The 72,089-nt window shown below is 43.7% G+C and overlaps 1 non-coding gene across 1 annotated transcript; it reads right to left on the bottom strand.

Annotated features, from left to right (window-relative positions):
* Positions 1-43,480: 43,480 nt before the first annotated feature.
* Positions 43,481-43,589, bottom strand: LOC111591029 (small nucleolar RNA Z279/snoR105/snoR108). Its single transcript, XR_004856793.1, has one exon. It is a non-coding gene; the product is annotated as a small nucleolar RNA Z279/snoR105/snoR108 (small nucleolar RNA).
* Between the last annotated feature and the right edge of the window lie 28,500 nt (positions 43,590-72,089).

The raw sequence follows: 72,089 nt of genomic DNA, 5'->3' as shown, positions 1-72,089 counted from the left end.
GAAAATAAGGCCAAAGCAATAAATGGATCAGCTACCACTTGAGAATTTTGAAAATAGTAGAATAGAGATTTTGGGTTGCCAAAAATCTCTTATTGTCTCTTTTGTCAAAAGTTGGCCTCTTGTGGGGAGAATGGTTGATTATGGGAAAAAGGGGGAGTTTTTGAAATCTTTGATCAATTTCTCTTGGAACAACTCTCTTTATGTCTCAACAAGTGTGTTTATCTTAGAGATAGGAAATTGAGGTTAATTTGCAAAAACAAACCAAGTGGTGGCAAAGAATGATCCAAATATGTCAAATTTAAATCAAAACAAATTTGAGTTTTCATTTGCATTGATGTTACACTTCTTTTAGTTGCTTTTTATTGTGTTGGCATAAATCACCAAAAAGGGGGAGATTGAAAGGGAAATGTGCCCTTGGGCCATTTCTAAGTATTTTGGTGATCTAGTGTCCAACACAAGTGCTTAAGTGTTAAACTATACCAAATGGTGGGCAAAGTGCAAATCAAGTGTAAAGGTATGTTTCTAAGACTTAGTACATTGTTTTGGGACTAATGTATCGTGTCTAAGTGCTAGAAACAGGAAAAGACCAATTTGGAAAAGACTTGGCTAGGCAGCCAAGACTCTGCGCAGTCTGGGTGCACCGGACAGTGTCCGGTGCGCCAGGCTGGCGTCTGTCAACTGGCTGCTCTCGGGAAGCGATTAACGGCGTACGGCTATAAATCACCGGACTGTCCGGTGGTGCACCGGACTGTCCGGTGAGCCAACAGTCGGCGAGGCCAACGGTCGGCCGCGTAATCCGCGCGCGACGTGTGGCAGAGCCAATGGTCAGAAGGGGGCACCAGACTATCCGGTGTGCACCGGACAGTGTCCGGTGCACCAACGGCTCTGAAACTCCAACGGTCGGCTTCGCCAAAGAAGGAAAGTAATCCGCACCGGACAGTGTCCGGTGGTGCACCGGACTGTCCGGTGCGCCAGGCGACAGAAGGCAAGAATTGCTTTCCAGGAATGCTCTCAACGGCTCCTAGCTGCCTTGGGGCTATAAAAGGGACCCCTAGGCGCATGGAGGAAAACACCAAGCATTCTCTAAGCATTCCTAAGCACCAAGACTTCAATTCCGCGCATTCGATTCTTTGTGATAGCAACTAGAGCTCCATTTGAGTAGAGAACTCTTTGAGTTGTGTTGAGAGCTCGTGTTGTGACTTGTGTGCGTGTTGTCGCTCTGATTTTGTGTCTTGTGTGCGTTGCTCATCCCTCCCTTACTCCGTGCTTCTTTGTGAACATCAAAGTGTAAGGGCGAGAGACTCCAAGTTGTGGAGATTCCTCGCGAGCGGGATAAAGTATACAAAGCAAAACACCGTGGTATTCAAGTGGGTCTTTGGACCGCTTGAGAGGGGTTGATTGCAACCCTCGTCCGTTGGGACGCCACAACGTGGAGTAGGCAAGTGTTGAACTTGGCCGAACCACGGGATAAACCACTGTGTCTATCTGTGATTGATCTTCTTGTGGTTATCGTGTCTTGCAAGAACTCCTCTCTAGCCACTTGACTTTATTGTGCTAACTTCTAATCAAGTTTTGTGGCATTAAGTTTCAAGTTTTACAGGAGCACCTATTCACCCCCCCCTCTAGGTGCTCTCACAAGGGCGTCCCATTCCACCCTTGTGGTAGCACGTGTTTCTCAAGTTAAGCTCCATGTTCTAATTAACACAAAGATCTTATCATGAACAATAATTAAAACAATAGTATAATTGGAACATGATCATAATGTAATACCAATCCCAAAACCAGATAGAGCAATAGCATAAGTACCCAAAAGTTCAGTGGTAAACAAGGTGTGAGATAAACAAGTCTAGGGAAACCTATTAGGTACCATCAGATTAATATGAGCATGTCACAGTTATTAACAGGAACATTATTGGGTAAAGAAAAGTGATCAAGGGCACAACTTGCCTGAGACTCGAGATTCCAGGAACCAAGTTGGTCTTCAGATTCTCGTGACCTCACTGCTATTCGTAGCAATACAACAAACATGGTATAGGCAAAATTAACATCACACCAAACATAAGAACAAATTGCATAATAATAATCTACGCGTCGCTACGAGATCCTAAGTTCGAGAATCACTAAATTCAGAGTTACATTTAAAGAGATACGATTTTCGGAAGCTCTTTATGGTTAATTAATAGCAACTATATTCTATGTTGATTAGCGTAAATCATATGAGAAAAGATATTAATTCAACTTTAATCTAGGTTATAATCTTGATTAGAGATCTTGTTTTAGCCAAACTGTATTTATAGATAAGTTGGCTTGACTAGATTGATTAATCAACTAACACAAGCTAAATAAATATCCAATTATAAAAGTATGCAGACTGAGAAAATAATGTTTTAAGGCATAAACAATTTAATTACGAAGCTAATGCCTTTTGAATGGAGCAAAACGGAGTTAAGACGTGAGAGATATGCAAGAAGATTTCGGGTTAGTTTTTATATTTATTTTTATGCCAAAAGAGTTGTCAAGGGCATGAACGTAAATACCAGGGACCAGTTTGCAAATTCCGAGGACTTATTTGTTATTCCATCAGCTTTAACATGGATGGCGGGTTTAATGCATATAACCCTGAGGGCTCATATGCGAAACTCACAGGCCGAAGGGGTATCGTTGCGTCTCAGCCATCAGATCTAAACCTGACGACATAGATTAAAAGGGATGAAGGGTTACTCTAGGTTCTAATTCGTACCACACATAAGCGATCTAACGGTCACGATCTACATTGCCCCACCCTCAATCTTGGCTGCACAACCGAGATCCCACGGTTTGGCTACACATAAGCGACCGCTGACCACTGACCATTGGATTGTCATCCAATAGCCCAAGTTCGACCCCGAAGCGGTATCATCAACACCCAATCACAGTCGTACGATGGCTATCCAATGGCCCCGATCTATCCTTGGTAAAAGGGTACGCATGATAAGATCCTGGCCACCCACATATGTTCCAACGGCCCAAACACCCTCTTCTTCCACCCCACGAACCCGGGTAGCAGCGCTGGCGCATGCAATACTGCAGTGCCATGGTCGTCAATGGCATTCCAGGCTTTCCAGTGAACTAACCTCTTATGTGAATAGGGCTATGCAATGTGGGGATCATGGATAGAATGGTAGGGGGTGTCTCACCATAGTTGCAGAGGTGAGAGCGAGGCTGGTCGAAGACGTCGTGTGGCTCCGCCCCGAGGCTCATGCTCCGGCAGGTTTTGCGCCAAACGTCGGTCATCTATGAAGTTAAGACCTTGTGCGGCATTCTCTGTTGATCGCCCTTGCACCAATATCGAGGTCTAGGCCACGGGCTTGCTCGACTTTGATAGCAACGGCGACGAGCACTACTCTCTCTCATATCTCACATCGCCGGCGCTCGGTGTAGCCCTTGCCCTTTTTTCTCTCGGGAGCTCGAAGACCGCAACACATAAATAGGCAAGCTATAGGGCTAAGATAGCTATGGTCGGATCAACCATGGCAACAAACTTCCTTAGATCCGGACCATAACAACCTCCATCAAAATCGTCGCTTAGTTTTGTCACGGACTCAATATTGAATATACGTCTGGTACGGTGGTCTAGGCGCGCGGCGAGGGAAAAAACCCGAGCTATGGGTCCGACCCCCACATGGCGGTGCCCATGCATCAGCAGCTCATGCAAGGGAGCGCTACTGAGGCGTCGTCCAGCGAGGCCCATGCAAAAGTGAAAGGGAAATTGGGTTAACCATTTCCTATAATTAATTTTGGTGGTTGATGATCAACACAAACACATGCACTAACTAGTTTGTCTAGAATTCATGTATTACAGGTGCATAAGGTTCAACACAAACCAATAAAAGAATCAAGTTAGGGACACAATTTAAAGGAGCAAAAGGACTTGAGTGTGCTGAAAAAATGGCGCACCGGACAGTGTCCGGTGCACCAGGACCGTACAAGTGTCAACCAGCCATTCTTGGGAAAACGAAGGCGCACTTCGCTAAAATTCATCGGACTGTCTGGTGAGCCAGCGGGCAACAACTATCCAGCACCAACGGTGGACTACGAAAGTACATGTCATGGTGAACAGTGCACGATAGAGTCAGAGTAGCGAAGTCAGAGGGGCACCGGACTGTCCGGTGCCGCAAGAGGACAAAGCCTCCAACAGTCGATCAGCTCCGAACCCTAACGGTTGGGTGACAAGGCGGCGCACCGGACAAGGAACAATGCATGTCTAGTGGCACACCGGACTGTCCGGTGCTCCCATCGCCAGCAGCCTCCCCAACGGCTACCAAGGTGGTTGAGGGCTATAAATACCCCCCAACCACCACAACATTGTGCATCCAAGTTTTTCAGAGATCACATTCAATACAAGAGCTAGTGCATTCACTCCAAGACACATTTCCAAAGATCAAACCCTCTCCAAGCCTAGAATTCAACTCAAACATTTAGTGACTTGTGAGAGAATGTGTTCGTGTTCTTTTGTGCTCTTGTTTCTTGGATAGCCTTTCTTCTTTCTCATTCTTGTTCTCAACTGACTTGTAATCAAAGCAAGAAACACTTAAGTGTGTGGTGGTCCTTGCGTGGTCTTAGTGACCTGATTGATTAAGGAGAAGGATCACTCGGTCTAAGTGACCGTTTAAGAGAGGGAAAGGGTTGAAATAGACCTGGTCTTTGTGACCTCCTCAACGGGGACTAGGTTCTTTGGAACAGAACCTCGACAAACAAATCACCGTGTTCACTCGCCTTGATTCTTGTTGATTTGTTTTCGCCTCTCTTTGCGCTTGAATTTAGTTCTAACGCTAACCCCGGCTGGTAGTGTGTGTTTAAAGTTATAAATTTTAGGTTTTGCCTATTCACCCCCCTCTAGGTGACTTTCCATTGGTATCAGAGCTAGTGCTTAAATAAGAGTCTAACCAACTCGAAGTGATGTCTGGAGATCACGCCAAGAGGGAAATCATGACCGGCGACAAGTCCGCAAGCTCGGGGAGGACTCCTTCAATGGAGTCCGACAACAAATACAAGGAGGAATCCTCTTCCTCCATCAAGTCGCATCGGAGAGATGACAAGAAGAAAAAGATGAAGAAGGTGGTCTACTACGAGACCGACTCTTCGTCACCCTCCACATCGAGCTCCGAGTCATCCGTCGCTTCTAAGCGCCATGAGCGCAAGAAGTATAGTAATATGCCCCTACGCTATCCTCGTATTTCAAAGCGCACTCCATTACTTTTCGTTCCCTTAGGTAAACCACCATATTTTGATGGTGATGATTATTGTATGTGGAGTGATAAAATGAGGCACCATCTAACCTCACTCCACGAAAGTATTTGAGATATTGTTGAGTTTGGAGTGCAGGTACCTAAGGTGGGGACAAGGACTACGACTCGAACGAGGCCGCCCAAATTAGGCACTTTAACTCCCAAGCCACGTCTATACTCCTCGCCTCCTTGTGTCGAGAGGAGTACAACAAGGTGCAAGGATTAAAGAGCACCAAAGAAATTTGGGACGTCCTCAAAACCACGCATGAAGGGGACGAGGTGACCAAGATCACCAAGCGGGAAACGATCTAGGGCGAGCTCGCTCGATTCGTCCTCAACAAAGGAGAAGAGCCGCAAGCAATGTACAACCGGCTAAACACAATGGTGAATCAAGTGCACAACCTCGGGAGCACCAAATGGGATGACCATGAAATGGTCAAGGTTATTCTAAGATCCCTTGTTTTTCGTAATCCTACTCAAGTTCAATTATTACGTGGGGATCCTAGATATAAAATAATGTCTCCCGATGAAGTAATTGGCAAGTTTGTGAGCTTTAAACTTATGATCAAAGACTCCAAACACATTGTCAACTTGGAGCAAGGCGCCACCTCCACACCCGAGGTGCAACTCGTCGCATTAAAAGTGACGGAAGAAGAGAAGGAGTATACATCAAGTAGGCTTCCAATCGACGCCTCCAAGCTTGACAACGAGGAAATGGCGCTCATCATCAAGAGCTTCCGCCAAATCCTCAAACAAAGGAGAGGGAAGGACTACAAGTCCCGCTCCAAGAAGGTGTGCTACCGGTGTGGTAAGTCTGGTCACTTTATTGCTAAATGTCCAATTTCTAGCGAAAGTGACTGGGACGAGGACAAGAAGGGGAAAAAGAAGGAGAAGAAGAGATACTACAAGAAGAAGGGCGGCGATGCCCACATATGTCTGGAATGGGACTCCGACGAGAGCTCCACCGACTACTCCGACGACGAGGACGCCACCAATGTCGCCGTCAACAAGGACCTCCTCTTCCCCAACGTCGGCCACAAGTGTCTCATGGCTAAGGACAGCAAGAAAAAGAAGGTACACTCTAGAGCCACCCCCAGATATACAACATCTAGTGATGATGAAGATAATTTAATGTCTCTCTTTGCCAACCTTAGCATGGACCAAAAGAAAAAATTAAATGAATTAATTGAAGCCATTAATGAGAAGGACGAACTCTTGGATAGCCAAGAGGACTTCCTCATTAAAGAAAACAAAAAATTTGTTAAACTGAAAAATTCTTATGCTCAGGAAGTAGAAAAATGTGAAAACTTAACTAAGCAGCTTAGCATTTGTCATGATTCAATTTCTAGTCTTAGAAATGAAAATTCTAGTTTAGTTTCTAGGTTAAAGAATTGAATGTTTGCAATGATTCTATTTCCTGTCTTAGAGATGAGAATATTAAATTAAATGCTAAGATTGAGGAATTAAATGCATGCAAACCATCTACATCTATTGTTGATCATGCGACTATTTGCACTAGATGTAGAGATATTAATGTTGAAGCTATAAATGATCACCTTGCCATGATTAAGAAACAAAATGATCACATAGCTCAATTAAGTGCTAAAATTGTTGAGCATGAACTAGAGATTGAAAATTTTAAATTTGCTAGAAGCATGCTTTATAATGGGAGACCCCCTGGCATTAAGGATGGCATTGGTTTCCAACAGGGGAGCAATGTCAAGCTAATACCCCTAAAAGATTGTCTAATTTTGTTAAGGGCAAGGCTCCCATGGTTCAGGATAGTGAAGGCTACATTTTATATCCTGCTAACTATCCTGAGCACAAAATTAGGAAGATTCATGCTAGGAAGCCTCATAATGTTTCTCACCATGCATTTATGTACAAAAATGAAGCTTCTAGCTCTAGGCATACCACACATGTTAGAATGTCTAGGAAGAAAATTCCTGCTGCATCAAATGATCATAATGTGTCATTTAAGACTTTTGATGCATCATATGTTTTAACTAACAAATCAGGCAAAATAGTTGCCAAATATGTTGGGGGCAATCACAAGAGCCCAAAGACTTGTGTTTGGGTACCCAAGGTGCTTGTTTCTAACGTCAAAGGACCCAAGACTGTTTGGGTACCTAAGAACAAGGCCTAAAATTATTTTGTAGGTTTATGCATCTGGTGGTTCAAGTTGGATAATCGATAGTGGGTACACAAACCACATGACAGGGGAGAAGAGAATGTTCTCCTCCTATGAGAAAAATGATGATCCCCAACGAGCAATCACATTCGAGGATGGAAATCAAGGTTTGGTCAAAGGTTTGGGTAAAATTGCTATATCACCTGACCATTCTATTTCCAATGTTTTTCTTGTAGATTCTTTAGACTACAATTTGCTTCCCATTTCTCAATTATGCAAAATGGGCTACAACTGTCTATTTATAGATGTAAGTGTTACTATCTTTAGAAGAAGTGATGATTCAATAGCATTTAAAGGAGTGTTAGAGGGTCAGCTATATTTAGTTGATTTTAATGATAACCAAGCTGAACTTAACACTTGCTTAATTGCTAAGACTAACATGGGTTGGCTCTGGCATCGCCGACTAGCCCATGTTGGGATGAAGAATATTCACAAACTTCTAAAGGGAGAACACATTTTAGGACTAACAAATGTTCATTTTGAGAAAGACAAGGTTTGTAGCGCATGTCAAGCAGGGAAGCAAGTTGAGCCCACCATCCACACAAGAACATCATGACTACTGACAGGCCGCTCGAGCTACTCCACATGGATCTATTTAGCCTGATAGCTTACATAAGCATCGGCGGGAGTAAGTACTATCTTGTTATTGTGGATGATTATTCTCGCTTCACTTGGGTGTTCTTTTTGCAGGAAAAATCACAAACCCAAGAGACCTTAAAAGGATTCTTGAGACTGTCTCAAAATGAGTTCGGATTAAGGATCAAAAAGATAAGAAGCGATAATGGGACGGAGTTCAAGAACTCTCAAATTGAAGGATTTCTTGAGGAGGAGGGCATCAAGCATGAGTTCTCTTATCCCTACACACCTCAACAAAATGGTGTAGTGGAGAGGAAGAATAGAAATCTACTGGATATGGCAAGAACCATGCTTGATGAGTACAAGACACCGGATCGGTTTTCGGCCGAGGCGATTAACACCGCCTGCTACTCCATCAACCGATTATATCTTCACCGAATCCTCAAGAAGACATCATATGAACTCCTCACTGATAAAAAGTCCAATGTTTCATATTTTAGAGTCTTTGGGAGTAAATGCTTTATTATTATTAAAAGAGGTAGAAAATCTAAATTTGCTCCTAAGGCTGTAGAAGGCTTTTTACTTGGTTATGACTCAAACACAAGGGCATATAGAGTCTTCAACAAATCCACTGGATTGGTTGAGGTTTCTTGTGACATTGTGTTTGATGAGACTAATGGCTCCCAAGTGGAGCAAGTTGATCTTGATGAGCTAGATAAAGAGGCTCCATGCGTCGCGCTAAGGAACATGTCCATTGGAGATGTGTGTCCTAAGGAATCCGAAGAGCCCACACAAGCACAAGATCAACCATCATCTTCCATGCAAGCATCTCCACCAACTCAAGACGTGGATCAAGCCCAAGATGATGAAAATGAAGATCAAGAGGATGAGCCACCTCAAGAGGAGGACAATGATCAAGGGGGAGATGAAGATAATGAAGACAAGGAACATGATCAAGAAATTCAGGGTCAAAGACCGCAACACCCAAGAGTCCACCAAGCAATTCAACGAGATCACCCCGTCAACTCCATCCTTGGTGACATCCATAAGGGGGTAACCACTAGATCTCGAGTTGCTCATTTCTGTGAACATTACTCTTTTGTTTCCTCTATTGAGCCATACAGGGTAGACGATGCACTAAGAGATCTCGACCTCGACACGAGAGGTAAATCCGTAGATCAAAAGGTATACTGGTCGATGATAGGATCTTTACTCTACTTATGTGCATCTCGACCGGATATTATGCTTTTCGTATGCATGTGTGCAAGGTTCCAGGCAAATCCTAAGGAAGTTCACCTTAGGGCCGTGAAAAGAATCATGAGGTATTTAGTTTACACTCCTATGTTTGGCTTTGGTACCCCAAGGGATCCACTTTTGATTTAATAGGATATTTCGATGTCGATTGGGCAGGGTGTAAAATTGATAGGAAGAGCACATCAGGGACTTGTCAGTTTCTGTGGAGATCACTGGTGTCATGGGCTTCAAAGAAACAAAACTATGTAGCTCTTTCCACTACCGAAGCCGAGTATATTGCCGCAGGACACTGTTGTGTGCAATTACTTTGGATGAGGCAAACCCTTAGGGACTATGGCTACAAATTGAGCAAAGTCTCTCTCCTATGTGATAATGAGAGTGCAATCCGCATGGCGAATAATCCCGTTGAACACAGCCGCACATAGACATCCGGTATCACTTTCTGAGGGATCACCAACAAAAGGGGGATATCGAAATAGCTTATGTAAACACCAAAAATCAATTAGCCGATATTTTTACCAAGCCACTAGATGAGAAAACCTTTAGCAAACTTAGGGATGAGCTAAATATACTTGATTTTCGGAACTTTGATTGAAACATTGCACACATAGCTCATTTATATACCTTTGATCATGTCTCTTTCATTTGGTACAAATGCATATTTCTTATTATTCTTGTGCCAAGACTAAGACTAATGAGTTATAAAGTATGTTTCTATACTTAGTCTTAGATTGAAAGGAAATTGGAGGATACGGCAAAGACAAGGCTTCCACTCAACACTCTGATGGTATCACTTAACCTTTGTTGTTACTCCACAAACTCTCAATTGGTATAATATTTCACTCATATTTCTTTTACCAATGGGGGAGAAAGTTTTCAAGGGCTCTCAAAGTCTCCGTTTTTGGCGATTAATGCCAAAGGGGGAGAGAGTATTAAGCCCAAAGCAAAAGGACCGCACCACCACCATTTCAAAAAAATTCGAAATGAAACTTTAATTGTTATTCTTCAACTGATATTTATTTCAATTGATGTTCTCTCAAATTAGTATTGGATATCAATTGGTATCCATGTTTCACTTGATTTATGAAAGTAAAATTCAAATTGATATCTATCTCAAAACCCTCTTGAAAGCTAAGAGGAGAATTTCATTCAGGGGGGAGTTTATATTTAGTCAAAGGAAAAGCATTTGAAACAGGGGGAAAATTTTCAAATCTTAAAAATGCTTCTTGCAATCTTATTCATATACCTTTAACTATTTGGAAAAAGACCTTCAAAAGATTTTCCAAAAGGATTTGCAAAAACAAAACAAGTGGTGCAAGTGAGGTCCAATATGTTAAATAAAAGAAAAGCAATCCATTCATATTTAGTGAGATATTCAATTGGTTTAACTCCAAGTAACCTATGCACATTCTAAATGCAAACTAGTTACATTTCTGCACTTTATATTTTCTTTGGTTTGTGTTGGCATCAATCACCAAAAAGGGGGAGATTGAAAGGGAAATTGGGTTAACCATTTCCTATAATTAATTTTGGTGGTTGATGATCAACACAAACACATGCACTGACTAGTTTGTCTAGAATTCATGTATTACAGGTGCATAAGGTTCAACACAAAACAATAAAAGAATCAAGTTAGGGACACAATTTAAAGGAGCAAAATGACTTGAGTGTGCTGAAAAAATGGCGCACCGGACTGTCCGGTGTGCCACCCGACAGTGTCCGGTGCACCAGGACCGTACAAGTGTCAACCAGCCACTCTCGGGAAAACGAAGGCGCACTTCGCTAAAATTCACCGGACTGTCCGGTGTGCCACTGGACTGTCCGGTGAGCCAGCGGACAACGGCTATCCAGCACCAACGATCGACTGCAAAAGTACGTGCCACAGTGAACAGTGCACGGCAGATTCAGAGCAGCGAAGTCAGAGTGGCACCGGACTGTCCGGTGCCGCAAGAGGACAAAGCCTCCAACGGTCGACCAGCTATGAACCCTAATGGTTGGGTGACGTGGCGGCGCACCGGACAAGGAACAGTGCCTGTCCGGTGGTGCACCGGACTGTCCGGTGCGCCCATCGCCATCAGCCTCCCCCACGGCTACCAAGGTGGTTGAGGGCTATAAATACTCCCCAACCACCACAACATTGTGCATCCAAGTTTTTTAGAGATCACATTCAATACAAGAGCTAGTGCATTCACTTCAAGACACATTTCCAAAGATCAAACCCTCTCCAAGCCTAGAATTCAACTCAAACATTTAGTGACTTGTGAGAGAGTGTGTTCGTGTTCTTTTGCGCTCTTATTCCTTGGATTGCCTTTCTTCTTTCTCATTCTTGTTCTCAAGTGACTTGTAATCAAAGCAAGAGACACCTAAGTGTGTGGTGGTCCTTGTGGGGTCTTAGTGACTCGATTGATTAAGGAGAAGGCTCGCTCGGTCTAAGTGACTATTTGAGAGAGGGAAAGGGTTGAAATAGACTCGGTCTTTGTGACCTCCTCAACGGGGACTAAGTTCTTTGGAACCGAACCTCAGTAAAACAAATCACTGTGTTCACTTGCCTTGATTCTTGATTTGTTTTCCCCTCTCTTTGCGACTTGAATTTAATTCTAACGCTAACCCCGGCTTGTAGTGTGTATTTAAAGTTATAAATTTCAGGTTTTGCCTATTTACCCCCCCCCCTCTAGGCGACTTTCAAAAAGTGAACCGAAAGAAGAAGAAATAAAAATTAAAAGGAAGAAACGGAGTGGGCGGGCGTTGTGCTGGTTTTGTTGGGAGGCCAATGGGCCAGGGTTAGGATTTAGCCCAGTCACTAATTCCCTCTTTTCCATTTCTTATTTCCTACTGCCATTCTCTTCTATTTTAGTTTATTCAAATTCGAATTTGGGTTTTGGATTCCACACACACAAGTTCAAATGCACAAACAATAACCTTCCAGCATGAAATGGAGGTTTCATTTTATGTATATTTATATTAACTAATCTATTTCTTTTAATTAGGCAAATGCTTTAAAATGTGCCCTTCTCATATTATTTACTTTTGGAAAAGGTTATTTTGAAGGTGTGACCAACTTAAAAGTTAAAAATAAATAAAAAAATACTCATTACATATTTACTTGGATTAATAAATTATATCCTTTGTATAGATATGCTCTAAATTAATCTCGATCGGAAGCATAGATATAAAAAACAACCAAGGGATAACTTAATTCATTTAGGGATATTTTTTAAAGATTATATTTATTTTAGGAGAAGTGATTTCGATGTTATAGAAAATCTTTCAAAAGACATTCTATCCTAATCTTTTTGGAAAATTTTACCCAAAAAGCGCATCATAAGATTTTCAGGCGTTACAACAGTTCGTCGTGGCAACACTATTCTTCGTTTCTTGGACTTCGCTTGATACTTGTTGATCTTCACTTGTGATCTTCATAATGTCTTTTTTGAGGTGTTGCTTTCCTCAATGCCTTAGTACAAGTAACTTTAGCATCATATGACCTACAAGCATAAACACTAGCAAACACATTAGTCCACAGGTGAGAGCACCTAGAGGGGGTGAATAGGTGATCCTGCAAAATTCAATACTAATAGCACAAACTTGGTTTATAAAATGTTAGTTAGATTAAACCAAGTTGCTATAGAGCGAGCTCTTGAGAAGAAATCAATCACAAAGAAAAGCAACACAAGAGACACGATGTTTTATCCCGTGGTTCGGCCAAGTAACACTTGCCTACTTCCACGTTGTGGCATCCCAATGGACGAGGGTTGCACTCAACCCCTTTCAAGTGATCCAATGATCAACTTGAATACCACGGTCCTTTTCTTTAGAGTTTTTTTCCCGTTTGCGACGAATCTCCACAAGTTGGAGCCTCTCGCCCTTACAATGTTGATCACAAGAGAAGCACAAGAGTAAGGGAGGGAAAGCAACACACGCAAGACCCAATTCATAGCAAACACACGCACACAAGCCAAGACGTGAGCACAAAACACGGCGCAGGGAGTTTACAACTCAAACGGTGCTCAAATCTCTAACACGATGAACCGATTGCGTGATTGCCGAGTCTATGCGTCTTAGGATGTTTAGTGAATGCTTGGTGTCATGCTCCATGTGACTAGTGGTCCCTTTTATAGCCCCAAGGCAGCTAGGAGTCGTTGAAGTTCCAATTGGAAGGCAATTCTTGCCTTCTGTTGGGTGGCGCACTAGACAGTCCGGTGCACCACCGGACATGAACAGTAACAGTCCGGTGCCTGATCTCCTACCTTATCAAGCGCAACCGACTGTTGGACCTCCGGTCCCGTTGGCGCACCGAACACTATCCGGTGCACACCAGACAGTCCAATGTGACCAACTGACCGTGGGCGCGGGCCACGCGTCGCCCGCTGATTGCGCTGCCGACCGTTGGCGCAGGCGGCTTTGGCTCACTGGACAGTCTGGTGCTCACCGGACAGTCCGGTGCACACCGGACAGTCCAGTGAATTTTAGCCGCGACGCCATTGCTTTTTCCCGAGAGCGACGAGTTCGTCGCCGGGCTAGCCTGGGCACCGGACACTGTTCGGTGCACCACCAGACAGTCCGGTGCACCACAGGCTGGTGCTGGTTTGGCTGAACTCAGCCTTCTCCAATTCAATTTCTTTTGACTTGGCAATATTCCTGGCACTTAGATAAATATATTAGTACCCAAAAACAATTTACTAAGTCCGGATACATACCTTGTTCTTTGATTTGCATCTTAGCACTTATGAACCAACGTATTTTGTGTTAGGCATCTAATCACCAAAACATTTAGAAATGGCCCAAGGTCACATTTCCCTTTCAATCTCCCCCTTTTTGGTGATTTATGCCAACACATTAAAAAGCAACTAAAGAGTGCAAATTGAAGACCAAATTTTCTTCACTTAGGATTTGGCATATTTGGATCACTTTTGCCACCACTTGGTTTGTTTTCGCAAATCAAATTCTTTTTCTTATCTCTAAGTCAAACACACTTGTTCGGGCAAATAGAGAGATGTTTCAAGAGTAATTTTGTAAAAAAACTCCCTCTTTTTTCATAATCAAAATTTTCCCCCATAAGTGACCAAATTTTGCAATAAGAGTATTTTGTACAAAATACAAATTCTAACTCTACTATTTTCAAAGTTCACAAGTGGTTGTCTGATCCATTTGCTTTGGCCTTAATTTTCTCCCCCTTTGGCATTAAGCACCAAAACGGGATAACTTTTGGCCCTTTAACCCTATTGCCTCACCAAAATGTCAAATTGAAGCGAAAAGGCAATGAGAACACAAAAGGAACTTAGGACAAGATACATTTTACCGGAATGCAGTGGAAGGTCTTTCCTTGTCCAAGTTCACTTTCCCTTTCAATGTTCCTTCGAGACTACTTCAAGTGCACTCAAACAAACAGGTTAGTCTCAAAGGAGTCAAGTTGTAGCACATCTCCCCCTAAGCATGTGCATTATTTGCATAGGGACTTGTGAGGTCTGGGGATGACTTGTACAACTTGAGCACCAAATATAAGCAAATGAGACAGTAAAGCTTAAAGTAACATGATCAAAGGCATAAAACACATGTATGTTGTAGATCAATCCAAGTTATGCGAATCTAAGACATTTAGCTCACTACGCAACCTGCAAAACCTTTTCTCATCTAAAGGCTTGGTGAAGATATCGGCTAGCTGGTTCTCGGTGCTAATATGGTAAATGTCGATATCTCCCCTTTGCTAGTGGTCTCTCAGGAAGTGATGTCGGATGTATATTTGCTTAGTGTGACTGTGTTCAACAAGATTATCCGCCAAGCGGATTTCACTCTCATTATCACATAGGAGTGGGACTTTGCTCAGATTGTAGCCAAAGTCCTGAAGGGTTTGCCTCATCCAAAGCAGTTGCGCGCAAACGTTGTCCTGCGGCAACGTTCTCGGCCTCAGCGGTGAATAGGGCAACGGATGTTTGTTTCTTGGAGCTCTAGGACACCAGGGACCTTCCTAGAAACTGGCACGTCCCTGATGTGCTCTTCCTATCAACCTTGCACCCGGCATAGTTAGAATCTGAGTATCCGATTAAGTCAAAGGTAGACCCCTTTGGATACCAGATCCCGAAGCAAGGTGTAGAAACTAAATATCTAAGAATTCGCTTAACGGCCACAAGGTGACACTCCTTGGAGTCGGATTGAAATCTAGCACACATGCATACACTAAGCATAATGTCCGGTCTACTAGCACAAAGATAAAGTAATGAACATATCATTGACCGGTATGCCTTTTGATCAACGGACTTACCTCCTTTGTTGAGGTCTAGATGTCTGTCAGTTCCCATCGATGTCTTCGCGGGCTTAGCCTCCTTCATCCCAAATCTCTTGAGAAGATCTTGAGTGTACTTCATTTGGGAGATGAAGGTGCCTTCTTGAGTTGCTTCACTTGAAATCCTAGGAAGTAGTTCAACTCGCCCATCATCGACATCTCGAACTTTTGCATCATTACCCTGCTAAACTCCTCACAAGACTTTTGATTAGTAGAACCAAATATTATGTCATTGACATATATTTGGCAAACAAAAAGATCACCATCACAAGTCTTTGTGAATAGAGTGGGATCAGCTTTCCCAACCTTGAAAGCATTAGCAATTAGAAAATCTCTAAGGCATTCATACCATGCTCTTGGGGCTTGCTTAAGTCCATAGAGCGCCTTAGAGAGCTTATACACGTGGTCGGGATACCTGTCATCCTCAAAGCTAGGTGGTTGTTCCACGTATACCTCCTCCTTGATTGGTCCATTTAGGAAAGCGCTCTTCACGTCCATTTGGAACAACTTAAAGGAATGGTGAGCAGCATAGGCTAATAAAATCCGAATTGATTCTAACCTAGCCATAGGAGCCAAAGTCTCCTCAAAGTCCAAACCTGTGACTTGGGCATAACCTTTTGCCACAAGTCGAGCCTTGTTTCTTGTCACCACTCCGTGTTCGTCTTGCTTGTTGCAGAACACCCACTTGGTTCCCACAACATTTTGCTTTGGACATGGCACCAGGATCCATACTTCATTTCTTTTGAAGTTGTTGAGCTCTTCCTGCATGGCCAACACCCAGTCCGGATCCTGCAAGGCTTCTTCTACCCTAAAAGGCTCAATAGAAGAAACAAACGAGTAATGCTCACAAAAATTAGCTAATCGTGAGCGAGTTGTTACTCCCTTGCTGATGTCTCCTAGAATCTGATCCACTGGGTGATTTCTTTGGATCATTGTCGGGACTTGAGGTGGAGGGGCCTGTGGTGCTTCTTCCTCCATAACATGTTCTTCCTATGCTCCCCTTTGATCCTGCCCCTCATCTTGAGGTACCTGTTCATCGTCTTGAGTTGAAGGATGCACCATCGTAGAGGAAGAGGGTTGATCTTGTTCCTGTAGTTCATGTGGTCATGCATCACCTATCACCATAGTTCACATCGCGGCCGTCGGAACCTCATCTTCATCAACATCATCAAGATCAACTTGCTCTCTTGGAGAGCCATTAGTCTCATCAAATACAACGTCGCTAGAGACTTCAACTAATCCTGATGATTTGTTGAAGACCCTATATGCCTTTGTATTTGAGTCATATCCTAGTAAAAACCCTTCTACTGCTTTGGGAGCAAATTTTGAATGTCTACCTTTCTTCACCAGAATGTAGCATTTGCTCCCAAATACACGAAAATAAGAAACATTGGGTTTGTTACCAGTTAGGAGTTTGTAGGTGGTCTTCTTGAGGAGACGGTGCAGATAGAGCCGGTTTATGGCATGGCAAGCTGTGTTCACAGCTTCCGACCAAAACCGCTCAGGCGTCTTGTACTCTCCAAGCAATTTTGTTCGCCATGTCGATTAGTGTCCTATTCTTCCTCTCTACCACACCATTTTTTTGTGGTGTGTAGGGAGCGGAGAACTCGTGCTTGATGCCTTCCTCCTCAAGATATTCTTCAACTTGTAGATTCTTGAATTAGGACCCGTTGTTACTTCTTATCTTCTTCACCTTTAGTTCAAACTCATTTTGAGCTCTCCTTAAGAAGTGCTTTAGGGTTCCTTGGGTTTTAGATTTGTCCTGCAAAAACAATACCCAAGTGAAGCGGGAAAAATCAACAACTATAACAAGACCATACTTACTTCCCCCGATGCTGAGATAGGCAACGGGGCCGAAGAGATCCATGTGTAGGAGCTCCATTGGTCTTGATGTCGTCATCACATTCTTGCTGTGATGAGTGCTTCCTACCTGCTTTCCTGCCTGGCATGCTGCACAAGGTCTGTCTTTCTCAAAACAGACATTGGATAGTTCTAACACATGATCTCCCTTTAGAACTTTATGAAGGTTCTTCATCCCAACATGTGCTAGACGGTGATGCCAAAGCCAGCTCATATTAGTCTTAGCGATTAAGAATGCATCTAGATCGACATTCTGCTTTGAAAAATCAACTAAATAGAGCTTGTCGTCTAATACACCATTAAAAGCTAATGAACCATCACGCCTTCTAAAGACAGATACATCAATATTTGTAAATAAACAATTGTAGCCCATATGACACAATTGACTTACAGACAATAAATTATACCCAAGCGACTACTAAAAACACATTTGATATTGAGTGCTCGGTCGTGATGGCTATCTTGCCCAATCCTTTAACCTTGCCTTGATTCCCATCTCCAAAAATGATGGTGTCTTGGGAATCACTGTTCTTGACGTAGGAGGTGAACATTTTCTTCTCCCCCATCATGTGGTTTGTGCATCCGCTGTTGATAATCCAGCTTGAGCCCCTAGATGCATAAACCTGCATGGCAATTAAGCTTGGGTTTTAGGTACCCAACTCTTGATGGGTCCTACAAGGTTAGTTACAACAACTTTTGGAACCCAAATGCAAGTTTTGTCTCCCTTGCATTTAGATCCCAATTTTCTAGCAACTACTTTGGCATTTTTGCATAACAATACAAAAGAAGAATTACATGTTTGATACATAGTAGTTGGACCAGTGTAAAACTTTCCTAGGCGCACGAGAAATAGTATGATTGCGCCTAGGCCTACTCTTATCATGAACATATGTGGAACTAGAAGTAAACATAGCATGTGAATCATGATAAGTAGGTAAAGCAGCATGATTATAACATTTATCATGATGAGAAACTTGTTTGACATGAGCATAAAGATAAGCATGGTTCTTTTGATCATGTGAAGAACTACTGGACATAGGAGCCTTCCCTTTCTCCTTGTTAAGACCGGAAGTCCTTTAGCTTGTTAAGTTCTTGGTTTCCTTTCGAAAACCAAGTCCATCCTTAATTGAGGGGTGTCTACCAACAGTGTAGGCATCCCTAGGAAATTTAAGTTTCTCATAATTATCCATGCAAGTCTTAAGTTGAGCATTAAGACTTGCAACATCATTGTTTAACTTAGCAATAGTAGAGGCATGTTCATTACAAGCATCAACATCAAGGTCTTTACATCTATTGCAAATAACAACATGCTCTACACATGAACTAGTTTCATTTACTTTCTCTAGCTTAGCATTCAGATCATCATTTAAATTCTTTAAGCTAGAAATAGATTCATGATAGGTAGACAATTCGGAAGACAGCAGTTCATTCTTCTTAATTGCTATAGCAAGAGATTTTTGAACACTAACAAACTTATCATGTTCTTCATAGAGTATATCTTCTTGCTTTTCTAAAAGTCTATCTTTTTCATTAAGAGCATCAATTAGTTCATTTATCTTATCTACCTTAGATCTAGCTAGTCCTTTAAGTAAATCACTATAATCTATCTCATCATCGGAAGATTCCTCATCGCTAGAAGAAGAATATTTAGGAGTATCTCGAATATGTACCTTGTTATACTTCGCCATAAGGCACGTGTGTCATTCGTTGGGGAAGAGTGAAGACTTGTTGAAGGCCGAGGCAGCTAGTCCTTCATCTTCGGAGTCGGATGAGGAACAGTCGGAGTCCCATTCCTTCCTAATGTGCGCCTCGCCCTTGGCCTTCCTGTAGTTCTTTTTCTTTTCCCTCTTCCCATGCTTTTATTGTGCCTGGTCACTATCATTATCGGGGCATTGAGCTATAAAATGACTAGTCTTACCACATTTGAAGCAGGAGCGTTTTCCCCTTGACTTGTTCTTGTTGGGGTACTCCTTGCGTCCTTTCAGTGCGGTCTTGAAGCTCTTGATGATGAGCGCCATCTCATCCTCATTGAGCCCGGCAGCCTCCACTTGTGTTACTTTGCTAGGTAGCGCCTCCCTACTGCTGGTTGCTTTGAGAGCAACGGGCTGCGGCTCGTAGACAGAAAGTGGATCGTTCAAGGCGTCATCCACATATCTTGCCTCCTTTACCATCATGCGTCCACTTACGAATTTTCTGAGGATTTCCTCGGGCGTCATCTTGGTGTACCTGGGGTTTTCACGAATAAGATTTATAAGATGGGGGTCAATAACCGTAAATGACCTGAGCATGAGTCGGATGACGTCATGATCCGTCCGTCTTGTACTCCTGTAGCTTCGGATTTTGTTGACAAGGGTCTTTAGCCTGTTGTATGTCTATGTTGGCTCTTCTCCCCTTGTCATCGCGAATCTCCCCAGCTTGCCTTCCACCAGTTCCATTTTGGTGATCATGGTGCCATCATTCCCCTCGTGAGAAATATTGAGGGTGTCCTAGATTTGTTTAGCATTGTCCAAGCCGTTGACCTTGTTATATTCATCCCTGCATAGAGATGCTAGCAAAACAGTAGTGGCTTGGGCATTCTTATGAATTTGTTCATTGATAAACACAGGGTTATCAGTACTATCAAAATGCATTCCACTTTCTACAATTTCCCAAATGCTAGGATGGAGGGAAAATAGGTGACTACGCATTTTATGGCTCCAAAATGAGTAATCCTCTCCATCGAAGTGCGGGGGTTTTCCAAGTGGAATTGAAAGTAAATGAGCATTTGAATTGTATGGAATGCAGGAATAATCAAAGGAGTAGTTTTGATTAACCGTTTTCTTTTTGGACGAGGCGTCGTCGTCGTCGTCATCCCTTGGTGAAGAAGAGGAGGCGTCACTGTCGTAGTAGATAATCTTCTTGATGCGCCTCTTCTTCTTCATGTCCCTCTTCTTGTGACTCGAGCCTGAGTCAGTGGGCTTGTCCTCTCTAGGCTCGTTGAGGAGGGACTCCTTCTCCTTGTCTGTTGGGGGCCTTCGTCTTCCGAAGGTCCTCAAAAACATGATTTAACAATGTTTCCGGAGTGTAATACATGAACAGGTACCTTCGGACTCGAATCAGAACCACAGTGTGAGAAGCACGAACAATATGAAGGATGATGCAGCGCCGAAGCTACGCGCAAGGGAGCTTCGGCATGACAGCAGGAAAGGGAACCGACTTAAAGGGGGAAAGGCTATTTAGACCTCGATGAATTACCTTATAGTCATTAGCAAATGTAAAGGGCATGAATGTAATTTCACATGGGTTGCGTCCTGTGCCTATAAATAGATGAACAGTACCCCCCGTACTGTTCACGCTGACTTGGCATTTGCTTTTGCGTCACGCTCGTACCTTTGCTTTCTATCAAGTCGAAGGTACCAAATGTAATTCAATATTGCTCTTATATTGATTTGCGATTATATATTAAGAAATATATGTGATAATGTTATTGTTCACACTGTTTCTTATGCTTTACATGTTCCATTCATTGTTAATATTTATACATATATGTCTGTTGAGATGATGAAGGTATGTCCTTCATGACCTTCGTCCGAAGATCATTATATCCTTGGGGAAATAATACTTCGAAGGACGAAGGGCATTTACAAGTAACCTTTCTTGGTGTTGCCTTGTTCTCAATTTATAGCATCTGAGAGCAAGTCCCCAACATTGGCGCCCACCTCCGGTGAATCCTTTTCGACCACCTTCGGCAAGCACTGACCTTCGTCATGCCACCGAAGAAAGCTTCAGTGACAGCGGTTGCCGCTCTGCAGCCACTGTACCCAAATCAGAATACCCTTTCTCTTCGAGAGGCCCAAAGCCAGAAGAGGAAGGCCACTAGTGAGAGCACCTAGAGGGGGGTGAATAGGTGATCCTGTGAAACTTAAACTTATAGCCACAAAAACTTGTTAAGTGTTAGCACAATAGTTGCCAAGTGGCTAGAGATGAGTCCAAACACGATAACCACAAGAAATCAAACACAGAGATGGCACGGTGTTTATCCCATGGTTCGGCCAAGTACAAAACTTGCCTACTCCACGTTGTGGCGTCCCAACGGACGAGAGTTGCACTCAACTCCTCTCAAGTGATCCAATGATCAACTTGAATACCACGGTGTTCTTCTTTACTTTGATCTTTTCCCGTTTGCGAGGAATCTCCACAACTTGGAGTCTCTCGCCCTTACAATTGAATTTCACAAAGAAGTACAGAGTAAGGAAGGGAAGCAACACACACAAATCCACAGCAAAATGCGCACACACACGGCCAAGAATCGAGCTCAAAAGACTATCTCAAAGTTCTCACTAGAACGGAGCTCGAATCACTGAGAATGACAAACGAATGCGCAAAGACTGAGTGTGGATGATCAAGAATGCTCTAAGGTTGCTTGGTATACTTCTCCATGCGCCTAGGGGTCCCTTTTATAGCCCCAAGGCAGCTAGGAGCCGTTGAGAACAAATCTGGAAGGCCAATCTTGCCTTCTGTCGTCGGGTGCACCGGACAGTCCGGTGCACACCGGACACTGTCCGGTGCCCGATTTCCTTCCTTAAACGGCGCAGCCGACCGTTGCAGAACTGGGAGCCGTTGGCGCACCGGACATGTCCGGTGCACACCGGACAGTCCGGTGCCCCCTTCCGACCGTTGGCTTGGCCACGTGTCTCGCGCAGATCGCGCGGCCGACCGTTGGCCCGGCCGACCGTTGGCTCACCGGACAGTCCGGTGAATTTTAGCCGTACGCCGTCGGCGAATTCCCGAGAGCGGCTTCTTCACGCCGAGTCAGCCTGGCGCACCGGACACTGTCCGGTGCACCACCGGACAGTCCGGTGTGCCAGACCGAGCTGAGTCTTGGCTGTACACAGCCAAGCCTTTTTCACCTCTTTTCTTCTTCTTTCTGTTTCTAACACTTAGACAAGTATATTAGTACACAAAACCAATGTACTAAGGCTTAGAAACATACCTTTACTCTTGATTTGCACTTTGTTCATCCATGAGCATAAATTCACACTTAAGCACTTGTGTTGGGCACTAAATCACCAAAATACTTAGAAATAGCCCAAGGGCACATTTCCCTTTCAATCTCCCCCTTTTTGGTGATTTATGCCAACACAACATAAAGCAACTAGAACAAGTGCAATAAAACTCAAATTTATTTTGAGTCAATTTTGGCATATATGGATCATCCTTTGCCACCACTTGGTTTGTTTTTGCAAATCAAACTGAAATCTCTATCTCTAATTCAAACACACATGTTGAAGCATAAAGAGAGTCATTCCAAAAGATATTGATCAAAGATTTCAAAAACTCCCCCTTTTTCCCATAATCAAAACTTCTCCCCACAAGAAGCCAACTTTTGACAAGAGAGACAATAAAAGAGTTTTGACAAAACAAAAGCTCTACTCTACTATTTTCAAATCTCTCAAGTGGTAGCTGATCCATTTTTCACTTTGGCCTTTATTTTCTCCCCCTTTGGCATCAAGCACCAAAACGGGATCAATCTTGGCCCGGTAACCCCATTGACTCACCAAAATCTTCAATTAAGAGCAAATGGCAATAAGAGTTCATGAGATGAACTTGGAATAAGTTACCCTCTCATCGGAGTGCAGTGGAAGTCTTTCATGGTCCAAGTCCACCTTTTCCCTTTCAATTCTCCTTCGAGACTAAATCACGCAAACTTAAGCATATGGTTAGTCTCAAAGGGTCAAGTTGTAACACAACTCCCCCTAAAAATGTGCATCACTTGCACAAGGACTTGTGAGGTCCAGGGAATGTTTGTACAACTTGAGCACCACAATAAGCAACAAAATGCAGAATGAACATGATCAAAGGCATAAACACATGTATGCTACAATTCAATCCAAGTTCCGCGAATCTAAGACATTTAGCTCACTACGCAGCCTGCAAAAGGTCTTCTCATCTAGAGGCTTGGTAAGGATATCGGCTAGCTGGTTCTCGGTGCTAACATGAAACACTTCGATATCTCCCTTTTGCTGGTGGTCTCTCAAAAAGTGATGCCGGATGTCAATGTGCTTTGTGCGGCTGTGTTCAACAGGATTTTCCGCCATGCGGATAGCACTCTCATTATCACATAGGAGTGGGACTTTGCTCAGATTGTAGCCAAAGTCCCGGAGGGTTTGCCTCATCCAAAGTAGTTGCGCGCAACACTGTCCTGCGGCAACGTACTCGGCCTCAGCGGTGGATAGGGCAACGGAAGTTTGTTTCTTAGAGTTCCACGACACCAGGGACCTTCCTAAGAATTGGCACGTCCCCGATGTACTCTTCCTATCGACCTTACATCCAGCATAGTCGGAATCTGAATATCCAACTAAGTCAAAGGTAGACCCCTTTGGATACCAGAGCCCGAAGCAAGGCGTAGCAACCAAATATCTAAGAATTCGCTTCACCGCCACTAAGTGACACTCCTTAGGATCGGATTGAAATCTAGCACACATGCATACGCTAAGCATAATATCCGGTCTACTAGCACATAAATAAAGTAAAGACCCTATCATTGACCGGTATGCTTTTTGATCCATGGACTTACCTCCTTTGTTGAGGTCAGTGTGTCCGTCGGTCCCCATCGGAGTCTTTGCGGGCTTGGCGTCCTTCATCCCAAACCGCTTTAGCAGATCTTGCGTGTACTTTGTTTGGGAGATGAAGGTGCCGTCCTTGAGTTGCTTCACTTGGAACCCAAGGAAGTAGTTCAACTCGCCCATCATCGACATCTCGAATTTCTGCGTCATCACCCTGCTAAACTCTTCACAAGACTTTTGGTTAGTAGAACCAAATATTATGTCATCGACATAAATTTGGCACACAAACAAATCACCATCACATGTCTTTGTAAAAAGAGTTGGATCGGCTTTCCCGACCTTGAAAGCATTAACAATTAGAAAGTCTCTAAGGCATTCATACCATGCTCTTGGGGCTTGCTTAAGTCCATAGAGCGCCTTAGAGAGCTTACCCACGTGGTCGGGGTACCGTTCATCCTCGAAACCAGGGGGTTGCTCCACGTACACCTCCTCCTTTATTGGCCCGTTGAGGAAAGCGCTCTTCACATCCATTTGGAACAACCTGAAAGAATGGTGAGCGGCATATGCTAGCAAGATACGAATGGACTCTAGCCTAGCCACAGGAGCAAAAGTCTCCTCAAAGTCCAAACCTGCGACTTGGGCATAACCTTTTGCCACAAGTCGAGCCTTGTTCCTCGTCACCACTCCGTGCTCGTCTTGTTTGTTGCGGAACACCCACTTGGTTCCCACAACATTTTGCTTAGGACGAGGCACCAGCGTCCAAACTTCATTCCTCTTGAAGTTGTTGAGCTCCTCTTGCATGGCCAACACCCAGTCCGGATCTAGCAAGGCCTCTTCTACCCTGAAAGGTTCAATAGAAGAGACAAAGGAGTAATGTTCACAAAAATTAACTAATCGAGACCGAGTGGTTACTCCCTTGCTAATGTCACCCAGAATTTGGTCGACAGGATGATCCCTTTGAATCATCGCTCGAACTTGGGTTGGAGGTGCCGGTTCCGCTTCTTCCTCCATCACATGATCATCTTGTGCTCCCCCTTGATCACACGCCTCCTGTTGATGAATCTGTTCATCGTTTTGAGTTGGGGGATGCACCATAGTTGAGGAAGAAGGTTGATCTCGTTCATCTTGTTCTTGTGGCCGCACTTCTCCAATCGCCATGGTTCGTATAGCGGCCGTCGGAACATCTTCTTCATCTACATCATCACAATCAACAACTTGCTCTCTTGGAGAGCCATTAGTCTCATCAAATACAACGTCGCTAGAGACTTCAACCAAACCCGATGATTTGTTGAAGACTCTGTACGCCTTTGTATTTGAGTCATAACCTAACAAAAACCCTTCTACAGCTTTGGGAGCAAACTTAGAATTTCTACCCTTCTTCACTAGAATGTAGCACTTGCTTCCAAATACACGAAAGTACGATACATTGGGTTTGTTACCGGTTAGTAGCTCATATGACGTCTTCTTGAGGAGGCGATGAAGGTAGACCCTGTTGATGGTGTGGCAAGCCGTGTTAACGGCTTCCGACCAAAAACGCTCGGGGGTCTTGAATTCTCCAAGCATCGTCCTCACCATATCGATTAGTGTCCTGTTCTTCCTCTCTACCACACCATTTTGCTGAGGTGTGTAGGGAGCGGAGAACTCGTGCTTGATCCCTTCCTCCTCAAGGAACTCCTCCACCTGAAGGTTCTTGAACTCGGACCCGTTGTCGCTCCTTATCTTCTTCACCTTGAGCTCAAACTCATTTTGAGCTCTCCTGAGGAAGCGCTTGAGGGTCCCTTGGGTTTCAGACTTATCCTGCAAAAAGAACACCCAAGTGAAGCGGGAAAAGTCATCAACAATAACTAAACCATACTTACTTCCTCCTATGCTTAGATAGGCGACGGGTCCGAAGAGGTCCATATGTAGCAGCTCCAGGGGTCTTGATGTGGTCATCACATTCTTGCTGTGATGTGCTCCTCCCACCTGTTTGCCTGCTTGACAAGCTGCACAAGGTCTATCTTTTTCGAATTGCACGTTAGTCAAACCTATCACGTGTTCTCCCTTTAGAAGCTTGTGAAGGTTCTTCATCCCCACATGTGCTAAGCGGCGATGCCACAGCCAGCCCATGCTAGTCTTAGCTATTAAGCATGCATCTAGACCGGCCTCTTCTTTTGCAAAATCAACTAAATAAAGTTTGCCGTCTAATACACCCTTAAAAGCTAGTGAACCATCACTTCTTCTAAAGACAGACACATCTACATTTGTAAATAGACAGTTATATCCCATATTGCATAATTGACTAACCGATAGCAAATTATATCCAAGAGACTCTACTAAAAACACATTAGAGATAGAGTGCTCATTAGAAATTGCAATTTTACCTAACCCTTTTACCTTGCCTTGATTCCCATCACCGAATATAATTGAATCTTGGGAATCCTTATTCTTGACGTAGGAGGTGAACATCTTCTTCTCCCCCGTCATATGGTTTGTGCATCCGCTGTCGATAATCCAGCTTGAACCCCCGGATGCATAAACCTGCAAGGCAAATTTAGGCTTGGGACTTAGGTACCCAACTCTTGTTGGGTCCTTCAAGGTTAGTCACAATTGTCTTAGGGACCCAAATGCAAGTTTTATCTCTCTTGCATTTTGCCCCTAATTTCCTAGCAATCACCTTTCTATCCTTTCTACAAATTGCAAAGGAAGTATTCAAAGCATGATATATTGTAGAAGGTTCATTAACTTTCCTAGGAACATTTACAACATTTCTCCTAGGCATATTATGAACAACATTTTTCCTACCAACATTTCTATCATGCATATAGAAAGAACTAGAGGCAAACATGTCATGAGAATCAAAATCATCATAAGCATTGTAACTCCTATAAGCATTTCTAGTTTGTCTCTTATCATGGTACATAAAAGCATGGTTCCTTTTAGCACTACTTGCCATAGGGGCCTTCCCTTTCTCCTTGGCGGAGATGGGAGCCTTATGGCTTGTTAAGTTCTTGGCTTCCCTCTTGAAGCCAAGTCCATCCTTAATTGAGGGGTGTCTACCAATTGTGTAGGCATCCCTTGCAAATTTTAGCTTATCGAAATCATTCTTGCTAGTCTTAAGTTGAGCATTAAGACTAGCCAATTCATCATTAAGTTTGGAAATTGAAACTAGGTGTTCACTACAAGCATCAATGTCAAAATCTTTACACCTATTGCAAGTTTCAACAATTTCTACACAAGATGTTGACTTACTAGCTATTTCTAACTTAGCATTCAAATCATCATTAACACTCTTTAATTTAGAGATGGATTCATGACAAGTAGATAATTCACTAGAGAGCATTTCATTTCTTTTAATTTCTAGAGCAAGAGAATTTTGTGCACTAACAAATTTATCATGCTCCTCATATAAAAGATCCTCTTGTTTTTCTAGTAATCTATTCTTGTCATTCAAAGCATCAATCAACTCATTAATCTTATTAATTTTAGATCTATCTAATCCCTTGAATAAGCCTGAGTAATCTATCTCATCATCATCACTAGACTCATCCTCACTTGAAGAAGCATAAGTACTAGTATCATGAGTGCTTACTTTCTTCTCCCTTGCCATGAGGCAAGTGTGACGCTCGTTGGGGAAGAGGGATGACTTGTTGAAAGCGGTGGCGGCGAGTCCTTCATTGTCGGAGTCGGAGCAGGAGCAATCCTAATCCCACTCCTTTCCGATATGTGCCTCACCCTTGGCCTTCTTGTAATGCTTCTTCTTCTCTCTTTTGTTCCCTTTTTCCTGGTCACTTTCATTATCGGGACAGTTAGCAATGAAATGACCAATCTTACCACATTTGAAGCACGAGCGCTTCTCCTTTGTCTTGGTCTTGCTTGGCTGTCCCTTGCGACCTTTAAGCGCCGTCTTGAAGCGCTTAATGATGAGGGCCATCTCCTCATTATTTAGCCCAGCCGCCTCAACTTGCGCCACCTTGCTTGGTAGCGCCTCCTTGCTCCTCGTTGCCTTGAGAGCAATGGGTTGAGGCTCGTGGATTGGACCGTTCAACGCGTCGTCGACGTATCTCGCCTCCTTGATCATCATTCGCCCGCTTATGAATTTTCCGAGAACCTCCTCGGGCGTCATCGTCGTGTACCTGGGATTCTCACGAATATTGTTTACGAGATGAGGATCAAGAACGGTAAAGGACCTTAGCATTAGGCGGACGACGTCGTGGTCCGTCCATCGCGTGCTTCCATAGCTCCTTATCTTGTTGACAAGGGTCTTGAGCCGATTGTATGTTTGGGTTGGCTCCTCCCCCCTTATCATAGCGAATCTCCCAAGTTTGCCCTCCACCAATTCCATCTTGGTGAGCATGGTGACGTCGTTGCCCTCGTGAGAGATCTTGAGGGTGTCCCATATCTGCTTGGCATTGTCCAAACCGCTCACCTTATTGTACTCTTCCCTGCACAAAGATGCTAAGAGAACAGTAGTAGCTTGTGCATTTCTATGGATTTGTTCATTTATAAGCATAGGGCTATCCGAGCTATCAAATTTCATTCCATTCTCTACAATCTCCCATATGCTTGGATGGAGAGAGAATAAGTGACTACGCATTTTGTGACTCCAAAATCCGTAGTCCTCCCCATCGAAGTGTGGAGGTTTGCCAAGAGGAATGGAAAGCAAATGCAAATTTGAACTATGTGGAATACGAGAATAATCAAATGAAAAGTTCGAATTGACCGTCTTCCTGTAGTCGTTGTCGTCGTCCTTTTGGGAAGAAGTAGACTCATCGCTGTCGTCGTAGTAGATGATCTCCTTGATGCGCCTTGTCTTCTTCTTCTTCCCTTCCTTTCGTCTATGACCCGAGCCGGAGTCGGTAGGCTTGTCATCTTTGGGCTCGTTGACGAAGGACTCCTTCTCCTTATCGTTGATCACTATCCCCTTGCCCTTAGGATCCATCTCTTCGGGCGGTTAGTCCCTCTTCTTGAAGAGAACGGCTCCGATACCAATTGAGAGCACCTAGAGGGGGGGTGAATAGGTGATCCTGTGAAACTTAAACTTATAGCCACAAAAACTTGTTAAGTGTTAGCACAATAGTTGCCAAGTGGCTAGAGATGAGTCCAAACACGATAACCACAAGAAATCAAACACAGAGATGGCACGGTGTTTATCCCGTGGTTCGGCCAAGTACAAAACTTGCCTACTCCACGTTGTGGCGTCCCAACGGATGAGAGTTGCACTCAACTCCTCTCAAGTGATCCAATGATCAACTTGAATACCACGGTGTTCTTCTTTACTTTGATCTTTTCCCGTTTGCGAGGAATCTCCACAACTTGGAGTCTCTCGCCCTTACAATTGAATTTCACAAAGAAGTACAGAGTAAGGAAGGGAAGCAACACACACAAATCCACAGCAAAATGCGCACACACACGGCCAAGAATCGAGCTCAAAAGACTATCTCAAAGTTCTCACTAGAACGGAGCTCGAATCACTGAGAATGACAAACGAATGCGCAAAGACTGAGTGTGGATGATCAAGAATGCTCTAAGGTTGCTTGGTATACTTCTCCATGCGCCTAGGGGTCCCTTTTATAGCCCCAAGGCAGCTAGGAGCCGTTGAGAACAAATCTGGAAGGCCAATCTTGCCTTCTGTCGTCGGGTGCACCGGACAGTCCGGTGCACACCGGACACTGTCCGGTGCCCGATTTCCTTCCTTAAACGGCGCAGCCGACCGTTGCAGAACTGGGAGCCGTTGGTGCACCGGACATGTCCGGTGCACACCGGACAGTCCGGTGCCCCCTTCCGACCGTTGGCTTGGCCACGTGTCTCGCGCAGATCGCGCGGCCGACCGTTGGCCCGGCCGACCGTTGGCTCACCGGACAGTCCGGTGCACACCGGACAGTCCGGTGAATTTTAGCCGTACGCCGTCGGCGAATTCCCGAGAGCGGCTTCTTCACGCCGAGTCAGCCTGGCGCACCGGACATTGTCCGGTGCACCACCGGACAGTCCGGTGTGCCAGACCGAGCTGAGTCTTGGCTGTACACAGCCAAGCCTTTTTCACCTCTTTTCTTTTCTTCTTCTTTCTGTTTCTAACACTTAGACAAGTATATTAGTACACAAAACCAATGTACTAAGGCTTAGAAACATACCTTTACTCTTGATTTGCACTTTGTTCATCCATGAGCATAAATTCACACTTAAGCACTTGTGTTGGGCACTAAATCACCAAAATACTTAGAAATAGCTCAAGGGCACATTTCCCTTTCAACTAGTCCAACACTCCAAGAGGAAGAGTTGGACCAAGAAATTAGAAACATGGAGATAATCCATCAGCAAGTGCAAAGGAAGAAGGAGAAGATGGCCCGACTGGCTGATCTTCAAAGGCAAATCGACGAAGCCACTGAAGAAGTACGCCACCTTTCTCAAGACGAGCAAGATCGAAGGCCCCAACACAGGGAGCTTCATCAAGAGGGCTTGTTCAACGACGATGGATGGTATGATGATTTTAATCATGATACCTTTACTTTTGATGATGCTTCTCCCTTGGTAGCAGAACTACAGGCTATCCCATGGCCCCCATCATACAAGCCACCTCAGCTCCCCATGTATGACGGGCATTTATACTCGAAGCAGTTTTTGATGAGTTATGAAGCAACTATATCTTCATACCGAGGCAATGCAGCTGTCATGGCCAAGTCCTTCGTCATGGCGGTTCAGAATGTGGCCCAAACATGGTATTCTTCTCTTCGGCCAGGAACTATTACTTCATGGCAGAAGCTCAAGGATATGCTAGTGACAAGTTTCCAGGGTTTCCAGACGAAGCCAGTCATAGCTCAAGCTCTGTTTCAATGCATGCAAGATCATGAGGAATATCTCCAGGCATACGTCCGAAGGTTCTTGCGTCTGAGAGCACAAGCGCCTACAGTGCCCAATGAAATTATCATTGAGGCCATGATCAAGGGGCTTCGTCCAGGACCTACTGCCCAGTATTTTGCTAGAAAGCCTCCACAGACTTTGGAGAAGCTGCTCTAGAAGATGGATGAGTACATCCGAGCTGACAATGACTTCCGCCAAAGAAGGGAGGAAGCATACAGGTTCTCTGAAATGACCAGGGGCTTCGGAGGAAGAATCCACCCAAGGCACGTCAGGTCAATTCACAACTCTACGCAGAGTGATGACAGAGGAAGTCAACAACAGAGGCCACAGTATTCCTCGCAAGTTTTGGGGCAGCAACAAAGCTCTTTCTGGCCGCCAGCTCCAAGAGGCAGAGGCGCCATGGGCTTCGGAGGAAGGTTTGGGGATCAGCCTAGAAAAATTTATTGCTTATTCTGTGGTGAGGACAAGAGTCATACTACAAGGATGTGCCATGTCACCATTCAGAAACAAAAGGAAATAGCAGAAGCCGCAGCTCAGCAGAACCAGCCGAAGCAGGTCATGCACACTGCTTCGTATCACTCACCCTACATACCAGAGTATGTGGGTAACCATCCTGCAGCTTCTGTTGCTTCGGCTAGCCAGCCACATGCATCTTGGCCACAGCCTCCACCTTCGCCACCACTACAACCTGCATATTCACAAGGCCAGCAGCCAGAAGGGATCCAACAGACCCATCACCAGCGAGATTTTAGGGAGGAGTCCGAAGCTCGCACAGTCAACAGTACTGTGCCAGAATCGAAACATATCTATTGAGAGATATCCTACCCCTGAAACAGTTTTTACATTCATTATCATTTTCTTTTTTTAATAAGGAACAATTATTATAAACCTAGTTTTCTTGCCATTTTCAATTTCTTGTAATAGCTTCGTTCTTGCCACAGTGAAATATATCTTCTCCATAGTCTCACGAAGTCCAAAAATTGCTAAAGCTCAAAAGTCGTTCCTAAGGGAATGCGGGGCTAAAAATCACATTGCAAGTACCACCGAAGCTACAAAAAGTCGTTCCTAAGGAACAAAGCGTAAGTTTGCCGAAGCTACAAAAGGTCGTTCCTAAGGGAGCGCAGTGTAAGTTTTCTGCTCAAAAGTCGTTCCAAAGGGAATGCAGAGCCAAATACCGCCGAAATATAAGGCGAAGCACGAAAAGTCAATACGAATACCGCGGAAATAGAAGGCGAAGAAGTTCAAAAGACGTTCCTTAGGGAATGCAGAACTTACAGCGAAAAGTCAGTGCTGATACACCGAAAAATAAACGGTGAAGCCGAAAAATAAGCGGCAAAGAGATTGTGTATTCCACTATGGGGGTGTGAGTGTGTGTCTTCGGCATAAATATCATTTCGCATAACATAACATCATCACATCATTTCGCATAACATAATATCATACATCATATTGCATCAATGGCACAAGAAGGGGATACAATGTTGATCTTCGGAGAATGCTTCGAAAAAGTGAAGTTGTGCTAAGGCACAAATAAGTTTTGAAGAAGTACAGCTTCATCAGCTCTGATGTGGAGGAAGAAATCTATTGTTTACGAAGCATTAATGTTTTTACAACGCTCGGAGGATTTTTTTTACGAAGCATAAAAGTTCTTCTTTACGAAGCATGAAAAGAAGGGAAGATGTTTTTTCGCCAAAGGCTCAAAAACGGTATGTACATAAAAGTTTCATGCATCACAAAGAACTGAATTACAAACCATTCATATATTACATTCAAACTTATAAGCACCAAATATTACAAACATAGTTCAGCAAATGTTACATTAATATTCTAGAAATGTTTTTACAAATAGCTAATCTTCTTCCTTCAGGACTTTTTCTGCAGCTTCGGTTAGTAATTTGGTGACAACTTCGTCTACAATAGCTTCGGCCATATTAATAATTTCTATTGCTTTCTTTGTCTCTGGGTCGGCCAGTGGGTCAAATGGCTCTGGGGGAGGGGATAGTTCAGCTGCGGTAGAAGAAACAAATTAGTTCGAAGTCACAAAAATAGACAACAAAGTTAAAAGCCATTAAGTAATATCTATCCGTCTTTCGAGCTCCGCAGCTTTTTCAGCTGCTTTCGCTGCTTCTCGAGTGTCATGAATATCTTTTTCGCTCTTTTTCATTATTTCATGGGCCATCCCTTGGCCGCCATTTTCCCAGATATCAGTGAAAAATTTTCCACCCATTGAGCTTGCTTCGGCCGAAGGGTCCTTCGTATCGTCAATAGAGAAGGCAGCTTCGTCTTGGGCCAAAGTTTTAACATGTTCGCACCCTGCCTTCTCCAAAATAGCTGCAACTCCCCTCGCACCAAAGAACGCGCAGACGTCCCCGCGGTCGCTCAAAATTTCTTCAAAAGCTTCGGCTTTGCTGCTGATCCACTCAATTACGCCCTCAGGATCGCCCCTTATGAAGTTGTCTTCGCTCGAGTACGCGCCCGCGTTGGCGAAACTAGTCTTTATCTTTTCTACGCACTCCACAGATTTTGATGTGTGAAGTTCTGCAACTGTTTTTTCACAATAATTTTTCCAGTGATCACTGGCATCTCGTTCAGCTTCGGCAACAGCGCATTTTAATTTGGCTTCAGCCAGTTGCTTTTGAAGGTTTTCAATCTCATTCCTTTGGATTTCAGATTGAGCCTTGAAGTTAGCTTCATCTCCCTTTACTTTGTCCACCAATGTAAGTAGGATTTTGTCTTTTTCCAAGGCTTCGTTTCTCAGCCTAATAACCTCTGTTCGAAGGTTGTTGAGAGCAATAGTGCAGCTCTCGTCTTCAGCATTCTTTTGCGCCCTTAAGGCGTTGCTAAGTATTAAGCCCTATACGAAAAGAATGAATGGATTAATATAAGAACAAAAGACTAATTCATAATTCATAAACTTCCAAATTCACAATTTTTGTACCTTCAGACTGTTGTATGCAAGGCTATCCGCAAGATCGTCCTTCGTCATGGCGCAGAGGCCAACTTCGAGCTTCGAAAAGCCCATACTTCTGGCCATCTCCCGGCAGACGGATAATTCTTTTTTGTCTGGGAGGCAATACAAGAAGTCATCTTCATTCGTACCATTAAACACTAGGGCCCCTTTTGGGTACTTCAGTTCTCGGGCATAGTGTTTAGCTTCAAAAAATTCTTCCTCAGATAATCTTTTTCCCGAAGCTTGTCGAATGATATAATCAGGATATTCAGAAGGTGCTTTGGGAGCAGGGGATTCGGCTTCTTTGCCCATATTTCTCTCAAAAGCTATATCAGTATTTGGAGGTGCTTCTTCGGCCACTTGCTCGGTTGTGGCAAGCTTTGTCTCAACAGGCACTGTGGGTTCGGCTTCGGTCCCAGCCTCAATTGCTGCAGTTTTACCTTTTATCTGCCTAGTATCAGCTTCAGCCTGTGCCTCGGCACTTTCGGCAACCTTCTTTATGGAAGAGGGGCGTTTGGAGTCTGTTGTCTCCAAAATGTCTAAAACATTTACCATTCTTTTCCTTCTAGGGGTTATCGCAGAACTTTTTTCTGCCTTCAGCACTGTTGCTTCTGCTGAAGGACTTAGAATCTCGGGCATCTTTGCTGCTTCTTCAGTTTTTGATCTTTCAGCCTTACCTTCGTCAACCCTCATTTCAATAAGCTTAGTCGAAGGCACCTTCGGCATTGTAGTCGGCTCTTCAGTCTTCTGCGTGGGAGGAGCAGCTTCTTTTGCTTCTAACCGAAGAGGTTTCCCCGCCAAACTCAGGCACTATGGCCGGTTCAATATAGCGCGGTCGGTGGGTAAGGACCTTCAATTTTTTCCTCTTCGGCGCAGGCTCGCTTGGAGCAGCCGAAGCGGCAACATTTCCAGAAGTTGCACCCTTTCTTTTCTGCCCCTGCGTCGGGTAGCGATGGTCAGGATACACAAATCCAATAGCATCAAAAACCCTATTTAATCTTTTCTTTTTTCAGCTCCCGAAGGCCGCAGATAATGCATTATCTTCGGATTTGGAATATGCTCCAAGTAACTCATCGCTGGTATTTTCAACACACTTCAGCCAGTCGTCATCTGGTTCGACAAACTGGCCTCCAAACCTGAAGGTATATTTCAATCGAACCAAATCACCTTCGCTAGGGTTAGTGATGGTTTCTTTTGGCATTTCCTAGCTGTCTATCAGTGGCCATATCCTGAAGGCTACATGTTCTTGAACTAAGTATCTTGTCCCAATGACAGAGCAAACTGTGCTGAAGGCCCTTCGGCATGCTTCGGCTGCCTCATCAATTTCTACCTTCGGCTTTCGAAGACCAAAGCGGGACCAAATGGGTCGCATGATGATTTCTTTAATATCTTCTCTCGCCTTCAAATCATTTTTCACATAAAACCACTCTTCCATCCAGGCCCCAGGCCACCTCTTCCGAAACGTTGGCACCGGGTAGCTTGCGCCAGAGCGAGCAACGAAGCTATAGCATCCAAAATTATTATGATATTGTTCTTTACCCCAGGGCTTCGTCTCATACGAAAGTTCGTGCATGCTGCAAAAACATCTTGCACTTGGCTCTAGACCTTGACTCCTCACAGCCCAGACGAAGATCCCCATTCTAATAACTGCTTCGGGAGTGATCTGATGAAGGAAAATCTGGTACGTCTTTAAAACTTCAACCACAAATTTGCTCAATGGGAACCGAAGCCCAGCTTTGAAGAAGCTTCGGTAGATTACAACATCGTTTTCTTCGGGAGCAGGAACGACTCTGTCTACATCAGCCCTCACAATAGACATATCTCGAAAATACCTTCCTCTCATATTATCAAGATGACTCTGTTTGATAGTTGATTTCCCGAAGACTGCATGACTTGGTCGCCAGGGCCGATCTTCAGAGTCTTCGCCTCCACTTTCCATATCATAGTTGTCGCTATCATAAGTGTCTTCAGACAAGCCTTCTAGTATCTCTTTAGTTATCTTCTCTGTATTTGTTTTTGCAATTGACTCAATAAACCCAGCAGTCTTCTCCTCAAGGAGCTTCTCCTCTTCGCTCAGCTTCGTCTCAGCAACAACTTTTTTATCTTGAGACATCTTTTCTTTGGGTATGACGAAAATGCGTCCTTAAAACTGAAGCTTAGGGAGTCTGAAAAACTAAGCAGGTGGTGGCAAGCAAGAGCTAAAAACTGAGTAAACAAAACAAGCGGCAAGTAGCGTACCAAATGTGCTCAGGGTGAGTTCCTATTTATACGATCGACGCGCTCCAAGTTGGAGGGTCCCGTTTGTCATTGACTATTGCTATTCTAGCAAAGGGAAGGTGTTTTTTCGGACCTTCAGTTTAGGGCCTTCATCCATATCGCAATCTAAATTCATTATTCTAACAAATTAATGTTGCGAGGGGCTACTGTTGGGGGCCTTCGTCTTCCGAAGGTCCTCAAAAACATGATTTAACAATGTTTCCGGAGTGTAATACATGAACATGTACCTTTGGACTCGGATCAGAACCACAGTGTGAGAAGCACAAACAATACGAAGGACGATGCAGCGCCAAAGCTACGTGCAAGAGAGCTTCGGTATGACAGCAGGAAAGGGAACCGACTTAAAGGGGAAAAGGCTATTTAGACCTCGATGAATTACCTTATAGTCATTAGCAAATGTAAAGGGCATGAATGTAATTTCACATGGGTTGCGTACCTTTAGACCCCCGTACTATTCACGCTAACTTGGCATTTGCTTTTGCGTCACGCTCGTACCTTTGCTTTCTGTCAAGCCGAAGGTACAAAATGTAATTCAATATTGCTCTTATATTGATTTGCGATTATATATTAAGAAATATATGTGATAATGTTATTGTTCACACTGTTTCTTATGCTTTACATGTTCCATTCATTGTTAATATTTATACATATATGTATGTTGAGATGATGAAGGTATGTCCTTCATGACCTTCGTCCGAAGATCATTATATCCTTGCGGAAATAATACTTCGAAGGACGAAGGGCATTTACAAGTAACCTGATCTTGGTGTTGCATTGTTCTCAATTTATAGCATCTGAGAGCAAGTCCCCCAACATTGTCGTTGATCACCATCCCCTTGCCCTTAGGATCCATCTCTTCGGGCGGTTAGTCCCTTAGATGAAGAGTACGGCTCTGATACCAATTGAGAGCACCTAGAGGGGATGAATAGGTGATCCTGCAAAATTCAACACTAATAGCACAAACTTGGTTTATAAAATGTTAGTTAGATTAAACCAAGTTGCTATAGAGCGAGCTCTTGAGAAGAAATCAATCACAGAGAAAAGCAACACAAGAGACACGGTGTTTTATCCCGTGGTTTGGCCAAGTAACACTTGCCTACTTCCACGTTGTGGCATCCTAATGGACGAGGGTAGCACTCAACCCCTTTCAAGTGATCCGATGATCAACTTGAATACCACGATCCTTTTCTTTAGAGTTCTTTTCCCGTTTGCGAGAAATCTCCACAAGTTGGAGCCTTTCACCCTTACAATGTTGATCACAAGAGAAGCACAAGAGTAAGGGAGGGAAAGCAACACACGCAAGACTCAATTCGCAGCAAACACACGCACACAAGCCAAGACGTGAGCACAAAACACGGCGCAGGGAGTTTACAACTCAAATGGTGCTCAAATCTCTAACACGATGAACCGATTGCGTGATTGCGGAGTCTAGGTGTCTTAGGATGTTTAGTGAATGCTTGGTGTCGTGCTCCATGCGCCTAGGGGTCCCTTTTATAGCCCCAAGGCAGCTAGGAGCCGTTGAAGTTCCAATTGGAAGGCAATTCTTGCCTTCTGTCGGGTGGCGCACTGGACAGTATGGTGCCCCACTAGACATGAACAGTAGCAGTTCGGTGCCTGATCTCCTTCCTTATCAGGCGCAGCCGACCGTTGGACCTCCAGTCTCGTTGGTGCACCGGACACTGTTCGGTGTGACCAACCGACCGTTGGAGCGGGCCACGTGTCACCTGCTGATTGCGCTGTCAACCGTTGGCGCAGGCGGCTTTGGCTCACCGGACAGTTCGGTGCACACCGGACAGTCCGGTGAATTTTAGCTGCGGTGCCATTGCTTTTTCCCAAGAGCGACGAGTTCGTCGCCGGGCCAGCCTGGGCACCGGACAGTCCGGTGCACCATAGGCTGGTGCTGGTTTGGCTGAACTCATCCAATTTTTCTCCAATTCAATTTCTTTTGACTTGTCAAGATTCCTGGCACTTAGATAAATATATTAGTACCCAAAAACAGTTTACTAAGGCCGGATACATACCTTATTATTTGATTTGCATCTTAGCACTTATGAACCAACGTATTTTGTGTTGGGCATCTAACCACCAAAACATTTATAGAAATGGCCCAATGGCACATTTCCCTTTCAACAGGTTATGTTGATCATCAAACACCAAAATCTATTGAGCCAAATGGCTCGAGGTCCATTTTCCTAACACCGTTAGGCGAGGCGAGCAAACGCATGTGTGGCACTCCCTTCCTCCCTTCCTCCCTCCCCTCATCCATGACTTGGTGGGAGACGGAAGCCTCCACATATAAACTAGGCTCACTCCACTTAGACTAACAATGTGGTACTATTGTTTCCACCGTTCCCTTGCCATAGTGGGGCTTTTCATAGGATTTGATTGAATTTCTCAATTTGGGCAAAGCTCATAAATGAAAGTGCATTCATCCCTTTTGTGAGTTTTGGTGATTTGGATAACAACACATTTAAAGGTCTAACAAGTTTGCTAAGTGTTGAACAGGAAATCCAGTGAAGCCTGGTCGTACGCTAAGATCTAGGCCATTGACCGAGGGACCGAGGCTCGCCAGCCGTCCTAGGAGCTTCACGGATCCTCATGCTGCCTGTCATCTCTCGCCGGTGGGTTTCGGGTGGCAACTGACGTCTTGTACTCTCCAAGCATCGTTCTTGCCATGTCGATGAGCATCTTGTTCTCCCTCTCCACCACACCATTTTGTTGTGGTGTGTATGGGCAGATAACTCATTCATGATGCCTTCCTCCTCAAGGTATTCCTCCACTTGAAGGTTCTTGTACTTAGAACCATTGTCTCTCCTTATCTTCTTGATTCTCAATTCAACTCATTTTGAGCTCGCTTTAACAAGCGCTTGAGAGTTCCTTGGGTTTCATATTTATCCTGTAAAATGAATAACCAAGTGAAGTGAGAATAGTCATCAAATATAACGAGACCTTACTTACTTCCCCCGATGCTAAGATAAGCAATGGGTCCGAAGAGATCCATGTGAAGCAGCTCCAGTGGTCTTGATGTCGTCATTATATTCTTACTTGGATGACTTGTTCCCACCTGCTTTCTTGCTTGACACGCTGCACAAGGTTTGTCTTTCTCAAAACAGACATCGATTAGTCCTAACACATGTTCTCCCTTTAGACATTTATGAAGGTTCTTCATCCCAACATGTGCTAGACGGTGATGCCACAACCATCCCATGTTGGTCTTAGCGATTAAACATGCATCTAGATCGACATTCTCTTTTGTAAAAATCAACAAAATAAAGTTTGTCGTCTAGTACACCTTTAAAAGATAATGAACCTTCACTCCTTCTAAAGACATTTACATCAACATTTGTAAATAAGCTAGTATACCCCATGTGACAAAGCTGACTTACGGAAAGCAAATTTTAACAAAGCGATTCTACCAAAAAGACATTAGAAATTGAATGCTCGATAGTAATTGCTATCTTACCTAACCCCTTTATCTTGCCTTGGTTCCCATCTCCAAAAACGATCGTGTCGTGAGAATCCTTGTTCTTGACATAGGAAGAGAACATTCGCTTCTCCCCTGTCATGTGGTTTGTGCAACCATTGTCAATCGCGGCAATACACGCTAGAAACACAAAGACAAGAGCGTGAGTACAAGAATTCACAAGAATAGCACAAACCTGGTGCTCGTATCTCACTAAAAACACTAGAATATGTGGTTACATAGTTTCGGAGTCTTGGTGCGCTCTTTAGGTGCTTGGGTATCGATTGGAGGCGCCTAGGTGTAACGCCCTGAATTTGATGGCTATAATTTTTCTTCTCTCATACTCAACAAATTCAGGTGTTACTCTCTTTTCTCTTCCCATTTCGCTCCTTCTTCCAAGTTTCAAATCAGCATAGTAGCTGGTGTCTGTATCACGTGTAAACAAAAATCTAAGTTGACATGGGTGTTGCATCATGCCGAAGCATATTTATTTGTCTGGTGTTGTGTCTAATCGGGCGTCCATCTCATTTCGGTTTTCGATTCGCGATTTGATTCCGATTTGTGGTCGTGCATGCAGTGGGTTTTCGGCCCGGCCCGCGGTCCGGCCCGACCCGACCTGGCCCCTGGCGCCCCCACCTCCCCCATGCGCCCCCTCTCCTCTCTATCTCATTTTCTTTTCCCGCGCAGCAACTTCCTCTCCCTCTCTTCCACCTCCTTTGCCCTAGGTGTGATCCGGTGGGCGGTTGCCGCCGATCGTCGGATCCCAAGGTGAGCTTCCTCTCCCCCTCCTCTCTCCGTCCCTCTCCTTCTCTCTCCTCGTGCGTGCGGCACCCCTGCCCCTGCCCCCCCGGCGGCGCCCCTGCACCCTCCCCTATCCGTCGCCTCGTCCGGACTCTCCCCGCCGGCGCGTGGCCCTCGCGGCTCCCTGTCTGCCGCCTCGTCCGGCCTCTCCCCACCGGCGCGCGGCCCTCGCGGCCGCCGGCGTGGCCCTCTGCCCGCCCCCGACGTGGCCCTTGCAGCTCGCCTTGCGCGACCCCGTGCATGCGCAGTCCCGTCCCCGCGCGCAGACCTAGCGCGTAACGTTTAAAATTTAGTTTGATTAGTTTTAAATTTAGTTTAATTTATGTGCTGCGTCGATCCATTCTACATTTAGATTTATTAGTGTGTTGTGTCGCGCGCTTCGTCGGGCGACGATTCATTCAGATTTATTAGTGTGCTGCGTCGTGCGCTTCGTCGGGCGACGATTCATTTTTAATTCAGATTTATTAGAGTGCTGTGTCGCCCGCTTCGTCGCGCGACGATTCATTTTAATTTCAGATTATTTAATGTGTTGCGTCGCGTGTTCAGTCGTGCGACGTTTTGTTTTAAATTCAGTTTAAATGGTGTATGTCGCCGCGCGACGCTTTAGGTTATTTCATATTTAATTCAAGTGTCTCGTGGCGCGCTTCGTCGCGCGACGATTCGTTTAATTTCAGTTTAGTCTAAGTGTTGCGTCGCGCGCTTCGCCGCGCGACGACTCATTTTATTTTCAGCTTAGTTCGTGCGTGCTGTCACGCGCTTCGTCGCGCAGCAACTCGTCCCAATTTTCAGTTTAGTTCGCGTGTGTTGTCGTGTGTTTCGCCGCGCGACAATCCTTTTGAATTTACCTTGGATTGTTTATAATAATTAAACGCGTAGCGTAACTTTATTTTATACATAGCGCGATTTTAAATTAATATGGTTATGTTTAGACAATTATTTTAATCCATAGCTGCTTAACGTAATTGCCCTTCGATCGTAGTCCCGACCGTTGTTTTCTCTTTCTCGCTTAGTTGTAGGTGTGAGCCCTGCACCAAACGTCTGCTTATTTGTTATATTCTACTGCGTGGTGTATTGTTCTTTTTATATTAAATTTGTGGAATGGATGTTTGAACTCGTATAGATAACGGTAAGTTGGCGGAGTCCGGAGGAGTTGTAGGTGAAGACCCTGAGCAACAGCTGGTTGGTAAAGGCAAGTGTCACTTGACCCATCTATGTCCTACTCATTTTATAATTCACTCCTCGCATTTACACAATTTATACATAAGGATTTACTAGTTTTGTTTATCATGTCCTTGTTTACCTATGTGGGTTGGGTTATTTTGGTTTAGATCTATGCTAGTGCTTCACACTAATCAATGAACATGATAAGATTATTTATGATACGTTGTTTTCCCTCTTGATTATGATGATGATATTGTGACATTTAAGAGGACTCGAGCGGTTTCTCGAGTGTCTCTCCGTAAGGACTAATTCATTGGATGACCACCCGGGAAAACAGTACAACCATGAGTGTGGTATGGGACGCCCTTAGCTGAATAATTAGATGAACTATAGTGTAGTTCGCTTCGCCGTCGTGTCGTCAATGGGGCTCGATGTATGCGGCTCGCTCTGCCGAGGGTGGTTTGCCCCTTGTGTAGGAGTGTGGTACATTTAGGAAACCTAACGGGCGGCTACAACCTCAGGGAATCTTTATAAATGCTACATAGTGAAACCCTGTCTATTCACCTTGGTAGTGTTTAAGGGTTTGATCGGCCCGAGGCAAAAGGGAATCATGGCTTGTGGGTAAAGTGTACAACCTCTGCAGAGTGTTATGAAACTGATATATCAGTCGTGCTCGCGGTTATGAGCGGCCTTGGGAGCTCCATTGATTAGAGACACATTGATCAGAGATGTTTTGTTTACAGATGATGATGAGGATGATACTGATTATGATTATGATTATGATTATGGTTATGGTTTCTGGTATTCTTTCCGTTTGGAAAGGGTACTTTTGGGTTAACAACTTGGGTTAATGGTAAAACTGGCTCTCTACTAGTAATAATAACCTGACCAACTAAAAGCAACTGCTTGACTTTAACCCCACATAAAGCTAGTCCACGACAGCCAAACGAGACAATTGCTGAGTATGTTAATGTGTACTCACCCTTGCTTCACACACCAACCCCCCAGGTTGTCCACGTTGCAATCACTGCTCATGAGAAGATTAAGTCGTGGAGGACTTACATAAGTTTCAAGAGTGCGATGAGTTCTAGACGTGGGTTAGCGGCAAACCCCTAGTCGCCTGCATGTGAAGGTCGTGTTTATCTACGTTTTGTTTATTTCTTTAATTATTTTAAAGCCTACCTGACCTTCATTTCTCATGGTACTTAAGTGTGCTACTCTTAATCGTTTTTTTAAGGCAGCGACTAATATGTAAGTAGGTATTAGGTGCAAGCGTGCAAGCAGACATTTTACTCTGTTAGATCTAAATCTAACAGTATGTCATATTTAGCACTTCAACCCTTCCACCACCATCTGATGAAGCTTTATAAAAAAACTCCCTAACAAACCACAATTATATCTACCGTTGGATTTTGATCTAACGAACAAAAAAAGTCTCCTTACACACTTGTACATAATATTTGTTTGCATTCATTGTTTTTTTTCCAATTCGTAAGGATACACTTGTACATAATATTTGCATATTAGTTGTTGCCTTTTTTCAATTCGCAAGGAGAGTTATTAGTGATTCACGTTAAGTGTACTAAATTTTTTTTTCACTTCGCAGGGAGAGTTAGTCTGATTCACGTTAAGGTTAGGGTCTGCAATTTGTCTCTGCATTATTCGTTTTACGTGGCTACATGAAAGTCAGATAATTCTAAACATGGAACAAAGAGTTTTTAATATATATTTTTTAATAAATTCCATATTAGACCTGATTTAATAATATAGTGCTTTTGTATTCTCAAAAGTAACTATATATTCTGAAAAATATTTATACATTTTTTGTCTGCCTGCTTTACATCTAAAATTATTAGGATAGCTATTTTTTAAAAATTTAGTTCTAATTTTTGTAAGACAACTTGACCTTCCCGCCTGAAAAACATTTCTCGAAGTGCACGGTAGTTAATTGTGCTTGTATCAAATAAATATTTATTCTTATTTAATAATAATATGTAAATTTAAACTGTTTTAGTTTCGGGATCAGATGGTAAAAAATGTGAGCGCCATGTTGTCGTAACAGGCTTATTTGGGGCAGGCACCCCTCTCGGAATAAAAAAACCGAGTTTTTACCACTCATCATATCCCTTTAACTGCCTGAAGGATCATGCTAAGTACGGTGCACCTGCTCACTGTTTTATCTCACTGCCTTGCTCTACGGCCTCTGTTTCGCTGCCGATGTGGGACTAAAACGGCTTCCTTTCATCCCTTTGGCTACAGTTGGGTGATCAACCGCTGATTGGTCTTAAAGCCTTAAATTTCTTGCAATCGAGTTGGGCCGAGCCCACTATGTCTTTGACACAACTAGGATTGCTGCTCACCTCGCCAAACACCCCAGCCAACGAGCCAACTGCAGCTCTGCATCAACGTCGGTTGCGTCCAAATGCCACCGCCCATCGCCGGTGCGCTGCGGCGTGGTCGCTCTGACGCTCTCCACTCCATCGCGGCGCAACTCCACGCGCAGGCGCTGATCGTGGCCGTGACTTTGGTTGGCCAGTCGGGCGCGACGCTCACCCTCGCGAGTCGCGGTCAGGGGCGAAAACGGGTCGGGTATGCCCGCCGGGTACCGGATACCCGCCGGGTACCGGATACGAATAGTGTAAATACCTGTTTTTTCAGATACAGATATGGATATTTTTATATTTAGGATGGATATGAGTAATACCTGGATAGTGTAGTTTCGAATTCGGGTCGGATACGGAGCCAATAATACCCGGTAAATAACCGGATATTCGAGTTGGATACTGGTACCCGGAATTCGGGTATCCGTTTTTTCTTTTTCTGCATAATAATATAGTTATAAAATTATAACTTTTACATATGAATCGGATGAAAATAAAGTTTATATGAAAATTATAGAGCTCGAAGAGATCTATAACTTTGTAGTACATCACATTTTTGTTTAAACACATCTTTAGGTCAAAATCATTGAAATAGTGTCCAAATTTATATCAAATTAATAGGCTTTATCATTTTCGTGTGGGGACTCAAAGTTATCTCCATGTGAGAACTGAAGGTTATCTTTTTTATAGACTATTTATTAGTATTGATAACATTTTTGCAATTTTCCGTCGACGCTACAATATTTTTATGAATTTAATTGTATTTTGATGATTTTCTACAACAATAAATTAATAATACACCAAATAGCCTCAATTTTTTTAAAAAAAATTTACGAAGGCACAACTTATGTTCATATATAACCATAAAAAATGTTTGGACCATATGATCTATAAGAATCATGTGTTTCTTCTATTTCACTTTAACTTATTTGTATGAGCTACATGTGAAACCACTCTAAGTATCGAAAGTTTCAACATAATCGGTACTTTACTTTATCATTTTCATGTGAGGACTTGAGTTATCTTCGTATAGAATATTTATTAGTTTTTGTAACTTATTTGCAATTTTTTAGTGAAATTAGAATATTTTATGAATTTAAGTGCATTTTGATGATTTTCTATTGAAAATAATAATAATACACAAATAGCCCAAACAATTCATAAATTTTTACGGAGACACAACACATATCCACTTATAGTTCTCAAAAAAATTTGGACTATAAAATCCACAAGATGCTAGTGTTTCTTCCATTTCACTCCTCTTATTGTGTGAGTTACACGTGAAATCACTTCATGTATCAAAGTTTCAACATAATCAATACTTCACTTATCATTTTTTGCAATTTTGGGTTGAAACTAGTGTATTTTATGAATTAATTATATTTTGATGATTTTATGTAGACGTTTCTTCTATTTTATTTCCACTTATTGTGTGAGTTACACGTGAAATCACTCTAAGTATCCAAGTTTCAACATAATCAACACTGCACTTTACCATTTTTATGTGGGAACTTGAGATTATCTTCTTATAAAATGTTTATTAGTCTTGATAATTTACTTGCAATTTCGTGGTCGAACAAGAATATTTTATGATAACCAATTAATGCATTATCCGACAAGTATCTGATATCCGACCAAATAATATCCGTATCCGTCACTTATCCGCCCGGATAAATATCCGGTACCTGTATATGTATCCATCCCGTTTCTAACTATTCGTATCCGATCCCGAATCCGTTTTTAATACATTAGGGTAGGATACAGGACGAGCTACTATCCGTCTGTATCCGCCCGTTTTCACCCCTAGTCGCGGTTATAGGTGTAGATTTGTGTTGTGGCTAATAGTCCGTTCAAACCGTACAATTTTTTAGTACGGTTCAGGTCTGGCACGGTACAACCTAATTGTGGGTCTAGACTGGCATGGCCCAATATGTACACTGTTTCTGGGTCTCAAGTCAAGCCCACGAGCCGGTCTGGTACGGTCTATTTAACTAAGTTCCATCGAGGTCTACTAAATAGAGACTCGGTATTTAACTAAGGCCCGTCAAAAGCTACATGACCAGCACAACTCGGAGAATCCAAAGCTTCGATAGGCCTTCGAGAACCAGTACCTAGATGAGAATAGTGAATAGTGATGGTGATCACTATATATGTATTTTGTATGGCTGTATAATACTCAACTAAACACTGAACAGAGAACTGAATATTATTTCTGAGAAAGTTGTTGTTAGGGGTCTTCATCTTCTGAAGGTCCTCAAAAACACGACTAACATGTTTTCCAGTATAATATACTGTCACAGGAAGCTTCGGCTTTAAGATCAAGGCGTGCATGGTATGAAAAGCGTGATCTAGAAGAAAGACGAACCAACTCCGAAGTTGTGGCTGGAGAAGCTTCGGCTTAGCACAAGGACGGTGGTGGAGGATGAAACCGACCTAAAAGGGAAAAGACTGCTTAGTCCTCGACAGCTTGCCTTTTGGCTAAAAGTAAATGTTAGGGACATGAATGTAATTTTGCTCGGGCTGCGTCCTGTGCCTATAAATAGAGGAACAGTAACACCGTACTGTTCACGCTGACTTGTAATCACCCACGCGTCACTCCCGCTTTTGCACCTTCCATCAAGCTGAAGGTACAAATGTAATTTAAACATTGTTAATGTTTGTTTATGTTTATATGATAAAAAAATGAATAATCTAATGGTTCAAGATGATTATTTATATTCCCCTCATGTTTCATATGTTTTAGTTTACATCATTGTTTATTGAAATAAAGAAGGTGCGTCCTTCGTCCGAACATCATTATATCCTAAGGGAGATAATGCTTCGAAGGACGAAGATCTTTAACCATCTACACTTGTGTTGCCTTATTCTTAATTTATAGCTTTTTTGAGAACAAGTGACCAACATTGGCGCCCACCTCCGGTGAACTCATTCGACCACCTTCGGCAAGCTTTGACCTTCGTCATGCCGCCAAAGAAGACAGCAGGGCCAGGGGCTGCACTGCAGCCACTGGACGTTAATCAGGAGACGCTATGCGAAGCTAGGAGTCACAAGAGGAAGGCTACCAGCCCAACACCTCAGGAGGAGGAGTTGGATCAAGAAATCAGGGACCTCGAAGCTATCCACCAGCAGGTTCAAAAGAAGAAGGAAAAAATGCTTCGTCTCGCCGATCTTCAGAGGAAAATCGACGAGGCCACTGAACCTCACCCAGGATGATCAAGATCGAAGGCCTCAACACAAAGAGCTTCGTCAAGACAATTCATACAACGATGATGAATGGTATGATGATTTTCATCATGGCAATTTTGCTTTTGAGGATGCTTCTCCTTTGGCAGCAGAGTTGTAGGCTACCCCATGGCCCCCATCATACAAGCCACCACAGCTTCTTATGTATGATGGGCACTCAGACTCAAAGCAATTCCTAATGAGTTACAAGGTAACCATATCTTCATATGGGGGGCAATACTGCAGTCATGGCGAAATCCTTCGTCATGGCAATCAAAAGTGTCGCACAAACTTGGTACTCTTCTCTCCGGCCAGGGGCAATCACATCATGGCAGAAGCTCAAGGACATGCTAATCACTAGCTTCCAAGGCTTTCAGACAAAGCCAGACACTGCTCAGGCTTTGTTTCAGTGCACGCAAGACCGCGAAGAGTACCTTCAGGCGTATGTCCGAAGGTTTCTGCGTCTAAGAGCACAAGCGGCTACAGTGCCCAATGAAATTGTCATTGAAGCCATGATCAACGGGCTTCAGCCAGGTCCTACGACTCAATATTTTGCCAGGAAGCCCCCATAAACCTTGGAGAAGCTTCTTCAAAAGATGGATGAGTATATCCGGGCCGACAATGATTTCCGCCAAAGAAGGGAAGAAGCATACATGTTTTCTGAGATGACCAGGGACTTCAGAGAAAGAATTCACCCCAGGCATGTCAGGTCGATCCACAATTCCAACCCGAGTGATGACAGAGGAAGTCAACCTCAAAGGCAGCAACACACCTCCCAGTCTTAAGGGCCACAACAAAGCTCCTTCAGGCCACCACCCTCAAGAGGCAGCGGCGGCAGAGGCTTCAGAAGAAGATACAGAGATCAGCCCAGAAGACTGTTTTGCTTGTTCTGCAGCGAAGATAAAGGCCACACCACAAGAACATGACAAGTCACAATTCAGAAACAAAAAGAGATTGCCGAAACTGAGGCACAGCAGAATCAGCCGAAGTAGGTCCTACATATTGCTTCATGCTATTCTCCCTACATCCCAGAGTACATAGGTAATCAACAGCCTACGACCTCTGTCGCTTCAGCAAGCCACTCTCAAGCTTCCTGGGCCCATCTCCCACCACCACCAGAAGGGCATCAGCACACTCAACAGCAACACGATTTTCAGGAAGAGTCCAAAGCTCGCACAGTCAACAGTATTGTGCCTGAATCCAAGCACATCTACTAAAGAATATCCTAGCCTTTGTGTATCTTTATCTTTTCTGTCATTTTATTTTTCTTGTATAAAAAAGCAAGTCTTGAAGAACTGAATTTTTATTTCATGTAATAATAGTGCTTGTATTATTAAGTGAAATATTTGCTCTTAACAAACTTCTGAAGCTACAAAAAGCCATTCCTAAGGGAGCGTAGAGTAAGTTTCGAAGCTCAAAAGTCGTTCCTAAGGGAATGCAGAGCCAAAATGCCACCAAAATAAAAGGTGAAGAAGCTCCAAAGTCGTTCCTAAGGGGATGCAGAGCTTAAATACCACCAAAATAGAAGGTGAAGAAGCTCCAAAGTCGTTCTTAAGGGGATGCAGAGCTTAAATACCACCGAAATATAAGGTGAAGAGGCTCCAAAGTCGTTCCTAAGGGGATGCAGAGCTTAAAGACTCCAAAGACATCGCTAAGGGGATGCAGAGTCTTGAGTGTTTCAGTGTGGGCATGTGTGTGTTCGGCATAAGCATCATGTTGCATCATATCATTGCACCATTCCACAAAACATTACATCATACATCATATCGCATCAACAATAAAGATTGGGTACGAAGCAGGTCTTCGGCAATAATTTGTTGAATGAAAATGCGCTGAGGCACGAAGCAAACCTTCGGCAAATACAATTTTATCAGGAAAATCTGTTAACAGTATCACAACAGATTTGCCATAAAAGGGGCCTCTTTATTTACGAAGCATGAAAAGAAGGGAAGGTGTTTTTTCGCCGAAGGCTCAAAAACGATATGTGCGTAAATTTCATGCATCGCAAAGAAATATATTACATTAATTTACATGTCTGTTAATTTTCTCGACAGCCTCATTCAGAAGTATATCGACGACTTCGTCGACGATGAAATTGGCAACACTCATCACATCCAGCGTCTCTTTCATAACGGGATCGACCTAGGGGTCGTATGGCTCGGGTAGCAGTGAGAGTTTAGCTGTAGTAAACAAATCGTTAGTCCAAAGCCAGAAAATAAACACCGAAGCTAAAATTCAATAATAATACCTATACGCCTTGCGCGCTCGACAACTTCTTCTCGAGCATCATGGGTTTCTTTTTCATTTTTCTTTATGATTTCGTTGGCCAATTCTCGGGCACCGTTCACCCAGACATCGGAATAAAACTTTCCGCCCACCAAAGTAGCTTCGACCGAGGGGTCCTTCGTGTCGTCTGTGGAGAAGGCGACTTCGGTCTAGGCTGCAGCTTTAACATGGTCACAGCCAGCCTTCTCTAGAATTGCTGCAACCCATCAAGCGTCGGCGAAGGCCCAAGTATCACCGCGATCACTAAGGATCTCCTCAAAGGCTTCGGCTTCTTCACCTATTCAATCAATGACCCCCTCAGGATCACCTCGAATGAACTTTTCTTCGGAAGAATACGCACTCACCTTGGCAAAGCTGGTTTTCAATTTTCTTACGCAATCCAAGGATTTCTCAAAGCATCTCTCCTTGGATTCACGAAGCTCCTCAACATTCCTTTCCAGCCTAACATTTGAGTATTTGACCATTCACTTATTTCTTGCTTTACTTTTGCAACTTCAAAATTTTCATTAGCTTCGGCAAGTTTCTTCTGAAGATTCTCAACTTCGGCTTTATGGACTTCAGATTGAGCATTAAATTTTGCCTCGTCTTTCTCCACTCTGTACACTAAGGAAAGCATAATTTTGTCTTTTTCTGCAGCTTCATTCCTCAATCTGATAACCTTCGACCGAAGGTTGCTAAGCACTATCTGACAACTTTCATCTTCAACATTTTTTGTGCCCTCAAAGCGTTGCTAAGAATTAAGCCCTACAAAAAGAAGGGAGATAAAGGATCAACACGAGAATAAAAGACAAAAAAAGATAATCTATTTAAAAGTCCATAACTTCCGTGCCTTCAGACTATTGTACGCAAGGCTGTCTGCGAGGTCATCCTTCGACATGGTAGAGAGGCCAGCTTCAAGCTTCGGAAATCCCATATTTTTGGCCATCTCCCGGCAAACGGATATTTCCTTATTGTCTGGGAGACAGTATAGGAAATCATCTTCGTCGGTGCCATTGTACACTAAGCCCCCCTTCGGATATTTTAGTTCTCGGGCGTAGTGTTTGGCTTCCGCAATTTCTTCTTCAGATAACCTTTTACTTGAAGCATGTCGTATAATAAAGTCAAGATCTTCGGAGGGTGCTTCGGGGTAGGAGATTTAACTTTTTCGGGCACGTCTTTTTTCTTCAGAACCAGACCAACGTTCGAAGGTCCTTCGGTTCTTTCCTCAGTTTCAGTAGGCTCTGCCTCAGGGGGCACTGAGGGTCTAACTTCGGGTTCGGCGCGAGCTATAGCAGCCTCGGCAACCTTATTCACAGGGGTAGGAGTTAATGCCCTTGTTGTCTCCATGACAGCGTCCAGCGCGCTTGCCATCCTCCTCCTCTTGGGAGTTATTGCAGGAGTTTTTGCCACCTTTGGCAATTCTGGCTCTGGTGGTCCTGTCGTTTCCTCTCCGTCTGGCTTTTCGGCTGCCTTTCCTTTAGCTTCGGCAGTATGTTTCGGCACTTCGGTCGATCCGATTGCAGAAACCTTTGGCACTACAGCCGATTCTTTGGTGCTTCGACCGGTAGGAGCAGCTTGTTCTGCCTCGGTAGTGAAAGATGTCCCTTCACCAAGCTTTGACACTGTGGCCATTTCAATGTATCTTGGCCGGTGGGTCAAGACCTTGATCTTTTTGCCCTTCGGCACAACAGAGATGGCCGAGGCGGTAGTTTTCCTCTTCTTTCCCTGCTTTCGCGAGGGGTAAGTGTAGTCCGGGTATACGAAGTCGATAATGTCAAAAACTCTATTCAACCTTTTCTTGCCTCGCCCTCCGAAGGCTAAGGTCATGGCATCATCTTCGGCTCTCGTGTACGCTCCAAGTAACTCATCGCTAGTCACCTCAACACATGTCAGCTAGTCGTCATTTGGTTTGTCAAACTGGTCTCTATACCTAAAGGTGTATTTCAAGTAAACCAAACCACCTTGACTGGACCCGGCAGCAGTCTCCTTCGGCATCTCCCAATCATTCACAAGTGGCCATACCCTATAGGCTATGTGCTCCTGAACTAGGTGTAACACCCCGGGGTCCACCAACACCCCGGAATGCTACTAAACATCACTTCTGACATCTATATATAAAATTTCGGCAGCATCCCCCTTGCAAAATTGCATAAATGAGGGGGCAACAGTGTATAAACATATATCATGACAAAAACATACTAAGTATTATTAATCGGCTAGCAACGATAAGTTAAACATACGACATGAAGTGAATTAACTAGTGCGCACGACTAGTTAAAAAAACAAACTTCCTTTGACAATAAGTTTCTAATTAAATCATGGCTGCGCCTGGGCAGCGTTATTGTGAGAGTGAAAGTGGACGTGCTGCTACTCCCCTCATTCCCAACATGTATCAAGTACCTGCATTGAGTAATGCAAGAGTGAGATGACACATCTCAGCAAGTAAAATAATATCAAACTATTTAACCACATAAGAACATTGTTTTACCACCACTTGATTCCACAACCTTCTTATTACGAAGGTGCAGCACGTATACAACGTACAACACACCTAGTCACCACACCTCGCAGGTAGAAACCACAATAGTAACATAGTAATGTCACACTTCATATATACCTCATGAGTGCAAATGTCTGCAAATGCAAGGATGACTTCTGCCTTCATACCTCTAAGGATATGAAGCCGCATCGTACCCCTCCTCGGGCAACGTACGATGCTAAAAATGTACCGGTACGGTCGGACCATAAGATCACGACATAACTTCAAAATGCAAGATGGATGATGCGATGAGCATGTCATGCCTACAACACTTCATATAACGTGATTCAAAAAAATACTTCAACTTCATCCAAGATGGGAATCAACCACATATATCATTACCAAATTATGATCATCCACAATATTAGACAATTGAGAATTAATACTTCCAAACAAATAAACTTCATCATAGAATTCAATGATTAACATAATTAAAACTTATGCATACTCAATGTCAGGGAATAGGATGCAACCCAAACGGTAGCAACCACCACTGTATTTACTTGCCTTTACCGGAAGTTCGGGCAAATCCCTAAGTACGATCCGGAAGTCCACCACCTGTTTTTGACACACAACTTAGTGCACCAATTTCACATAATCAGGCCCATAAACGACGCCGCACCTACGCACAAACTCAAACCCCGCCGCGGGTTACATCTCTCCCCACACCCACCAAACTGCAGCGGCGCTGCTTAATAATTTCATAACTTTAAAATTATGACAGCAGTGGTAACAAACAAAAACTCCAGAGGCATCTACATGAAATTCCCCACAAGTTTTGTATACAATTTATAATTAAATTCCAACATCTAATTAGCCAAAACAGTCCACAAGATGAACCCTGTAATCTGTTTTTTTTTTGTCTTTTGGACAGCGACATACCCGGATTCAAACAGCGATATCTTTTAAAATATAATTCCAAATCAAGCACATAAGTACTTATTGGAAAGATAAGACAAAGCCCTACATGATTATCATACTGGTTAACACTAATTACCCACGAAAAATTCACAGAAACTGCTAATACTACTGCTGTTCACCCACCTGAAAAATCTGTTTTTTTGGACAGCAACATAACCGGATTCAAACAACGATATCTCCTAAATTATAACTCCAAATCGAGCGCATAAGTACTCGTTGGAAAGGTATGACAAAGCTCTACATGATTCTCCCACTGATCCCTACTAATTGCCCACGAAAAATTCCCAGAAATCACTAGAACTACTGCTGTTCGTCCACCCACTAAATTTCTGGACAGCACCTCTACCAAATCGCATAGATAAACATGTAACCAATTGGATTGCAGCACAAATACAACAAAATGATCACGAAAATCACCTTGGGTTCCTCCTTTCCTCCTTCTTTTCTTCCTTCTTCCTCCCTCCAAACTCCCATGGAAGACTCGCACCCACACGACGGACACCAAGCGGGGAGGCTCCACCTTGGAGAGGAAGAGGTGGGGGGGGCTAGGGTTGAGGGGTGGCGCTGCAATCACATGGGGAAGAAGGAGAGGGATTGGGGCGGCTGCAAGAGTGGAAGAGAGAGGGGAGGGGCGGCCAAAGGGGTGGGGGAGTGAGAGGGAGGGGGCGGCTAGGGTTTAGGGGGGAAACTAATGGGCTCCCCACCGTCGGATCGAGATCCACGGCCCAAACTCGCTCTCACGTCTGCTCCCGACCCCAACGCACAAATCCAACAAGTATTCTACTGTTTTATTGGTGAATGCTTCCTAAAAAACTCCAACCCCAACTACACAGATCACGAAAGAAAAGGGAAAAATACATTTAACTTCTTTTCAGAAAATTGGGTCTCACACTCTACCCCCCTTAAAAAGAATTCGACCTCGAATTCCGACGCTTCTATCAGAACGACAAGGAAAGATCAATAAATCAACAAAACTCACACATAAAGAAAGGTTCGGGTACTTCTGCCGCATCAGCTCCTCAAGCTCCTAGGATTCTAAGATACGTAGCAGACGACACTCAAGAGTCTGGTCTTGCTACATAGGAATCGGCTCTAGCTCGATTTGATGGTCTGGATTCCGCAAATACTTCCTCAACATAAAGACATGGAATATATGGTGTACTCTGATCATAGACTCCGACAATTGTAGGTGCTAAGCCAAGCTGCCAACTCGGGCTAAGATAGTAGACGGTCCTATATAACTCGGACAAAGCTTTCCTAACACCAAATCAACATTGACACATGCAAGTACTTCAATAAATATATATATATATGAATGCAATACATACTGTGCTCAAATAGCCTAAACCAAACCTATCCAAACAAGAGTAACTTCAAAAGATCAATTTAATGCTTGCATATTTCTAGACAGCAGCACAACGGTTATTTGTTTTCCTCATAACTCACAAAATATTCATCCAATAGAAGTAAACTAGGACATTATGGAAAGCTTACAAAGTCCACTATACCCTTGGTATTATCATCACCACAAGATTTGACACTTAGAAAGGCCAAACAATGCGAAACGTAAATTTTGTCCAGACTTGAACAGAATTCAACTACTCACTTCAAAAATCCATAATTGGAGTCTCAGTCATCCCATTCAGGCGCTCCTAGACTTTTTAGAAAGCCAGTAAAATTGTCTATATTTCATTTATAAACCTATCAGGTTAATTCAATGCATATCAAGATCAAAAGACATAAGAAAGGCTTTGCTGTCCAAATTTGGACAGATTCAAAGATTCCAATTAAAACAGATGTAGCTTAACTTATAGGTCACCAAAAAGGGTGATCCAAAATTTGTTGGAAAGCTTAAGGAAAGTACTACCACTTCTTTATAATTTATAAGAACTGATTCGAAGTTTAACTTGGGCAAACAAGGTCAGTTTCGAAATCTGTACAGAATCTAGACAGATTCCAAGACTAGACTTGAGAAAATCATAACTCCCAAACTACTAGACCTATGGTCATGAAATTTTACACAAGTAAGATGAAGAAGTTGGCTACAACTTTTTATATACAACACCTCTACCGAAAACATGGTGTAATTCATTGAACTAGCGGCATAACCAAAACTGGTCATGTAGTCCCAAACAGCAAGCAATAGATTTATTCAGGTTCTATACTCTTCTAAGATTAAGCGTTCATCGAAGGACTAATAACTTTAGGTTCTTCATTACGAGACACTTAGAGCCAACATAAGGGTAGAAGCAATATGCTTACTTTTTAAATCATTTTAAGCCTGATCTCACATCATGCAAGCAAGAATCAATTTAAGTAGACTATGCCTGCCCATATATCCATCCAATAACTCAGACAATCTGCATCTCCACCTAGACTTCACACGACGTAACTATTTCATACTTACGCAAACACGCCAAGACCAGAAAACATGGCTTCACAACAATACGTACTGGCCTATTCAAATATCCCTCGCTATCTCTCTGTTTTAGCCCATGCTCCACATATACAATAACAAGATAACTATCACAACCACTACATCTATTCCCTCCCACCATACAACATAATTAACATGGATTGCGAAAGAGCTCACCATAACTAAACCAAACTCCCAAAGAAATATCCCTAAATAGAAAATTGACAATCAACAACACAAATGCTCATTCTGTCTCTACCTCTTTCACTATAAAAGCAATGATAACAAATAAATATTGTAAAATCATCTAAACTTCATGACCTACAACTTTTGTATTCAAAGGATAAACAAAGTTTTTTTATCTCCATTTTTTTTAATTTGGCTTGTAAGGTGACATACATGATCTGCCACCAGAACCTGACGGAACATGACCCATAAATTCAAAACCTCATAACTCTCTGCATCTAACAAAATTTTACAAATATAAACTCATTGAAAAGATTATAACATTCCCTAAAACTTTTATTATAATGAGTGTCTCAGAATTGGTTTCCAAACCGATAAAACAATGCAATTGCTTTGTTGCAAAACTGATAGGTTAGAAACAATGGACAACTAAAATTCAAAATACTATAACTCCTGCTATACTCAACTTAAAACTACAACGAACACGCGTTGGAAAAGTTTGGAAATTGTCCACGACTTTTGTAATAAAGTTCCACCCAAATTTATCTTTATAGCCCTCAACTCTGCATGACCTACAGCTAAACTCAGCCTGAGATACTGCACATCAGAGATTTGACTTATATCCGGACAACCACCTCTCCCAATCTATTTAACAGACAATTACAAGTAAATACCCATTAAAAGGTACTAAGAAAAACTAAAAGTTTTTCTTAAAGAGAATTCCCAAATTTGGGCTCTGAAACTATCAAAACGCGGTCGATTTATTAGTGGTTTTAACGACACCTAAAGTTCAGACACAACGGTGCAACAATTTCAGAGTAGCCTAACTCCAATTATATGCAATGAAAATTACAAACCAATACTCTTTGGGAAGATCATGAAATTACTAAAACTTTCATAATCCAACAAAACCCAAAATTTACCGTATTCAATGTCTATACTTCCGTACAAAATTAAGGCTGCTATCGGAAACCCATAACTCTCAAATGTTTAGACCAAACTGGGTGATTGAGCATCCTATGCAAAGATGAAGAAACCTACTATAAAACATTCTAGATAAGTGAAGCCTGATTTAGCCTCCAACTAATTTAAAATGACTCCCAAAACAAAACAACACCTTACCCATAATAAAAAACAATATAAAATAAAACCCAAGGCATTGGCAGGTGCGACCAACATTAGGATTTTCCACTACCAAATGGGGATGCAACTCCCCAAAGCCTTTAAGCAACACTTTACCTAATAGGTTAGAACACTAAGCACCACAATCAACGAATTCAACAACCTCATTTCTTAATGCCACTAAGGTCAAACATCCATGTATCGACAATGTATGAAACACCTGACATACCCGTCTCTAGCACTATAAAACATGGTTGTTATTACACTAGAATCCAACTATTAGAGCTCTCCACAACTATTCTGTTGACGTGAAGCAAATGGTGCTCATGTCATGTAACGTCTTTTCCTCCTCTCAAAAGAGATAAAATTTGCAATACTCATAAAGCAATGGAGGGATAACAAGAAAAACTAATGTACTTCTTGACACAGACTCATGCAAAAGCTTCATAAATATTACTTTCAATACTAAAATAATAACACGATACTATGCTCAACAGGAGTAATTGGACGTCAATAAGACAATCCACATAACCAAACTACCTCGATTAACCTCACATACAACAAAACCTACTATTACTGCACTTGAACAATTTGTACTTCGTGATATCACAGGATGCATTCAAAGTAGTAGACATACATGATCTATCAAACCATCATTCATATAAGAAAAATCTCAATCCGATGCTACAACCCCATCATTAAAGAGATCGATGACTAACAAACATAAGCAACTCCCAGTTAAGCATTGACTTCATTTAAGATAAAGCGGTCCAAATAATGATTCAACAAGCATGCATAGAGAAACTGCTCATAAAAAAATCAAACTGCCATACAATGTTGGCAAATAAAAAAAATATAAAACGGGATGTCAATATCGCCCACATGACTAGCCTGCAACAACTAAAAAAATATGCATAGCCTTTATGGCTATTGAAACAAGCCATAGAAGGAAAACATGCACGACATAAAATCCACTTGAAACCACCCTATTTATTGTTAAAAATAAGGTTGCACATAATAAGAAAACCTATCAGGTAGACATGGTTGGACTTATCAATCTACGTCATGTCACAAATTCACTTGAGTTTTACCAGTCTAAAGATTTCATAGACATTACAACGTTGCATCTGCTTTATAGAGACAAACCAATTTTGTACTAATATCAAGTTAGCAAGTAGCCACACTAGCCTAAAAAAATGAGGCGCAAAGCATTGCACCCATGGAAATATTACATTGATAAGTTGGGTTGTAACCCAACAGTCAATCAAACTCAACAACACCATAAAACTACATTATATAGTGTTTTCACACTACACCAAGTCGGATTAGACCCACTATACACAAGCTCAATAAACAATTGGTCCTATAAGTACAAGAACCCAAGAATCCTTTTGGGAAAAAACATCCACAATCAAGCATATAGAAATATATGATGGTAATAGCTCAGAGATTTGAAAACATTGCATCCCAAAAAAAACATCATGACGATATGTATATAAAACAAGTACATTAGTAGCTTCACTTGCATAATATCTTCAATAACAACCACATCAAGAAACCAATACTAAATAGAAGTAACATATCATATCAAGCATTACGTTGTTAATGACATACCCCATCAAACCATAAAGGGATTTGGAGTAAGGAAGTTCTAGTCATCTATACAATAAAATACTAATATGAAAGAGATACGAACCCATACCCTTCCTATATGTGCAAGTGTGTCAAATTTATCTTCAAATTGTGTAGAATCTAAAGCCTATCCTCTGATACCAACTGTAACACCCCGGGGTCCACCAACACCCCGGAATGCTACGAAACATCACTTCTGACATCTATATATAAAATTTCGGCAGCATCCCCCTTGCAAAATTGCATAAATGAGGGGGCAACAGTGTATAAACATATATCATGACAAAAACATACTAAGTATTATTAATCGGCTAGCAACGATAAGTTAAACATACGACATGAAGTGAATTAACTAGTGCGCACGACTAGTTAAAAAAACAAACTTCCTTTGACAATAAGTTTCTAATTAAATTATGGCTGCGCCTGGGCAGCGTTATTGTGAGAGTGAAAGTGGACGTGCTGCTACTCCCCTCATTCCCAACATGTATCAAGTACCTGCATTGAGTAATGCAAGAGTGAGATGACACATCTCAGCAAGTAAAATAATATCAAACTATTTAACCACATAAGAACATTGTTTTACCACCACTTGATTCCACAACCTTCTTATTACGAAGGTGCAGCACGTATACAACGTACAACACACCTAGTCACCACACCTCGCAGGTAGAAACCACAATAGTAACATAGTAATGTCACACTTCATATATACCTCATGAGTGCAAATGTCTGCAAATGCAAGGATGACTTCTGCCTTCATACCTCTAAGGATATGAAGCCGCATCGTACCCCTCCTCGGGCAACGTACGATGCTAAAAATGTACCGGTACGGTCGGACCATAAGATCACGACATAACTTCAAAATGCAAGATGGATGATGCGATGAGCATGTCATGCCTACAACACTTCATATAACGTGATTCAAAAAAATACTTCAACTTCATCCAAGATGGGAATCAACCACATATATCATTACCAAATTATGATCATCCACAATATTAGACAATTGAGAATTAATACTTCCAAACAAATAAACTTCATCATAGAATTCAATGATTAACATAATTAAAACTTATGCATACTCAATGTCAGGGAATAGGATGCAACCCAAACGGTAGCAACCACCACTGTATTTACTTGCCTTTACCGGAAGTTCGGGCAAATCCCTAAGTACGATCCGGAAGTCCACCACCTGTTTTTGACACACAACTTAGTGCACCAATTTCACATAATCAGGCCCATAAACGACGCCGCACCTACGCACAAACTCAAACCCCGCCGCGGGTTACATCTCTCCCCACACCCACCAAACTGCAGCGGCGCTGCTTAATAATTTCATAACTTTAAAATTATGACAGCAGTGGTAACAAACAAAAACTCCAGAGGCATCTACATGAAATTCCCCACAAGTTTTGTATACAATTTATAATTAAATTCCAACATCTAATTAGCCAAAACAGTCCACAAGATGAACCCTGTAATCTGTTTTTTTTTTGTCTTTTGGACAGCGACATACCCGGATTCAAACAGCGATATCTTTTAAAATATAATTCCAAATCAAGCACATAAGTACTTATTGGAAAGATAAGACAAAGCCCTACATGATTATCATACTGGTTAACACTAATTACCCACGAAAAATTCACAGAAACTGCTAATACTACTGCTGTTCACCCACCTGAAAAATCTGTTTTTTTGGACAGCAACATAACCGGATTCAAACAACGATATCTCCTAAATTATAACTCCAAATCGAGCGCATAAGTACTCGTTGGAAAGGTATGACAAAGCTCTACATGATTCTCCCACTGATCCCTACTAATTGCCCACGAAAAATTCCCAGAAATCACTAGAACTACTGCTGTTCGTCCACCCACTAAATTTCTGGACAGCACCTCTACCAAATCGCATAGATAAACATGTAACCAATTGGATTGCAGCACAAATACAACAAAATGATCACGAAAATCACCTTGGGTTCCTCCTTTCCTCCTTCTTTTCTTCCTTCTTCCTCCCTCCAAACTCCCATGGAAGACTCGCACCCACACGACGGACACCAAGCGGGGAGGCTCCACCTTGGAGAGGAAGAGGTGGGGGGGGGGGGCTAGGGTTGAGGGGTGGCGCTGCAATCACATGGGGAAGAAGGAGAGGGATTGGGGCGGCTGCAAGAGTGGAAGAGAGAGGGGAGGGGCGGCCAAAGGGGTGGGGGAGTGAGAGGGAGGGGGCGGCTAGGGTTTAGGGGGGAAACTAATGGGCTCCCCACCGTCGGATCGAGATCCACGGCCCAAACTCGCTCTCACGTCTGCTCCCGACCCCAACGCACAAATCCAACAAGTATTCTACTGTTTTATTGGTGAATGCTTCCTAAAAAACTCCAACCCCAACTACACAGATCACGAAAGAAAAGGGAAAAATACATTTAACTTCTTTTCAGAAAATTGGGTCTCACACTAGGTCTCTTGTTCCAATGAAGGCACATACATTGTTGAAAGCCTTCTGGCATGCTTCGGTATCATTCCCAAGAGTAGTAGCCGGCCTTCTGAGGCCAAAACGAGACCAGATGGGGCATTGGATGATCTCATTTATGTATTCCCTTTCAATCCGATTATTCTTAACATAAAACCTTTCCTCCATCTAGGCCCCGGGCCACCTCTTTCGAAATGTTGGAACTGGGTAACCTACATCAGAACGAGGAACGAAGCCATAACAATCAAAATTGTTGTGATATTGCTCTTTGCCAGTGGCCTTCGTCTCGTACAGTAGTTCGTTGTAAAGCCCAAAATTTGTATCAAGAAAATAAATAAATAAATATAATTATTCTTAGTGTTTGAGAATTTATGGAACCTTGGAGATCATTTGAACTCCTTATATTGGTGCATATTCAAATAATGGAATTATATTGGTCAGGTAACAAATAAATGAGTTTAGAAATATGCATCTCATGCCGATGATTTTGTGATGGGCATTTTTGTTTGAACAAAGGAATCAAGACTTAATTTGACCTCAATTTACATATATATATATATATCTACTACTCTATATGTTAGCAGTGTAGGCGTCCACACAGAGCGTTCTGCCACCCGCATCCGCCCCGCAGGCAACCGCCCGCATCCACGGCAACGCCGCAGCCGCGGCTTCCATCAATCGACAGCGCGCCCTCCGCAATCCCAGGAATCATCGCCATGTACATCGTGCTCAAGCCACCCCCCCATCATCGCCCCTCCTCCCGCGCTCTCTACCTGCCCCACGCCATTGCGTCCGCCATCTCCTCCTCCCGCCGCGCCGTCAATGGAAGGCACAACGGCAAACCCGCAGTCCTCAACCTCACCTCCTCCCACGCCCGCGCCGTCAATGGAAGGAAAGCCAAATCTCCTCGCCCGCAGTCCTCGGAAGGTTCGCACATTCACCTCCTGTCGCGCCGTCAATGGAAGCGAGATCTCCAAACCCGCAGTCCTCGCAACGTCGATGGAAGGTCCGTCACCTCCTCCCGCGCCTCCCCTTTCTCTGTTACCATCCCCTGCTCCCGCACTCTACATGGAAGGCAATTCGGTAGGAGGTGTCAAGCGGAATCACTGCTCGCAGACGGGATTGCGGCCTCGATCCGCGCTCTCTGCTGCTCTCACGCCCGTGGTTCGCGTCCCCGCTCCTTTGTCAGCCATCGAGGACGCAATCCTAGCTGTTGCGTCCATGATTCGCGCCCCCACCCACCGACAGCCATCGGCGATCCCATTCACGCGTTGTGCCCCATCCGTGCCCCTCCATCGGCGCCCTCCTCAAAACACATGTTTCGTCGCTCACCTCGGCCCCCAAATCCGAGCCACCACTACCCGCCGCTCTTCATCGTCCTCCAGACGCCCATGCCGCCGCCCTCTCCCCAACGTCGCTGCTCTCTCCCCAACGATGTCACCCTGCTCAGCTCCCTAAACCCCATCCCTTACGGTGTCCGTCGCCCCACCCCGCTGGAGATCCCAGACTTGGTCCGTGGAGGACGTGCGATCGGTGTTGTCGTGCGTGGGGGACGAGGTGACGGTGGCGTTCTACGTGCATCGATGATGGCTTCTTCGCTGTGTTCCACTATGTGGAGAAGCCATCGTGTGTCCCTGGAAGCTGGACACCGGGGCAGGTCGAGCTCCAGGACGCCACCGCAGAGTCCCGCATTCCCTGCGATCTTGAGCCCGGAAGTGTTGGCGAATATGCCGCGTAGGGGCATGCTGCCGTCGAGATGGTTGTAGGACAAGTCTAGCTCGACCAGGGAGCTTAGGTCATCCATTTACTCTGGGACGGCTCGTCGTTTCTGGACAGGTACAGCTCCTGCAGGCCAGACATGTGGCCGAGCTCCAGTGGGATGCTCCCGGACAACCAGTTGCTCGCCAGGCCGAGTCTCCTGAGACCCTTGAGCTTGCTCAGCGACGGAGGGATGCTTCCATGGAAGGAATTGAAATCCATATCAAGAAACTCTAGGCTCTAGCACTGCTCTAGCTCTTCTGGTAGCTGACCGGAGAATTTGTTCCCGGATAGCGCTAGCTGAGCAAGGTTGGTGAGGCTGGAGATGTCAGGTTGGCTAGAGTGTCGAGGATGAACCCACTCAGCGTTACTACTCAGATCAAGCTCCAGTAGCTGGGTGAGGTCGTTGATGGAGGATGGGATTGGCCTCGTCAACCGGTTCCCCTGCAACGCCAACTTCGTGAGGTTCTTCATGTTCCCAATCCCTGCTGAGATGGTGCCGTTGAGGAGGTTGGATTCGAGGCCCAACGTTGTGAGCCCGATGAGGTCGCCGATGGCCGGTGGAATAGACCCGGAGATGCGGGTTTTCCCTATGTTCAGTGCTTGAATCTCCCTCAGGAGTTGGGCAATGGAGCCTGGCAACTGGCCACCAAGCTTGTTGTCATCAAGGGCGAGGACCTGTAGGCTGCCGCAATTGGTAAGATGGTCCAGGAACTCCCAGCCTTGCTCGTCGCTCACGTCAGCTGGTTGCCCGACATGTACAGCGACATCGTTGGCCTGAACAGCTCTACCACATATAAGATTGCCTGACGTTTGGCTGGATCTGTACCAGCAGGCTATCCAAACGACGGAAATGAAACAACCTTGGAGCTAGCGTGGCATGTAGCCTATCTAAATATTTTTAGGATTAGAAAATTGTTTTGTATTGGTCCATCTTATACTTTTCTTTAACATTACACCCTCATTCTTCTTGGTCTTAGACGACTCTTTTCAGTATCAATTCCAAATTCATGTTTAACTAGGTGAGTGCCCGTGCGTTGCAACGGGGACATATAATATCACAGTGACTTATATATAAAATGTGTGTATTATATGTCTTCGTTGCAACGCACGGACGCTCACCTAGTCTTAACATAAAACCATTCCTCCATCCAGGCCCCGGGCCACCTCTTTCGAAATGTTGGAACTGGGTAACTTACATCAGAACAAGGAACGAAGCCATAACAATCAAAATTGTTGTGATATTGCCCTTTGCCAGTGGCCTTCGTCTCGTACAGTAGTTCGTTGTAAAGCCCAAAATTTGTATCAGGAAAATAAATAAATAAATAATTATAATTATTCTTAGTGTTTGAGAATTTATGGAACCTTGGAGATCATTTGAACTCCTTATATTGGTGCATATTCAAATAATGGAATTATATTGGTCAGGTAACAAATAAATGAGTTTAGAAATATGCATCTCATGCCGATGATTTTGTGATGAGCATTTTTGTTTGAACAAAGGAATCAAGACTTAATTTGACCTCAATTTACAAATATATATATAGTAAAGAATTTGAGAAAGGTAATTATGATAATCCTTTATTCCTTTTTGAATTAAAGGGTGAGGAGGAAGATAAATAATAAAAATAATAATAGTAACAGTAATAATAATAAATATGAAGATAGGATTTCTGTCCACATTAGAGTTTTGCTTGAAATTCAAAGATGAATCATGGTTGAATTTGAAATAGGAATCATAAAAAGAAAACAGAAATCGGAACAAAACCGCATCTGGGCCCAATTCTTCCCTGGCCGGCCCACCTCTCGATTCCGCGCCTGTCACGCGGGCCCGCCCGGCCAGCCTCCCTGCTCGCTCGCTCCAACGCAGTGCGGTGTTCCCTTGTGGCTGCTGCGCTGGTCACAGACTTGTGGGGCCCGCACGCCAGGTATCTCTTTTCCACTAAGATCGGAACTACATCCCTGGTTATGCGCCGCCTTACTCGCGATCTCCTAGACACGGACTCGTTGTCGCGGTCCTTGCCATCCGGGTCGTCGCAACCTCCGCGTTCCTTCCCCTCCCCTTGTTGTCATACGCTCTGACCGGTTGGGCCTGCTCACCTGGGTGGTCTTCACCACTCTGGGGCCACCGCGCCTCAACAGAAGCCACCGAGATCTCTGGCGTCGGCCTTGGGGCAGAAATCGCCAGCCGAACTCCTATAAATTTACATGCGCTCGCCTCCGAATATCCCAAGCACAGAGAAAGTTTCATCGTGCCAAGTGAGAGAGGGAAAGAACCGAGCTGCGCAATCGCCCCACGGGCTCGTCGTTGTCGCGGCCCTAATGTTGTGCTATGATGCTCCGCCTGTTCATGGGGATGTTTGTTGTGGCTTCACCGTGTGGAACCGACGCTCGGGAACTCGAGAATTCCTCGACGGAGTGGTTTCGCCGCCATAGATCCATCCCGCCCGTGGTCGGGGTACCTCGACGTCCTAGCTACATGGTAAGAATTTCCAGACCAACTTGCCGTGGCACCTGCATCGTGTTGCATCCGGTTCATTTGGGAATCACGCACCAGTACGCCGTGCTGGGGTAGCTCACCGGCGTACGCGCCTATGTGGGTAGCACCACCACCCGTCTGGGTGAAGGTTGAAGAAGTGTCGGGGTCATTAGATATATGTTGGACGGCTGGGATCGCTCTAGGCATACCAGTTGGCCGATAACCGTAGATCTTGCGACGGATGGTCCTGATTAGATGAAAATACCGATTCGGCCGGGCACGTTTCGGGGCGTTGATCCTCCATCGGGCGGCCCAGATTGATGCAACCATGTGTGTGATATGTGTCGTTGGATCGGTTTCTAGCGGATGAGAATGGGGCTTAGTGTTTAAAAATCTGGACGGTCGATCTTTGATCCAACGATTGATGGAGCGTACCGGTTCACAGGATTCGCGATCTAATCTGGGCCCTCGACTTTTGATCGGACGACCCTAATTAACCGTACCCCTTCGCGGCTGCAGCTTTTCAAAAGAGTCCCTGCGCTTTTATAAAATGAACCCACCGTCCTCGTGGGAGTAGTCTGAGTATGGTAGAGTTTTATAAATTTAACCCTAAGCTCTCTGATATTAGTGTCCTCGGTCTAGAACACTTAGGATATTCAGAAATTAATAAAGAAATAGGTTTTTAGTATAAAAATAAATCCATAAACTTGTTTAATTCGTATTTAATTCATTCTAACTCTGAATTGACCCATTCCAGTTTCTATAATTTTGTATTAATATTGTTTATCACCTAGTACCTTTGTTTAACCATGAAACTTGAATTAAAATTATTTATTTGGATTAATATATTCTAAGCACTAAATAATTTCGGAAATTCATAACTTAATAATCGTAGCTCCGAATTTAGTGGTTCTTGTTTCTACAATCTCGTAACATCACGTAGATTATTATTATGTAGTTTGATCTTATGTTTGGTGTAATGTTAATTTTGCCTATACATGTTTGTCTGTATTGCTACGTTTAGCAGTGAGGACACGTATCACCTGAAGAGCAAGTTGGTACCTGGAATCTCAAGTGTCAGGCAAGTTATGCCAATGATCACTTCTTTTACCCAGTCATGTTCTGATTAATCATAATGATATGCATAGGTTAATTTTGATGGGACCCAATAGGTCACCCTAGCCTGAATATCTTTTACCTTGTTTACCCCTGAATCATTAGGTAGTTATGCTATTGCTTTACATGGTTTTTGGGTTTATATTTCATTATATCCATGTTCTATTATTCTGTTATGTTATTTATGTTCATGGTAAGATCATTATGTTAATTTGAACATGGAGAACCACCTAGGAAAATAGTGCTACCACAAGGGTTTAATGGGACGCCCTTGGCTAACTAACTAGGAAAGCTAGTGGAAGACTACCTTACCCGAAAGGGGCAAGGGCAGTAGGGGAGTGGTTAGTGTAGGGAGGTCCTAGGGTTGATTTTGCTGCGATGGCGGTCAGACGAGGGATTCCTGCACTGGAGCTTCCGATAAACTGTAGCGGGTTTTCAGAAGCTAGTGGAACTTTGTAAAGGCCTCGTAGTGTTTGAGAGCACTTAGATGGGGGGTGAATAGGTGATCCTGTAAAAACTTGAAACTTAATGCCACAAAACTTGATTAGGAGTCAGCACAATAAAGCCAAAGTGGCTAGAGAGGAGTTCTTGCGAGACATGATAACCACAAGAAGATCAACACAGATAGGCACAGTGGTTTATCCCGTGGTTCGGTCAAGTCCAACACTTGCCTACTCCACGTTGTGGCGTCCCAACGGACGAGGGTTGCAATCAACCCCTCTCAAGCGGTCCAAAGACCCACTTAAATACCATGGTGTTTTGCTTTGTTTACTATATCCCGCTTGCGAGGAATCTCCACAACTTGGAGCCTCTCGCCCTTACAATTTGATATTCACAAAGAAGCACGGAAGTAAGGCTGGGATGAGCAACGCACACAAGACACAAAATCAAAGCACCAATACGCACACAAGTCACAACTCGAGCTCACAACACAACCCGGAGAGTTCTCTACTCAAATGGAGCTCTAGTTGCTATCACAAAGAATCGAATGCGCGGAATTGGAGTCTTGGTGCTTAGGAATGCTTAGAGAATGCTTGGTATTCTCCTCCATGCGCCTAGGGGTCCCTTTTATAGCCCCAAGGCAGCTAGGAGCCGTTGAGAGCATTCCAGGAAGGCAATTCTTGCCTTCTGTCGCCTGGCGCACCGGACAGTCCGGTGCACCACCGGACACTGTCCAGTGCGGATTTCTTTCCTATTTTGGCGCAGCCGACCGTTGGAGATTCAGAGCCGTTGGCGCACCGAACACTGTCCGGTGCACACCGGACAGTCCGGTGCCCCCTTCTGACCGTTGGCTCTGCCACGCGTCGCGCGCGGATTACGCGGCCGACCGTTGGCCCGGACGGCTGTTGGCTCACCGGACAGTCCGGTGATTTATATCCGTACGCCGCCGACGAAACCCGAGAGCAGTTAGTTCTCCAGAGCCAGCCTGGCGCACCGGACACTGTCTGGTGCACCACCGGACAGTCCGGTGCACCTAGACTGCGCAGAGTCTTGGCTGCTGAGCCAAGTCTTTTCCAAATTGGTCTTTTCTTGTTTCTAGCACTTAGACACAATATATTAGTCTCCAAAACAATGTACTAAGTCTTAGAAACATACCTTTACTCTTGATTTGCACTTCTTAAGTCTTTGGCACAAATATTACTCAAAGCATTTGTGTGGAGCACTTAATCACCAAAATCTATAGAAATGTCCCAAGGGTACATTTCCCTTTCAATCTCCCCCTTTTTGGTGATTAATGCCAACACAACAAAAAGCAACTAAAAGAAGTGCGACATCAATGCAAATGAAAACAAGAATTCGTTTTGTTTCAAATTTGGCATATTTGGATCATCCTTTGCCACCACTTGGTTTTGTTTTTGCAAATCAAACTCAATTTCCTATCTCTAAGTCAAACACACTTGTTGAGACATAAAGAGAGTTGTTCAAAGAGAAATTGATCAAAGATTTCAAAAACTCCCCCTATTTCCCATCATCAGCCATTCTCCCCACAAGAGGCCAACTTTTGACAAAAGAGACAACAAGAGATTTTTGACAAACCAAAAGCTCTATTCTACTATTTTCAAAATTCTCAAGTGGTAGCTGATCCATTTATTGCTTTGGCCTTATTTTCTCCCCCTTTGGCATCAAGCACCAAAACGGAATCAATCTTGGCCCTTAAACCCCATTGCCTCACCAAAATCTTTAATTAAGAGTAAAAAGGCAATAAGAGCATGAAGATGAACTTGGAGTTAGTTACTCTTTCATCGGAGTGCATTGGAAGTCTTTCAGGGTCCAAGTCCAACATTCCCTTTCAATCCACCTTTGAGACTAAATTAAGAACACTCAAGCACATGGTTAGTCTCAAGGATCAAGTTGTAGCATAACTCCCCCTAAATATGTGCATCACTTGCAAATGGACTTATGAGGTCCGGGGAGTGCTTGTACAACTTGAGCACCATACATAAACAACAAAATGCATAAGGAACATGATCAAGGCATAAAACACATGTATGCTATAAATCAATCCAGGTTCCGCGAATCTAAGACATTTAGCTCACTATGCAGCCTGCAAAAGGTCGACTCATCTAGAGGCTTGGTAAAGATATCGGCTAGCTGGTTCTCGGTGCTAACATAAAATACTTCGATATCTCCCTTTTGCTGGTGGTCTCTCAAAAAGTGATGCCGGATGTCTATGTGCTTAGTGCGGTTGTGTTCAACAGGATTATCCGCCAAGCGGATAGCACTCTCATTATCACATAGGAGTGGGACTTTGCTCAGATTGTAGCCAAAGTCCCTGAGGGTTTGCCTCATCCAAAGTAGTTGCGCGCAACACTATCCTGCGGCAACATACTCGGCCTCAGCGGTGGATAGGGCAACAGATGTTTGTTTCTTAGAACTCCACGACACCAGGGACCTTCCTAAGAATTGGCACGTCCCCAATGTACTCTTCCTATCGACCTTACATCCAGCATAATCAGAGTCTGAATATCCAATCAAGTCAAAGGTAGACCCCTTTGGATACCAGATCCCGAAGCAAGGCGTAGCAACTAAATATCTAAGAATTCGCTTAACGGCCACAAGGTGACACTCCCTTGGGTTGGATTGAAATCTAGCACACATGCATACGCTAAGCATAATATCCGGTCTACTAGCACATAAATAAAGTAAAGACCCTATCATAGACTGGTATGCCTTTTGATCAACGGACTTACCTCCTTTGTTGAGGTCGACATGTCCGTCGGTTCCCATTGGAGTCTTTGCGGGCTTGGCGTCCTTCATCCCAAACCTCTTGAGCAAGTCTTGTGTATACTTCGTTTGTGAGATGAAGGTGCCATCATTGAGTTGCTTCACTTGGAACCCAAGGAAGTAGTTCAACTCGCCCATCATCGACATCTCAAATTTCTGAGTCATCACCCTGCTAAACTCTTCACAAGACTTTTGGTTAGTAGAACCAAATATTATGTCATCGACATAAATTTGGCACACAAAAAGTTCACCATCACAAGTCTTAGTGAATAAGGTTGGATCGGCTTTCCCAACCTTGAAAGCATTAGCAATTAAAAAGTCTCTAAGGCATTCATACCATGCTCTTGGGGCTTGCTTAAGTCCATAGAGCGCCTTAGAGAGCTTACACACGTGATCGGGGTACCGTTCATCCTCGAAGCCAGGGGGTTGCTCCACGTACACCTCCTCCTTGATTGGTCCGTTGAGAAAAGCGCTCTTCACATCCATTTGGAACAACCTGAAAGAATGGTGAGCAGCATAGGCTAACAATATGCGAATTGACTCTAACCTAGCCACAGGAGCAAAAGTCTCCTCAAAGTCCAAACCTGCGACTTGGGCATAACCTTTTGCCACAAGTCTAGCCTTGTTCCTTGTCACCACCCCGTGCTCGTCTTGTTTGTTGCGGAACACCCACTTGGTTCCCACAATGTTTTGCTTGGGACGAGGCACCAGTGTCCAAACTTCATTTCTCTTGAAGTTGTTGAGCTCTTCCTGCATGGCCAACACCTAGTCCGGATCTAGCAAGGCATCTTCTACCCTGAAAGGCTCAATAGAAGAGACAAAAGAGTAATGCTCACAAAAATTAACTAATCTAGAGCGAGTAGTTACTCCCTTGCTAATATCACCCAAAATTTGGTCGACGGGATGATTCCTTTGAATCGTCGCTCGAACTTGAGTTGGAGGTGCCGGTTGTGCTTCTTCCTCCATTACATGATCATCTTGTGCTCCCCCTAGATCACACGCCTCCTCTTGATGAACCTGTTCATCGTCTTGAGTTGGGGGATGCACCATTGTTGAGGAAGAAGGTTGATCTTGCTCCTTTTGTTCATGTGGCCGCACATCTCCAATCGCCATGGTGCGTATTGCGGCCGTTGGAACGTCTTCTTCATCTACATCATCAAGATCAACAACTTGCTCTCTTGGAGAGCCATTAGTCTCATCAAATACAACGTCGCTAGAGACTTCAACCAAACCCGATGATTTGTTGAAGACCCTATACGCCTTTGTATTTGAGTCATAACCTAGCAAAACCCTTCTACAGCTTTGGGAGCAAACTTAGAATTTCTACCTTTCTTCACTAGAATATAACATTTGCTCCCAAATACACGAAAGTAAGACACATTGGGTTTGTTACCGGTTAGAAGCTCATACGAAGTCTTCTTGAGGAGGCGATGAAGGTATACCTGGTTTATGGCGTGGCAAGCCGTGTTCACGGCTTCCGACCAAAACCGCTCGGGCGTCCTGAACTCTCCAAGCATCGTCCTTGCCATGTCAATGAGCGTCCTGTTCTTCCTCTCTACCACACCATTTTGCTGTGGTGTGTAGGGAGCGGAGAACTCGTGCTTGATTCCTTCCTCCTCAAGGTACTCCTCCACTTGAAGGTTCTTGAACTCGGACCCGTTGTCGCTCCTTATCTTCTTCACCTTGAGCTCAAACTCATTTTGAGGTCTCCTTAGGAAGCACTTGAGGGTCCCTTGGGTTTCAGATTTATCCTGCAAAAAGAATACCCAAGTGAAGCGGGAAAAATCATCAACTATAACAAGACCATACTTACTTCCTCCTATGCTTAGATAGGCGACGGGTCCGAAGAGGTCCATATGAAGCAACTCTAAAGGTCTTGATGTGGTCATCACATTTTTGGTATGATGAGAGCTTCCCACTTGTTTACCTGCTTGACAAGCTGCACAAGGTCTATCTTTTTCGAAGGTTACGTTTGTTAGACCTATCGCGTGTTCTACCTTTAGAAGTTTGTGAAGGTTCTTCATCCCCACATGTGCTAAGCGGCGATGCCACAACCAGCCCACGCTAGTCTTAGCAATTAAGCATGCATCTAGACCGGCCTCCTCTTTTGCAAAATCAACTAAGTAGAGTTTGTCGTCTAATACACCCTTAAAAGCTAATGAACCATCACTCCTTCTAAAGACAGACACATCTACATTTGTGAATAAGCAATTATATCCCATATTACAAAGCTGACTCACAGACAATAAGTTATATCCAAGCGACTCAACTAAAAACACATTAGAAATAGAGTGCTCGGATGAAATGGCAATCTTCCCTAGTCCTTTGACCTTGCCTTGATTCCCGTCACCGAATATGATTGAGTCTTGGGAATCCTTGTTCTTGACGTAGGAGGTGAACATCTTCTTCTCCCCCGTCATGTGGTTTGTGCATCCGCTGTCGATAATCCAGCTTGATCCCCCGAATGCATAAACCTGCAAGGCAATTTAGGCTTGGGTCTTAGGTACCCAACTCTTTTTGGGTCCTACAAGGTTAGTAATAATGGTCTTAGGGACCCAAATGCAAGTTTTATCTCCCTTACATTTTGCCCCTAATTTCCTAGCAATCACCTTCTTATCCTTTCTACAAATTGCAAAGGAAGCATTGCAAGCATGATAAATTGTAGAAGGTTCATTAGTTTTCCTAGGAACATTAGCAACATTTCTCCTAGGCATATGACGAATGACATTTCTCCTAGGCATATCTCTACCATGCACATAGGAAGAACTTGAAGCAAACATGGCATTTGAATCATTACAACTCCTATGAACATTTCTAGAATATCTCTTATCACCATAAATGAAAGCATGATTCTTTTGACTACTATTAGTCATAGGAGCCTTCCCTTTCTCCTTGGTGG

Source organism: Zea mays, chromosome 2, assembly GCF_902167145.1.
Source record: "Zea mays cultivar B73 chromosome 2, Zm-B73-REFERENCE-NAM-5.0, whole genome shotgun sequence".
NCBI classification, from domain to species: Eukaryota; Viridiplantae; Streptophyta; class Magnoliopsida; order Poales; family Poaceae; genus Zea; species Zea mays.
This window is presented reverse-complemented; position numbering and strand designations above follow the sequence as displayed.